The sequence below is a fragment of the Corvus hawaiiensis genome, chromosome 6 (assembly GCF_020740725.1).
Source record: "Corvus hawaiiensis isolate bCorHaw1 chromosome 6, bCorHaw1.pri.cur, whole genome shotgun sequence".
Taxonomy (NCBI): Eukaryota; Metazoa; Chordata; class Aves; order Passeriformes; family Corvidae; genus Corvus; species Corvus hawaiiensis.
The window spans coordinates 14433504-14492270 of NC_063218.1; the positions used below are offsets into that span (position 1 = coordinate 14433504).

Below are 58767 nucleotides of genomic sequence, written 5' to 3' on the forward strand. Positions count from 1 at the left end.
TTTTTTTCTATAGTGATGTGGACTGGATGTTAACTCTTAAATACCTTTCCTGAGGTGAACTGAGAATCAAAATCAGAAGTAGGCAGAGAAGGTGAGGCCTCTTTTTGCATGAAAAGAATTATTGCCTTCAAATATCCACAGTCAAGTGATTACGCTTTTTCAAGTTGGTCAAGAGAGGAGAAATCTCAAAATGACACTGCAGTAACCAGTAAGACCAGCTTAGGTATGTAGAACTCTTCAGCTGACTCACCTTGGCATTAAGTTTCAAGACCTGCTTCAGAAATTAGTACATTTTTCATTTAATCTGAGCTGTTAACCATATGGGTCCTACCATTAGCTGAATCTTCGAATCTATGCTACAAAAACTTTCAGCTGCAAAAACTTCAAGGTGATCAAGTAATAATCAGTCTTTAGGTTGCATCAATTTTCACAGTGCAGACTTGAAATATCAATTCTGGCAGGTTTTCAGTGAAATATTAACACTGGTGTTAGCTAAACACATTAGGATAGATTAACATGATTGTAGGTATGCTAAATAAAGTGGGAGAAGAGAATTGTGTGCAATGACATGATACTTAAATAGTTATGAAAATAGAGTCTTATTTTACAATCTCTGTTGTCATGAAAAACTTGCAACATTAAGTGAGAGATGCATGACAAAGGGAAATGAAGTCCCTTGGAAAGTGAAGTCTGTTGATGGTGTCCATAGGATAAGTCAAAGTCACACCCAAGTTGCTTTTGCCATTGAAGTGTCAGTCACACAGCTGCTCCTAGACTTGTCAGAGTTGCTCTTCCAGCAGGCTACAAAAAGTACAATCTATCCTTCAAGGGGACAGTCAGAATAAAGCCTCCAGACAAAATTTGCCTTTCTGTGCTCAGAAGCTGCCTGGGATTTTTTTGTGGTTTTGTGTTTATTTTTTTTTCCTGTTTGGACTTCTTTTGTTTTGCTTTGTGTTTTGGGTTGGGTTGTTTGTTTGTATTTTCCTTATTAAGTCTTGCTATTTTGCTATAATTTTGTCTCTGGGATGTGCATGGAATAGGCAATTGACACCTGCAGTGCAGGAAAAAAACTCCCGATGTTTGGATTTTTAATTTCCAGTTGTGGAATGGTCCTGCACTCTAGTTCTGATTATCTGATGTGATAGCATTTTCTGTGGCTTGTATTATAGGATAGGGGAAATAGCTAAGTGGTTTGAGAGACATTATCTTCACTTCCCTGGAGTGAGTCATAGGGTTTATCTGAACAGGGAAGATGGGGTAACCTGCAACCAGCTCCCCAGGTCGGCTGTGTGAGGCAGCCCAGTGTCTGCCCTGGCAAGCCCTTGCACACCCCCAGGCAGGAGCTGGCACAGAGCCCTCATTCCCAGCCCCATGCTGCACACAAACCCACAGGAAGCACAGCAGTTCCTCATCAGAGCAGCCCTGCTGTGGTTTTTGTTAGCACCCATGACAATTTCCTGTTCTGTTCAGACAATCAGTCAGTTAGAAGAAGAACTGTTTAGATCCCTAAGTAATTTGTTCATGGTGCATCAGGTTTCTGAGACATCTCTTCCCCACTTAGCAAGAATTAATGCATAGGAAGTACAGAAGCACTGAACGAAGCAGGGGACTGCTGTTGAGCTATAAAGTATGGATGGTTCTTATCTAACTGAAATCAGCCTCATTGGGGGAAACATTCTTGACTGGGCACTTGAACACACATTAAAGCACATCCCATGAGCTGTTTTTATCACAGAACAGATAATAGATTTAAAAAAAATATATAGCATAATTGGACACAGTATGCTGTTCATATACTGATAAATTTAAAAATTGCTTCAGTGGCAAGATTATATTGAAAATTTTAGCACATGAACATCCAAAGCTATTTATAGTTAAGCTGTCCCATTGTACCGCACTAAAAACGCTCTGATTCTAGTCATATCAGAAGTCTCAACATCTTATAGGTAAAATCAAAGCTAAAACAAAACTATTCTGAAATAGGACAAAACATCATTGAATTTTATGTTTATTTGGTTTTTTCAAATTTAGAATGGATTTTTTCCCAAAACTGCCTGAAGAACAGAAATTCTAAATTGTGATTGGAAGATGGAAAAATCAAGGTTTTGTCTAGAGTATCCTACAATCAGAAGTGAGGCAACTGAGACAACAACTTTAAGAGTTAAGTCCTACATATCCTTGAACTACAAAAGAAACAGGAAGGTAAGGAAAATTCTTACAAGGTCAAAGTTTGAGTTTGACTTTAGGAGAATCTAGTCAATATGTATTTCAAAAGATGGGACCTACCTGAAACAAAATTAAGTCAGTAAATAGCAAGCACAAATTATTAGAGAAGGTTGCACAGAGCATAGAAATGGATTTGGTAAGAGCAGCTGGTGTGGTCACAAAAATTATTTTAAAAACACAGAAGTATGAGGGTATGAGGCTTTCAAAGGAATTAATGGGTAATTTAATTTACCAGAAAGTGAAAGAAAAAAGTACTTTAAAGTAATTTGTTTCCATCAGCTGTTATTGCAGAGGACTTTGAGGTATATGTACTCAAAGAATTTTCAAGTAGCAAATATTGAAAAAGATCGAAAGATTTTGGGTATTAGCACAAGGTAAGAAATGAAAGAGTAGAGAGATTAAAAAAAAAAGAAATTAAAAACGCCAGGTGCTTGGAAGAAGAGCTGAGCTGCTAAGAAAATAAAATTCTCTGTTTAAAATTGTTTGCTGCACTGAAGGCCCTGGGAATAATAAATCACTTTACCTATCCTTTAAGGAATCACTAGGGAAATTCAGAGAGCAGTAAACCTTTTTTTCTGTACCCAACTAACACCTGTAGGCATAAAATCTTTGTAATTCAAAACAGAAATGACAAAAAAATCTTCATAAAAGGAGTGTTTTTCTTTCCTGTAATGGGCAAGGATTGTTCGAATATGTAAAGGAAATTTGAGTCAGTTGATCTCATGTATTCAGAATCATAAGGTCCATCTTTACAAAATTTAATACAAACATTGTGGGTGATTTGCTTAGCTCATAATAAGGTCTTTGCAATCAATAGCAAAAGGCAAGCTGCTGTGTGAGTCCAGTGTTTCTGTTATGACAGAAGGCAGTGAAATGGATGGCAGGTTGTTTATAGAACTTCACCTACACCCATACAAGATGTGCACATGCTGCAGTTAAAGCTGTGAAGTCACTTGGTCACATTTGAATTGATTATTTTTATCCCAAAGAAAACTGTAATGTAGCATTAGACACAGCAAAATCTGTCAGTTGAAATGCTATAGTGGACATGCTCTCTTGGGCTAAAAACCTGATGTTCTTTGTTAGTCTCACTACAGAACAATTTACATTAGCAGACAGCTTGTTTATATTGATAACGCTGCGCAAAAAACAGTACCAACAATTTCAATTGGCTTTATTATGCTGAACACACATAGCTGAATTTTTAAATGAGCGTTGAACAGAACATTCTCTTCCATTTCTATAGTATACTCATTTCCTAATATTGTGCAGAATTTAGAAATGAGCAGAAATGAGATCTGTATGATTCCAAATGTTCAATGGAAAAATGAATTACAATTAGATATTGCTGTAGTGTAGATATTGTACTGCCTTACAATCTGATGGGTAAATTCTGGAATATGCTATGTTGCTAGATTGATAAAGACTGGAACTAGAATAAAACATGCCTTTTTATTTTTTAAAGGAATTTTTGTCAGACTTGCTATCAGCATTGGTTCATATATCTTCATGATCCGAGTTTGCTGCATTCACAGGTAAGTCAATTTTTTTATTTTAAATTGTGCTTAAGAGGTCCCTTAGCATGTCCTTTTGTCATTCTTTCAGCAGATCTGAACTCAGCTTGCCTCAATGATTCTTTAGGAGAATCATGAGGTAAGGCCCATAACAATCTATACGCTGTATTGCCTTAGCAAAGCCAATGTTTTCCTTTCTTCCTATTGCCACTTCCTGCCTTGATGAAGCTTGCTGGATATCCTACAGCAAGGTCTGATGCCTCCTTTAGTTCCCGAGAAGCCTTTGGACAGGAGTTTGGGGCCACAGACACAAAGGCATCCACACAGCTCTGTGAGACAGGATGGCCAAGCTCAGCTGAGGAGAGAACTGGCAGAGAGCAGTGACACAAGGGCTTGTGGTACAAGGGCTTCTGAGCTCATGTTTGAAGAAAATGAGACATTTTATTTGGCTCCCAGGTGTGTTGAGGCACTTCTTGGACTTTGAGAGCTGGTAAATGCATTTCTGCAGAAATAGCCACAGTGTTCTTTCCATGCCATATATTCAATAGAGACGGTTTCCCAAGGCTACCAATCCAAGCAGATTTGTAAATTGCAAGAAATTACTCGTGTCAGAGTATCACTGGAGGTAATAATTAAATAACTGCAATTCCAGACTTCTAACTACTCTCAAGTAAACTGAGAACAAAATGAAAAATCACACACCATTATCAATTTGAAGAACTTTATCCAAAACCACAATTTCCATCTGATATTAACAAAACTTGTCATTTTTACCATAGTAAAGGAATGAACCAGTACTAAGTACACACACAGTGAAAGCAGTCAATAACTGGAAAAGAACATAACAGGAGCTTAAAAGAAGCCATATCTCTTAACAAAACTTACTAATTACAGTAAAATTGGAGAAAGCAGAGGGCATTTCAAAGTTGTCTTCCTCTTTACAGATAGAACTCCACAATTCAAGAACAATTACAACAGTAAAGGTTTTTCTAGAAACCAACCCATGTATTACAAAAACAATACACAGAATCCCTGCCAACCTGATAGTGTACAAAACACGGTAGCAGAGAGAAAGCACAAGAGAATTAAATTGCCCAGGATTATTAAGAAAAAGTAACAGTGCATACTAAAGGGCTCCTGTAAAGCTGCTTTACATGAACTGAAGATGTAATTTCCATGACTGTGACTTTGTGTGAAGCACAGATGCTTTCAGAAGAGTCATTATTTAGCTTATCTTTGGGAAAAAACTCCCAAATAATTAGGCAGTATTTGAGATAACTGAAAAACAAATGTAACAGACTACCTCACAAAGCCAACTACCAGATTTATTTACATAGGCTTCACATTTCACTGAGACTTTGTACTCCACTCCTTCTAAACTTCTCAACTTCAGAACTGGAAGAAGACTTAGAGAAAAAACAAATATTTCTCAGGTTAGGTACTCATACTAGGAAAAAATAGTGCAACTATTTGCTATATTATATATCCTTCCAACATATCTATCAAAATATTTTGACTTGGTTTTATTACCTTCTCATTTAAAAAAATACAGCATTCTGCTTTCTTTCTTGCTTTTGTTTACGAAATTACAGACATCTTTACATTTAAAATAAAGCCCCAGCAACCCACAGCTAGTCCTGCAAACTGAACCAGTGAAGCAGATGTCAGAAGTATAGAAGTGTTATTAATGCAGTTGACTCCAGGTGGAGGCAAAGGTCCCTCTGGATAGAGCAGCGTGCAGGCTCAGGAACTTTGATCATCCTTATGAAGGCAGCAACTGAGAGTAGTTTTAGGCCTAGACCTGAAACAGTTCAATCTTATTTGTTCATTAGTGGGAGTGAACTCCTCAGGAAATGCGGTATCACCGTAATGGCTGCAGTTCAGGAAGCTCCCAGAACACAAGGCTGCATAGCTCCCTCAGTTCTGGCAAAAGAATGCACTTTCTTCTGGTCACAATGAGATTTCTAAATGCTCAATCTGGCTATTGCAGCTTGGCTGTGCATCCGAGAACTGCAGGTGTGCCTAGATTTGAAATGGCTTAGCACATTGTGGCTGTTTTCTTTATTGAATAGGCTGCTCTTTAATGGCTCTGACCTCACAGTAAATCACATGGAGCTTTTCTATTCTCCTTACGGCCCACTCCCACTGCCCTCACTTACCCCAAGAGCATTACCACTGACTGCTAAAAAAAAAAGGACTTTGGGTTGGGAAAAGCTCAGTAAATGCTGGCTGCAGAACAATGCAGTGTATTTATAAAATCCGAATTTTTGAAAGGTAACTTCACATTGTATGGATACTGACAACACAGTTATCAAGCTTCATGGCCAAGTCTTGCTCTTCAGCTTAGGGGAAACACTTTGTGGTTTGCTAAGGCAGATAATGATTAAGATTTTTACCCAAGAAGAGATCTTGTGTCACTGTTTTTTGCCCTCACTGTGCAATGTCCTTACTGATCACTAACCTTACCCTCAGAGGTCAATCAAGGAGCTGGCTAACAAGGCCTGAAGAACACTGCTGGCTTCCAAATGCTCATATGCTCTGATACCAGGGAATGAAAAGAATACAGACAAGACAAGGGGAGGAATAAAATGAAGGTATAGAGACAATGTGATGGTAACAGGGAGTTTAAAGAGATGGATGTGAGTTCGTATCAGGGTAATATGGGGAGGAATGAGGAATGATACAACATGAAGGATTGGGCAGTGGCTTTGGAGACATTCTGTGATTCTCTAGCTTGTTTCTGTTCTCAGCATCTTTAAAGTCTGGATAATAGTAAGATCTCCTTTGAGACCTACTGGCAAAAAACCTGAAGATTAAAATGAGACAATGCTACTGTACAGATGATACTTGACTCATTAGCATTCCATGCTTAAGAAAATAGGGCAGTTTTTGCTTTTGCAGGAAGACTAAGCAGAGCTTTGAGAGGTAAATCTTATATGCATTCTACCAACACAGGAAGCTTTTTGAGTATTTTCCATAACCAAAAATAGTAGCCTGGGAAAGACAGAATGGGTGGCACAATGGTCCCAAGACTTCCCAAAGAGGAGACTATTTGTGCTCACACAAAAGGGCACTTGCCTTGCTACCAACAGCTCAAGTCTGCCTATGTCACTCAGGAAAACCTGCCTTCAGAGACACGTCCTTGAGATGATTGTGACACGTTTGTGTTATCAGGGGTTTCGTTTCCAGTTCCTGGCTGTGTTGGTGTAATTTCCAAACCAGCAAAAGTAGATCTGGTCACGTTGTTTCAGTGTAAATGCTCTGGGAAGGGTCACAATGAGATAAAATTGTCATGCATTTTGTTCTGCAAAGGCAAATATTCCCCTGGAATCTCTTAAGTAGGTAATTGGACAATTTCCTCCTTCTTTGTGCCTGAAGGACCCCAAACTAAAATGGGACATGGCTGGTCCATAGCTGTTAGGAGCTCCCTACGTTTCCAGAGAATAGTGGCAACTTCATTTTCCCTGTCTTGAGCTGGAAAGACAAGGTAAAAGGCAAAGATGGGCTGTATGAGAAAACACAAAAAGTTAGTGTCAGATTAAGGGCAGTAGGAGCCTTCAAGGCTCAGGATGCCTTGACTGCTTTAGGATGTTCTCAGATGAGGGGTAAAGGGCTAAATACACATTAAGTCACCCGTATTTTGACCTTATGGTGACTGAACAATGTACCAGTAACAATATAGCTAACAGAATATTGATCTCTGCCCCTTCTGTGAATGGAACCAATGTGCTTGTTTCCCTGAGGATTAGCAGGCTGTGAGGTGAGGAGGGACGTGCTGTACCTGGTGGTTTAGGTCACTTACACCCAGCTCTGGCTGTGTGTCCAGGAAGCCAGCGGGGCTCAGAGGGACACAGCAGCAATTAATGAACTGCTCAGCTCTGCCTGTCAGAACCCTCATGTCTGACATTATCACCGGGGACCTCACTGCTCTTTCCTTCCTGCGCATTAACCACATGAAATCCAATTCTCCAGAGCTCTGAATGTTCCAACAGCACAGACACATTTTGATCTGGGATTCTGATCTTTAGTCTGTTTATCTCAAATGGAAATCACCCTTAAAAAGAGCAATTTTCCAGATTCTACTCTGTGATTAGCCACAGGAAACTCAGTCAAATTACACTGGATAAATGGACAGTGCTACATGAAATTAATAACTCTCAGCAGCCTGCAGAGAAATATGAAGAGGATATTAACAACTGGAATTGCTTGGGAATAGCAAAACGAAAGCTTTTAATAATAGACAAAATACATAACAACCCATAGACTACAGACTCCTGTTTTCATTTGGTCCCAGACACAAAGGTGTATTTTTTCCTTTATTTTCAAATGGGTTTGCAGGGTAAGACTATAATGGCTGGCTGCTTCAATCCACTCTTGATTTGGGGTTGGTTATTACAGGCTGCTCAGCAACTGGGTGGGATGCTGACTGCCCTCAAGTCCCATTGGAAGTGAGGATTTTGGAGCGGGGATCTCATTACTTCTGAGATATATATGATCTCCTTTGCCCACTGAAAAGACTAAATACATTGTTTGTAGCAGATGAGTCTCTCTGCTACTATTGCATCAGTTTCAAAATTAGTTTTTCAGTTTTGCAAGTGTGTTGACACAGAAATGCACGGTATTAATGCTGCGGGCAAGCCCAGACTCCTACTTGCAGATAAAAATACAACAGGAATAGCTGTGTGGGCTTGCCCATTCAGTTCTCCTTTCTAATGTGCCGTTGCACCCACCTGAATAATTGTTCAGCCTTTAGTCTCTCTGCTGTAGTGGCTGCACAGCTGCTGTGTTGAGCTGCTGGCTGCTTTGAGAAAAAAAGAATTCTTTAGAGGGAGTTTGATTATTTGGTATGTTGCCATAGATCCCTAGAGGCCTTGGCTAAAAGAGAATCATTAGGGCACCTCAGTTTGTCTTCCTGCTTCCCATGGCTCATTGATAACTTTGCAGGGCAAAGTTGCTTCTTGTGTTTGTATGATGATGTTGCACAACAGAGCTGGAGGTTAAACACCTCTAGAGGCAGAGCATGTATAAAATGGTTTGCTTTGCCTACCACAGAATGAATTCCAATCAGGATTTTCTAACTGCTGTCTGTGCTAGACATTTTTAATTGAAGCACTGATGTTCTACAAGAGGAATCCTTTCTCAGGCTGATACACAAAGTGCTCAGCAAAGCACAGAACCCTCTTCTTTTACAGAAAGGCTTCAGAAAACAGCTCTGGGGAATGTGTTTGGGCTTCCTCATCACTCCTCAGTGAGTGACAGCAATTATCCAGCTGCCTGGCTCCAAAGAAAGGAGAAGGTACAGTGCTCCAAGCCAAGCTGTGTTGACAGTTCAAGAGGCAACATATTTCACAGGACCATACCTGTGAAACATCAGCCACTTCTCCATTCCCCTCTGTGGCTTCTCTGAGCTTAATGATGGATTAGTCCCCTTTTTCAATGGTTTAATTTAAACTTTCCCTAACCTCCCAGAAGAGAGACGTGGTTGTAGTGGACGAAGCCAGAACACAACATCCAGAAACATAGCGTGCATATTGTCACTATCAAAGTAGATCAGAACTTGAACCAGCTCTGGCCACTGCAATTTAGGGATCTTCAATACACGTGACAATATTCCACACAGACCCTCACAAGAAGCATCCTTGTACCTGCATCCTAAAACTAACTTTTTCTCCTGACAGAGAAGCTGTACAGTTAGTGGGCAATTTAACTGTGAGGCAGGAAATGCCTGCACTTGCTGCTTGCAGCCAGCTGGCCATGTCACCCTGTCAAGCCAATTACTTAAATTAAAGTTTTGTCCAGCCCTTCTTGACAACACAGCCTCTAACGATGAAAATATGTATGATGATGATCTGGAGGCAGGAGATAGAACTCATTGTTTTCCAACACTCCTGCTACTACTATCAATTCCACATGAAAGTAGGGCATTTTCTTTAGGAAAAGCAACACAAAAAGTGTCACTTGGTTTCATTAGTAGAATAGTGGTTCTTTGCTGCTCCCACTCTGATGCTTTTCTTCAAGGTTAATGAGTTTAGTCCAGTGCTCTGGGAGAGAGATGCAAACATTGCTAATTGCACTAAGATTAATATTCTAGGCAATACAAGCAAAGAACTCCACTGGCAAATACATTAGGCAGCAGAATAATCCCACTGGGCAAGTACCATTGTGTCAAACTGGTTTTAGTCATGGTGGAAATGTTTTGCTCTTTATGCAAAAACGCTTGCAGGATCTGGCCTAACTAGACAGCCTGCAGGAACAATGAAGAGAAGCCCACGAGCAACTGATACAATTACAAAGGCAACAGAATATCAGAAAATGGTTGGAGACAGTACATTACATTAAACAATATTTTCATGGTCCTGCATGTTCACAACTTCTCCTGCTCAAATCTGCTTTGGAAACTTCTCTGCAGCTTTCCAACCGCTTCCTTTCTGCTTAGCAAGAATAAGCAAAAACAGACAGGGTACACCATTCAAGCTCCCCTGCTTTTCATTGTCCTCTGGCTATGAAGGAATTAATAACTATTTTAGGAAATGAAAATCATAATTTTTCTATCATTCTTAAGACTACAGCTATTTTATTAGACAGAATTACCTTTCTTTCCCTCTGATCTTCCAGAACTGGGTTTCTCAAACTTTTTTCCCAGTACAGGTCTTGTCTGTCCTCAACCATCTTCACAAAATCCTTCCTCCAGAAGGGGAAATAACAACAAACACAGAAGCTCATAATTGTTTTTCTCAGTCTCAAAATAACCGAATTTCTTTTCTCTCCACTGCTAGCTCTGTTTGCATCTTTCCTAGCTTTAAAGGACAGTTCATAGAGAGGGAAAAAGTACACACAGTGACTGCTGAGTGGTTATAAATACTCATTTGGGGCATGCTGCTTTGACTCAAGTAACTGTCCACCAGCCCTACAGGAAAATGGGTTTAAAGAGAAAAGAGGAAAATCCAAACCTCTCTATACACTCAGCAGCTCTTAGCCCAGCCTCAAGCTCAGTGGCAGGCAAGTGTCAAAAATAGTCTCTGCAGACAAGGCTTTCTGGAAGTAGGGTAGTAGCTATATGAGACAGAAAGCCTAGACAGTACATGCAGACATAGAAGAAGAATTTGTCTGCTGCTCTCAAAGTGCATACATTTTATGTATTTACGTTTAATTTTTAAGGGGGAAGAGGAAGATTTCCATTTCTTTTTTTCTTTTCTCAAGATTTTATAATCTCTCAAGCAAAGAAGGCTACAGCTTGTGTTGAAAAGATACAGCTCTTGAAAATGAACTGCCCATGAAAAAAGTGCAGTAAAAATGTTGCCTCTCAGTGGAACAAATCCAAAGCATAATCAGAATCATTACCTAAATCCAGCTATAAAAAAATCACTTCCAGGACTCCCACCCAGAGATACATTAATACTGAGATATAAGTACTTGCACATCTGACAGTTACTACTTTTCTTGTGTAGTTCCTATCCCAGGACATATGTGACTCTTGAATTCACCCCCTCATGAGCACAGAAGTGCCCAACCTTTCTTTCCGTTTTATCTTTCTCATACACATATTCACTATTAATTAGGCTTCACAATTTCCCCATCATTCTTTCAATACATTAATAACCTTATGAAAGTACAAAGCTGCTGTAAGAAATTTGGATTGCAGTCAAATGAGATGAAAAGTGTGGTATTAGGCTTTTGTTTCCTGGAAGGGACACATATACAAACCACAGCAATCCAGTACCTCTAGACAGAAATAGGACCTTGTGCTGCTGCTCTGTTTATCATTTCCTCCTCTGAAATGCGGAGGGTCTGCAGAGCAGCAATAGCTATGCCTCCTCCCAAACAGCAGACAGGTTCAGCATCACTTTATTGATTATCAGCTCCAGTAACTGTTACTGGAAGGCAAGTAATAGACAGCCTGCATCTGCCCGTCATGGCTCTAAGACTCAGGATTTTGAACACAGCCCAGGAGTCTATGGCCATGCTGAAGACTCACACATGATGAACTTGGACTTCATCAGAACCAAGCCAATGCCAACCACTTGGTCCATCTAGGAAATTAAGATGTCCAAAAAACATGACCTGGAACAATTCCATACAACATTATACCACAGTAAAAAATGCACAAAAAAACCAAAAGAGCTGACACACTGCAGAAGAGCTGCTAGAAAAATCTACAGTAGAAAATAAGCACTTTCTATATAAATATCTCTCTGTATTTACTATACCCAAGTTGATCTCTCTTTTATTACATTTCTATACAAAACTGGTATTGGCTCTGCTCTCAAATAAAGCTCTCACCTCCACACAACTTGCATCCAAACTTTCTGCCATCAAGACTTAACATGATTAACTTGCATTTCATTCCAATGACCGTGGCAGCACTTAATCAACAAAGTCTCTACTATATGTATTTATATAGCTATACATGTATATATACACACATACATACATACATACACATGACAAATACTGTTGAAGTTTTCCTTTCTTCCAGTGTTTGTAGTGACAGTCATCCTAGAAGGTGAAGGCATACACCACTCCCACAACCACAATATTTCCAATTGTTGCTATTATTGCAATCCATAACAATATGGCATCATTTGAAGAACGGGATGTCTCTTCTGGTGGATTCTGCATGGAAGAGGCTGCATGGACGTTGGCTGATGAGTTAAACAGGGAGTACTCTGTACTAAAGTCCTCGTTGGGTGAGTCCATAAAGGCTCCTCCCATAACAGGAAGCTGTGAAGAAAAACATGGCAAAATCAGACTGAAAGCTATTATCTGCTTTTGCATTGTCCCAAAGTCATTATTAAAGACTAACCATTAAGTAACTTGCAAAATTACGGAGATTTCGTGTACATGGTGCTAACCTGTCAGGAATACCACAGGCTATAAAATTTCTCCCATTTCTGTTAGAATCAGTATTATTGCAGAAAACCTATATATAATACATGCAATATACAGAAGAGCTAGCATGCAGGCTTCAAGTCAGCCTAAGTAATCATATGCATTTAGAAGAGATACACATATACACAAAGCACTCACATACCAGAATGTGAGTTTATAGCAATAGGATTGTTTTGTGACTACCAGCAAAGCTATCATGTCACTGCAAGACATTGCACACACACAGTGAGGATCTGATGCAGAGAATTTGTTCTCCTTTTATGTATCACTCAGAACTACACTTCATGTAGAGATCATGTAGAAAGTTTTTTATGGTAAAAGAGGTAAAGTGTAGTCAGTGCACTAACTTCACTTGCAAAGCATACCACTGCAACAATCCAGGATACAGTGGAAAACTTCAAAACTTTGAAAGGCTCCATCACAATGCAGTAAATTATAACAGTTTCTAGCAGTGGCTGATTTCTAACAGTTCTTCCACACCAGACTTCTCCTACTGGGAAGGACAAAGTCACTTTGGTGCTCTTAGTGGATTTCTCAATGGTACTGGGAAATGTTCTGGGTAAGACAGCAGTTACTCAATAAAATATGGAAAAGATAAAGGAAGAAGAAACTGTTTAACATTGTCCTTTTACACGTTCCAATTTTCTTCCCAACTTCATCCTAGATCACAACACATATTCTTCATGGTTCAAGAACTATTTTACCTCTACACACTGGTAGTCAAATCATCCTTCTGCAAATGAATGGTTTCCTCATTCAGGCAAGAGAAGGATACCTACTGCCGTATAAAGACCATTTACTACTAAAAAAGGTTCATGCAAAAGCTTTTTGCTTCTGTCCTTGTCTCTTGTATGTTTGGGAATGCAGAGCTGGGAGAGTCTCCCCTGACTCACTGAGTGCAGGCTCCAAGTCTCACGTAAGTATATGACATTGTTTCAGAAAAAGCTGCAGAACATCTACTTCCCATATCTATAAATGCTCAGGACACATATTTCTTAATATCCTGTAAAAGAGCATGAGCAGTGTGGGTATGGTAAAGCCCCAAGTCTCTGCAGAACTCTGTAACTAAACTCTGTGAGGATTGTAGTAGGTTGATGGACCAAACCCACGGATTTATTGGATTAAAAAAACCCCCAGAGTCATATGTCTAAATCTCTCTGCCAGCTTGTCCAGAATGAAAAAATTCCATCAAGGCGTCGATGATTGGTTTGATCTTAAGCAATGAGTAAAACCTAGACATCAGTGCATCCTACCTACATTCCCCTTTCAGATCTGGTAGGAGTCCAGGGCTTCAGGGAAAGCTGAAAAAAAGTCTGGGAATGTTGTCCTTAAGAAATACCCTTGCTGCAACACCAGCCAACCTTTCCTTCCTCACAGTGGTTTCTACACTGCTGCTGGCATCCTCCAACCTTTAGACACAATCTCCTGTTTTACACCCTGTCAGTAAGTGCATTTGGGGTTTTGGCACTATTTTTCACCTTTCTCAACAGGGCTCTCTTCTACTCTAACTTCAACACTACTGCCAAAGCCACCATGGCCTATGAATAACAGAGGAACAAGCCTTGCCTTCATTCAGCCATACCACAGAATACTGCTATACCCTCAGCCCTAAGCTGCCCTGTCAAATACTAACTGGGCTGAAAAATCATCTCTTTTAACACTCTGTCCTTCATCTCCTGCATCACGTTTTGATTCTCTGAGTAACCTCTCCCTTTGGAACCAAGCTACACCCATTCCAGCTGTGTGCAGCTGTGCTATGGAGGCTGCTGAACTGGACAGTATGTGAGGATAAACCATCTCTCCTCTCCACACTGGATGTAATCTACAGACTACACCAAAGACTTTAAGAAGTCTGAGAACGAAGTAATTTTTTCTGCTTGCCATGCATAACGTTTTACAGAGATATAAAATTCAGGCTCTTTTTCAAAGCTGACTGCTGAACAAATTTCATTTGTACTAGAAAATATCATGTCACATTCAAAATTAAACAGAGAATGATGAAAGACCACAGTGGATATGTCATGCTACCTAATCCACATTAAATAAAATTATCTTTGATATCAAATATGATTAGACAAAAGCAGTTTACAAGAAACCAAGCAGGAAATTGCAAAACTAAAGTTCGATACGTTCTCCCTTCATCAAAGATTTTTGCTGGCAGTTTCAACACAGTGTGGTTTAAAAGAGAGCAAAAGCTTCCATTTTGAAAGCCCAGATTGATGTTTTAAATCCAATTCCACCAGCCTTTTTTATGTCTTAGGATTTGATAAGGAAAACATTTCTCAGTTTAATCAAAATTTCTTTTTATGTAGAGATTGCCATAAAAGGCAGGTCTGACTTCAAACAGAAGTGTATTTATGCAGCGATGATGCCATTTAACAGCTACGGAGACTCTAATTAAAGATCTCTGCAGCAAGTGACAGGAATACATTTACCATACATTACCAGAAAAATGCTCAACCAGAGGTTCTTGCCTCCTTAGCAAACCATTTAAGGCTCTCAGCATTTAGGATAGTCAATTCTGCAAAATCTTTCAACTGAACAATCATCCCAAGTACAGAGGTACACACACATGTGCATGTGCCCAATATAGTGGGAGGTCATAAGCACTGTTCTGGTGGTTGATACCTGGGGTTTGGGCCACACATTCTGTGCTCTCAATGAGTTATTTGAAACGACAAGCTTCCACCCTGTTAGTTCCCCTGGTGCTGTCACAAAGGCAGGGAGCGTCCATGTAGCAGCACAGCTACACAGCACACTGTAAATGATGTCAAATCTAAATCTCCTTGTACTGTCTAAGGCTCAAACAAGCTGTCTGCACCATCTGAGGGGAACACATGGTGAAACAGCTCTGAAATCTGAATCTCTGAAAGGCTTAAGGTGACCTGATGTAAAGCACTGACATTCAGCACCTGGCACAGGCTCTTTCTGTAAGACTGACTCCCAGTTTTTCTGTTTGTAGGTCAGTAGCACTTCACCACAGATCTGGAAATAAACCTTCCTGCCAATTTCCCATTTGCAGAAATCATCTTTTGCTAAATGTGCATTCCCCCTTCTCACTGCTACAGCGGCCTCACATAAGAGCACGAGGAATGGCCATATGGTGTCCCACAGAAAGTCCATCTCCCTTGTGTGTTAGCTCCAACAGTGGCCATAAATAGATGCTTAGGAGAGTAACAGCACAACAGGAGAAACATGTCTGATACTACCCCTTAATAACTCACAGCCTCTGACTGTTTTCAGCTTAGGAAGTTCTTAAGCCGGATAGTATTGCTATGGATTTAATAACTTGCAAAGAATTTTGCTACCATGAACTTGTCCAGCCTCTATCTGAGCTCATCTGAAGCTGAGCATCCTTCTCAGTCTGGGCTCTTGGTGCCACTTAATAGTCAGGGCTGCCTAGTGATTAGAGTCATGTAAATCATCCTTGGGAGATATGCCATCTCACCACGGGAGGGAGAGAAGCATGGATGATTAGTATCAATGGCAATCTATCTTTTTGGTAGATTAAATTCAGTGAAATGAATCTCTACCACAGTCTTGATGTCTTCGTTCTCCCAAAAGGTACAGTATCTTCCCTCTGCAGTCTTATTTGAGATTTTACATTAAAGGCTGTGAGACCTCCAGACCTGACACTAATGGGAGTTGTGAAGTGCCTGTAATTAACAGTAGGCTAATGACAGAAACCTGCAGTGCTCTCTGTGACTGCTCTCTTTTTCTGCCTGTGGCTTTACAAAGCAAATATATGCCAATTTACATCATCCAAAACCTTCACCATGTCACTGCCATTACAGTGACCTGCAGTCTGTTTTAGCCTCAGAGGGTATTTATAGTCCAGGCAAGGCTGCCACTCTCCCCAAGAGCACTGGGCGAGGAGGCCAGGGCAAAGGGTTAACTGGGAAATATGACAGCGAGGGACATGACAGGAGCAGATGGCGAGGGGTAATGCTGTAGCACAGTTTGGAAATGAAACTCCTTTCCTAGTGACTGTGTCGACATTGTTAAGTAGCATTAATAGTACGTCGCTTGCTAAATGGCTTCTGGGACTGGCAAAGAAAGAATTGAAACCATTAAACAGCAATAGGCAGAAAACCAAACAGCAAAATGTCAAGTGGTAATGAGAACACCCACTGCGCTGGATACCTCCCACTGGCATGCTTTGGGGTCACGAGGAGAGCAGGCTCTTGAACAGTTCTGTGATACACTTTCTAGTTAGCAGAAAAATCCTATTTTATAACCAAAGTGATTCGTAGGAATGAAAAACAGCGTGTCAGGTACCAGTCACTGATACTGTAAGTATGACAGCATTCTTAGGCAGCATCACATAAAATCCATGCCTTAGCAATAACACTGCTCCATTTCTTTGAGAATCAGGTGTCTGACATTTTTTTCATAGTCAGCTAGAGAATTGTGACACTCAGCAGCTGCTACCTTATTGGGAACCCAGGTTTGGCACAGATATTTGAAAGCATAGCTGAATCTTCTAGTAAGAAACAAAGAAACCTCAGCAGCAGCTTTAGCAGCTCTGCTGTATCTTTGCCCTGGTCTCACCAAGCATCACTCTAAGAATGGGATGCTGAGAAGTGAAATGTCACCACAGCTCAGGCATTGTTCTGTAAAATCCATGTTTTTACTTCCAAATATCTAACTTCCCAGTGTTTCTTTTTTGTTAAATTTTTAGATAGCATATTTTTACATGATGGTATAATTTGAATACATAAAGTGAAATTATTATTTCCTTCTGCCCTGGTAGCATGTGATCACTGCAGTATTTGTGTCTGAAAACATTTCACCTGCAGTCACAAAATAATCTGACACAGTTGCCAAAGGCAGTTGCAATATATAGGTTCACAAATCCATCATAGCATCTTAATTCTTAAGCTCTTTTTAAAGAAATATTCTTTACTAAACAGATACCCCACATGACCAGTATTTTCCCCACACTAATTCTCTTTTGTCTCACAAAAACATGCATATATATATTCTCCTTATCTAAAGCATGCATTGTAAATGAAGATGTCTATTGGCTACTATTAATTTACAGGTAATATCTGGAGAACCAAGTTCTGTTCACTGTTTGCCAGAATATCACCCTACTGCTTACAATGCAAAGAGTGGGTGCACACTGACAATCAGGACACTTGTTCTATGTTCACTGCAAGTGGATTAGCTTGAATGCATTAAACTCACACCCAAAATTAACCACCACCTAAGGCAATCCTCTTTAATTTAATTAAATACATCTAATTCTGAAGAGGAAGAATCCATGTAAATGTTTTATGCAGTTAGCTTCAAATTCTCATTTTAATTAATTCAGATTCCTGCTTCACCCTGAAATAAGTCTTAGGTTGACAAGCTTAGAAAAACAGCTGCTTATTTTCAAAATATAGTTGTCAAAATGTTCACCCTACCAGTGGCAATGGAAAATTTTCACTCTAACATGGAGACATCAGGATTTCACCTGTTATTTTAATCTTGTCTAAAACTTTCCATTTTAACAATCTCTGCTTTTCTTCCAATCCATTATATTCCTAGGACCTGTGCATTACTTCCTCCACTGCTTTCCTGATCCATGCCAGGCTAGATACAATGTCTTTGTCCTTTTAGATGATAGCACTGTTCAAAGTTGTACCGTATCAGCAGTGTCTCAGATGCCAGAGGTTCGAGCCTAGCTGTTGAACCACACACACTGAGTTACCTTCATCAATAGGTGTCTAAACATTCAGGAAGGAACAACCCATCTAAGATGCTGCAGCAAACACTTCAATTCTGGATTTGCTCTTGGCTGTAGAAACCAGTTTCCCCTAACTAAAGTATTCCCACAAGAACTGGGCTCAGCTGGATTGTTGGCCCAAAGCTACCACTTTTATGAGCACAGGTCCTGTGCAGGCTGGAGCACCTCTCTGTGGAAAGTTCCCCTGCTGAATCAGCTGCAAAAAACAGTGTAGATAACTGGCATGAAGGTAAGTGAAAGTTTCATTCTCATATTTCTGCATAGGTAGCATCCAAGATACCCTAATGATAATAAACATGCTGTGATTCCACTCCTGCAATTTACATCTGCCTAGTGCCTCCTTGAAATAGCTTTTCTTACTTCAAAGACCCCACTGCTTTTAAACTGTTATTCTCAACCAACTGCTGTTGGATTTCATCTCCCAAGTGTGTAAGTCTGAGAACAAATAAAAGCCTTTTTAATAAAAAAAGCTTACAGTAGCTGACAAGTCTCAAAAGGATACAGAGAAGTTTCTCATTCCACCTATGGTCCTAAAAATTTCTCCTCTCTTTCCAGCTAATGCCAGCAATGACGCATCAAGGAAAAGAGTAAGTTATGTCAGCATTGAGCGGAAATTCAAATTTCTGTGAAGAAGCCACAACTCTAAGTCACACATAATTTATATTGTGAATCTGTATACCTTACATTGGAGGGAGTGGTGAATATAACAAAAGTGTGCAGGGCAATCCAGCAGACTGTGCTTTAAACTGTCTGAATGCCCATGGAACAACGATTAAAGCAGCACTAGCTGACCTTCTGTAACTAATCCAACTGATGTTAACATCCTATTTTGGACACCACACTGGGAGAGAAGATGTCTGGCCCCCATGTACAGTTACAACTTTCATGCTTCCAGAAGAACATGAATATAAAATGAAAATATAAATAGAGGGACCCAGAAAGACAAGCATTTATCAAAATTGAAAATCTCAGTGGGAGGCTATAAAACTAACCATCAATGTTATCAACAGTAGGAGCTATTAAAATCTGTTTACAATTTCCCAAAATGGCAAAACAGAGGACATTTCAGACCATGTGTAGTCATACTGGGAAACACAGGGAGAACAGGAATTCCTTTAAAGATAAGAGCAATCTGCAGAGCTGGAACAGTTTCATACAGAACGTGATTCTGGAAGAGCTTCAAACAGCAAGCTTGTGAGTTTAAACTCTTCACTAATATGTGAAAAGAAAGAGGTACTGATTATCCCATTTACTGCTTCCAAAATTTTTGGAATTGGTGACTTCAAAGCCAGACTACTGGATTTAACTGGACTTAATTGTCTCCTGTTTTGATGCAGGCTGGCAATTTCTTTCTGGTGTCAAGTTCCTCTATTACAAAAAAACCCCCAAATCAACCAACCAACCAACAAACCAAAAGAAAAAAATAATCTTGGGGGGGGGGAAAGGAATAGTACCTTGGCATAACGTTTTGACATCTCAAGGGACAGCTTTTCTCTAAGGACACAAGGCTGTATCACTGACAGGAAGCAAGCACATGGCTGCAGGGTATCAGTGGCAGTTTCAGTTCTTGGGCAGAGAGTAAGTGGCTTTCTATGTGTCAGAGGGTAAAGAGGACAATAAGAGTAACACAAGCTGATTGTAATGGCACTCTGTATCCGCTGAGGAAAAGGCATTCTCACCATGAACAGAAAAGCCACATTAGGAGGTGTAAGTGGAAAGCCAAAGAGCAGAACTCAAGAATGAATGTATTGGAAAATAACTGAACAAAGCCTAATCCCACTTCTCAAAGTGAAAAAGGGCTGCTCAGACCCTTCCTCCACCATAATCTTTGCAGCCCTGTTCACCTCTGACAAAATGGTGATGCCTCATTATCAGTTTGGTGATGTGGCCAACATACCTAGGTAGCAAAGAAAGAGACTGACCTTCATATTCTTTTGATTTTCCTTCTGCTCCCTCTCCCTTAGCCTAACAAGATGCTTAGGCTGTTCTCCAGGGGGGCGTGGGGGGATGTGTGGAGAGATGGGAATTGGCAGCCATGCACAACAAGGGAAGCAATGACACAATTTCAAAAGTAGAACTAATTCCAGATGAAAAATTGTTTAATCATTAGTCTTCAGGCATGGGCAAAAGTAAGAGTTTTGTAAATCACTGTATCCTTCAGTATTTCATAATCAGAATGCTTTTCACAAACACTAAAAGAATTTTAAGGGACAGGTTTATGGAGCTAGAACTAGGAGGATGCAAAATTTTGGATATCATCTTATTCCGCTAGAGGAAAAATAACAGCACAGAAATTCCTCTATGCTGCATATGCTGACCCCTGCTCAAACCAAAACCCAGAAGCAATAAAAAAATCTTGCGTGCTCCTCCAATCCCTGCTACACAGCCCATGACAAATTAATTGGCTGAGATTTAACTAAGCCACACTAACAGGCTTAGCTCTATTTCATCAGAGAAATTACTTACAATTCTATGCAGACTCAAAAGTTTTCAAACCTTTCAAATTATAGATCTCTTGTATCTTATGTTACACAGTGATGGCTGTACTGCAAAGACAAGTTGGGATATATTTATCTATTGAGAGAAGTAATTCCTACCACTGTAGCTCTGCTGTACCTAATGATGTGATAAATGCCTCATTTTCAGCACCTTTGAGATAGCCACCTTGAACCTATCTTCAAAGATGATAAGAGTTAGGTCACTGTAATAATGCAAACACACTGGGAAAAATATTATTCTATGATGACTTCCAGAGATTAATTCTCTTGTGGAAAATACTTGCAGGCATCCAATAAAAAGCCTCAGAATGGAAATTAAAACAATTTAATAGATTCGACTTATTCCATAAAGCTCATTTCCTTAAGCTTACATATTCTATCAGATTCTCTGAAAAAACAGCAGAGAGAGAAAACTGGTAATGATGTGTGCAATGTTATTTTGGCTATGCAGCATTTTTATCCAACATTTTTTTCCTACTTATTTTTTTCTTTCCCTTTCATTCTCATGTTGGATTATATCTTCAGAAACAAAGAAGTGGGGAGGGCTGAGGTATGCTGAGAGAATATTTGAGGTATATCTCTCATGTCTTATTTAAGGCTGTTTTTGTAAACATTTTTGCTTGCATACTTGGCACCTAGTTCAAGACACACAACAAGCCCGAGATGCAAAAAAACAAGGTATTCCAGTTGAGATGGACAAAAAAAGAAGAAAAATCTGACACAATGCTAGTCCTCTTCATGTGTGGAGGTGTTAAGGGTAGCAGCCAGCATAAAGATCAAGTAAAATAGAGAGCTGCTTCCAGAAAGAAAGGAGGACTGCCAAATGTCCCTACTGCATACACTTTGTTTGATAGAATACCAACATGTGTAAGGCTGGCATCCATTGTGATCCCATCAGGCATATCAGCCTCAACATATGGCTTGAACAACCTACAGACTACACATTCCCCTCAACTCATTCTGTAAGTAGCAGTTTATAACTAAAGAGGCACAATTTGCTTAAAAATTAATCCTATTCACTTGCATTTTTGTCTCATGAGTGAGCCAATCACACAATACTCAAGAGAATAAAAATTGGAAGGTGAAATAATGTTGATGGTTTCCTAATTTCTAGTATTTGAAGAGTAGTATTCATTGGGCTAAGAAATGTTCCATCCAACATTAACTATTTGCTGAATATCATGAAGAGAGTAAAAGCTCAATCACATGAAAATCTTGAGTGCTTAAGAACTCAATGCCACCAAGCAAGTATTTCAACCCTAGGATTTACTGTTCCCACAGCAGAGCCCAAGGAAGAGAAGTAACATGTGTTTCTCTTCCCCTTTGGTGCAAGGTCAGCAGGCGTGATGTGAACACAATTCACAAATGGCTTCAAATAAGCCTGGCTCACTTTGCTTTGAAGCAAAAGGGAAGCATCCATACGGGACATTTCACTGTCTCTTTGTGGGGCCAGGAACCTTCATCAAAGTGTGAGAACAGCCAGCATCAGAGCCAAATATTCCATATGTTCTCACAAACCCAGATACTCACAACCCAGGTTTTGCTCATGCCACAAGACCATCAAGGGATGATTAAGTGTGGCTGAACTAGACAGCAGCTGATGACAGCTTTATCACGCCAAACAAACACAGAACAGCCAGGCCATCTGTGTTTGTGTGCTTATGTTTAAGATTATTCAAACAGTTCAGAACACCTTACAGAAAAATATAATAAATTATGCATCAAATCTTTCTCTCTAGATAAGTGTGTCTATATATGTATAGGCAAAATAGCACTCCTCAGTGCCTGACATATACATAGGATGGGTACAAATCAATGTTTAATTTATTATACTTCTATTTGTAATTTGACACTTGTGCTTTGAAAGCTAGGTGCTGCTCAGGATAATTAAAGCCATGTATATGTAACTGTTCCCCTTGGGAAATTGTTGTTTTCCTACCCAAAAGTGATTCCTGCAAAAGCTTGTTCAGTTATTCTTGTGTTATGGAAGGCTGAGCAGGGAACAAAGAAAATAAAGTCAAAATGTATTGTATTTGCATTTTCCTCTCATTTCACTCAGTGGAATAAGAATTATGGAATCACTGCTGGCCTGGAGAACTGGATCAGTTTAGAGAGAAGTGATTTGGTATTCTCCCATGCCTGACGGAAGATGCAAGTTCACATTCCCCTGGCGTCTTAGCATCTCAGGATGTTTGGGGAAAGGTTTTGAAAGTACATAAACAGGAGAGAAATATTATTGTCTTGAACTTATCAGCTGTCCCTGAGTATGCTGCAGTTCAGGTACTGAAGAAATCCCCACAACCAGAAGGGTGCACCAGTTGAAAATCTTTCAGGTAAAAGGTGTTGAAAAGTAATCAGAAAATGGGTTGGCTCCAAGGTCAGGAGCTTCCTCCACAGCCTGAGAGCCAGAGCAAATGCACAGAGTCCTCTGCAAGCTGAAGTTCAGAGCCTTCTGAACTTCAGATGGTCAAAGCTACAAATCAACAAAACAGCTAAGGGATACCTTGGTGCTTTAAGAGACAGGTTCACACTGAAGCAAGACACTTACACCCACATGGACTTAGATATTTACACATGATGTAATTTACACAATTTTGTGATGGTATCTTGCACCTACAGAAGCAATCTTAAAATAACCCATCTGGCATAAAGCAGTCTAAGACTGAGAATAATTATTGGCTGCTGGAACACAAAAAGTAAGGTGAAGTATCAAGCAAGTGAACTGCACCAAAATCCAAAACTCTGTTTTGTTATACCCTTAGTACAAGTCCTACAAAAACAGTTGCAAAAATAAATAAATAAATAAATAAATAAGAAAAAAGCCTGGCAGAAGCAGAACACTCTCAAAGACTCTCAGCCCCAGGAGACGTGCACATGCATGGCAGTGCAGTTCCCAGCCCTTGGCTGGGTTCTTCAGTCCAAGCTTATATATTCAGATAATGAACTCCCTGATCTAGATTATAATACTCTTACCCATGCTGAGGTTTTATTTATGATCCCTCTGAACCCAATTTAAATAAAATATCACTGTCTCATTTTATCAAGGCAGCAATGAGCGTACCATAAAAAGATTAAATGATGGAGAAGACAAAAATTGGAGCATTCACGTAGATTCTCACCAAGGAGCCACTGGTTCTGAGACAGGTGCAGCTCAGCTAAAAATAGAGTTTGGTATCCCTGCATCATTCAGTGCAGTCTTAGAACTTGATGGAGTACCTGATAAGGGAGACATTTTAAAGACAGGTAACAGGCAAAGGAAATTTCATTGGAGGTAACACTAAAACACTCTGAAGGTTTTTGCAGCCTGGGAAGAAAGAGTGCTCTCCCTCACCCAGTGGCCTGACAGGCACCCATCTGCTACAGAGGGACCTTCCCCAGCCACATGAAGTCTTCTGAATTGCAGCTCAAGCCTTTTTCAAGATGAGCATCACTCGTCAAAAATCCAACACAGGAATATTAAAAAGCAGCATGGGAGTCATTCAGTGAAACAGTGCAAATATGTAGTGCTTGCAAAAATGCAAGCATTCCTCTCATCTTTAATAATTTCTATTTTGAAATCCTGGATTGAAGATCTTTGTTTCAAAAATACCTCCAAGAGACTTGTGCATCCCACACCACCATTCTGTGTCTTGCATGGATAAATCCATAACACAGTGAGGCACTGAGAGCTCAGGAAGAAAATTCACAAAGAAAAATTATTACAATGGATGCCCCAAGAAAGAATTAAAACCATCAGCAAAAAAAAAAACCCACAGAGAAGGCTTAATGCCACCTGGTTTGCCCCCTCAGAGCAGCCTCTTTAAACACATTCTCAAACTCACCATCCAGTTAAAAGGAGGTAAATTTAGGGACTTAAACTGAACATTAAGAGATCCCTTGAGAAGACAGCTATTGATCTCAACTGGCAATATATGGGAAGGTAAGTACCTAATCTTAAGGCAGTGCACACAGTGCTTATTTGAAAATCTGTACAAAACCTCAAAAACTTACCTCATTAGGTTCTGGAATAGGAGCTTATTTCCTACTCCTATTTAAGGTTATTTTCTACGTATTTCCTACTCATTTAAAGTTTCAGAGTTGCAGTAAAAAAATGACACATAGATCTAAAATTAACTACATAGACACATCTTAAATGTAACTAAATCAACAAACTAGCAACACAAGGAATAGCAGACAAAAATGAAAGGATTTTTCAAAAGTTATTATAATGTCTTTAAAGCAGTTCTGCATATTGGAAGTGCCCTGCAAGTCATGAGTATAACATGAATGATTGGACTAGGAAAGCATAGTCAGAGGGATAAAGACACATTAGGAAACAAAGAGGTGACCATAATAAACAGATGACCACGTTTACTCAAGATAAAATGAAATCAAGTTAGAAAGTTTAAAACATTAGAAATAAAACAATGTTTTCTATGTATTTGTGGGTAGGGCTGAACTCAATACAAGCTTTCCAAGGCCTGAGTAAGATCTTTGCACCACGGATGCTAAGCTGAATGTTTTCCTCCTAGCATAATTCAATACCTGATCAATTCTCCCTTGAAAATAAACTAGAAACCATGCTGTGAGACATTTCCTGACTAGGAAGACTACATCATTGATCTCTGCATTACATCCTACCAAGTACCACTTACCAAGTTAAGACATTATATATTTATTGTCAAGTATATCGAATTAATTACAGAATAAAACCACATTTCATCTGTCTTGTTGCTCAAAGAGCATCGTAGAAATATAACTGATAGAATGCAATACATCAGTGCAAGATGACTGTCCAGATTCAGAACAACCTGAAACCAGAAAGTCTTCCCCTTGGGAAAAGCTTGAGCATACTCAAGAGGGTAGAGTTTCATTATCCTGAAGAGAATCTCTGAACAAACTTGTTTGATCCAGCCTGTAATACAAAACACACTTATATGAAACACATATACAATGACAAAATGCAGCAAGTCAAACCCCTCAGAAGGACCTCAAGAAATGTCACTGTGATCCCTAAGAAGAACTGGGTCCCAGTAAATAAGAGAGCAAATGCAGCACGGTTAAACTTTAATTATATTTGGCTCCCTCAAAACAGATGCTCACAGACAGATTTCTGTTTCACCCACTAATGACTGTCATACACAATCATGTCACTGATTTCAAAGGGCTGCAGGGTTCACACGCTTGTAGGCAAAACCAACAAGACACAGCTAAAGAATATTCACAAAATCCAACACCCAGCTTCATCCAACAGGGATATTCAGACACTGCAAGAGAGGTAGGAGAACCAGACTTTGTCATGCTGTTTCAGGAAGAGGAACAATTGTCAGACTGCTGGTGCCTGTTACAACCTCTGCATGTACGAGCAGTGGCCCTCCTGACTGTGCTTGGGAAGCCACAGTGTGCTCCTGTTCACTCTCTGTTCTGGGTTCCTGGATCATCACATACTGATGAAAGGATAACAAGGTAGTGATATGAAAAGACAAACACAGGTAGGCAGGGGTCAGAAGGAAGAGGTGCATCACAATAAGTGCAGGGGAAGGAAAGCTGTTGGGAAGTCATACAGGCCTTGGGTATTTTACATTGTCCCAGAGTACACCCCCTCCCAAGAAATCTGTTTTTCTGATTACTTCAGATATGACTCTCATAAGATTTTAGAGTGGGCCTTGGTCAACTTCAGCTGTCTGTTGCAAGATCTACAAAGAATACAATGAATGGATGCACTCATTCCCAGTTTGAGGCTGTGTCTCTCAAGCTTGGGTCTTACCAGCTCAGATGAGAACACATCAAAGTGGAGTTTGAGTGTAGACCTTGAGTCTGGTGTTATGCAGCACTGCTGTCATGGACCTCATTTCATTCATTTTTATTAAAATCAGCTTGTTTTTCTTGCAGCTTAAATAGGGAAGTAAGAGGAACCAGAAACAAACCCTTCTGTCCCACTCCTTCAGTTCCGGGGGTGGACGGAGCCTTAGTGTGACTACACGCCAATTCCTACATACATATAAGAGTCACCACTGATTTTAAACGTTCTTCAAATACCAAGTAGAGATCAGACTCCATCTGTGTAACTCAGCTCTGCCCACAGCAGCTCTTTTTTCCCCACAAGGCACTAAATTACTCCAGCACTGAGATAACAAAACCAGTGCCACCATCTCCAAGGTGAAAGCAGAGCCTAGATTTTGCAGAAGAGTAAGCTGCCACCTCTCACTTTCCATTATAACCCACTTCCTTCTGTAATTCTGCTGTGCAGGCACCATCTGTTTCCCCAAGGGGAAGGTGCTTGCTCTTTGAGGAATGTAAAAAAAATGTTTTGAGACCACAAGTACTCCTTGTCCATATATTTACACTCTCTGTAAATCTCACCAATACCCATCCTTTCTATTTCAAGCTCCTTACAGTGGTACCACAAGAAAAGAGAGAGAGAAGAACTATTAAAAATTCATCCAATTCTTGCTGATCTGATGGAGAAAAGGAAGAAATAAAATTTCTAGAAAGCATTAGAGTGCACAACTCATTACTGAGGAAATATTATTGGGTCACTCTGGCCTTTAGAATGAACCATTACATTTCAATGAAAAGTATAGTCCATATTGTGTCGAGAAAACCCTTATCTATTACTTGGAACAAAGCCCTGGCTGCCAATTGATTGTGGCCTGTGAAGGCTCCAAACGAGATGGGCTTTGAGCCAGAATCTGTTCACATGCAGAGGAACATCAGCAAAACCAGCCAGTCAGGATTTGTGTCACAACAAGATCCCTGCTACAAATCTGATTATTTGCACAGTGAAGGAGGAAGAAAAAGGAAAAGTGGAACTAATTTTCTTTATGAACTTTAATCTTCCCCTTTTATTCATATTTAAACTTCCTTCTTGCCTTATCTTGTCTGCTTTGATTGTAAGCTCTTCAGGGCTTTTTGCACATTTTCAGTGTCCACCACAAGATCAGCTAATGAGTCTTTAAAGCATTAGTAGGTTTCACCTCACTTCCAATTCCAAAACTGCCTTAATCCTCAATGGACTAGTGATATTCTGATGTTAATTTTTAATCGTTTTCATCTAGAGCTTGTTTCACTAATCCTTATGAATCAATGGCTTCACAACACTGAACAAATTCAAAATACAGCAAGCTGTTCTCCTGCTGGAAGAACAACAGTAAAGTCAAAGGCTGATTTTGAACACTTTTCACCAAGAGGCTAAAATACAAGGGCATGCTTATTCTTCTTTTCAGAAAACACAGTGGCTTTGGTCAAAGCCTGCTTGGCATTCTGGGGCTGAAAAGTGCACAGCTGACCCCTGCTGATCTCTAGTTCCGACAGCAGAAAAGCATGAAAATGCAGCATTGGCATCTGCCAACTGTTCTTGGGCATCCACAGACAGAACAAGATGAACCAATATGAGTTGAGAGCCTTAAAATATTATCTGTTCCATATTATTTTCATCTTAGGCCTTCATTTAAGCCTGCAATTTAGATGATGACATGTTTCTTTCCTTTACATAAATGCAGACGATATTTTGCACATGAAAAGTTTGACATTAGCAGAGTGAATTATAGGGTTATTGATTTATTCTGATTTCTCAAAAGGTTACTGTGATTTTTCGCTGATCAAGAGACATGATGTCACTAAGATAAATGCTTCAGGTGCTATTAACGACATCTCCCAGTGAAACATCAAACATTTTTACACAAAGTGCTGGATGGTTACTTTCCATTTTAAATCCATATTAAATTCCATATTAAGGAAAGGTTACTTCTCATGTCAAAGCAGGAAGTCTGTGACCTTAATGGTTTTGCTTTGCATTATAGTATAAATGTAAATGCTTGACTTAAGCAACACTGATGTGCTATTCTTCACAGCTCAGAAATCAAGCATTAAAAGGCACATGTAAGAAAGCTTTTTCCAGGTGGTAGCCTTTACATCTGCTGGCCATCTTGTTCTTTCAAGGGAAAGAGATATGAAGGAGAAGAAGCTACCAGCAAGACTAAATGCAATTTTAATAAAAAACAAACTGCTATTTTATATCATGATTTCAGATCATTATGATATCATGACACAAAATGATGAATGGCAGATTTGTGATGACTCTGCCACTTTTTCCCATAAAGATACTGAAACTGAAAAGAAATTAATCTAAACCAGACTACTGCTTACTGGACCCAAACCACTCTAAGCATATCTGACATAAAACACAGAGGTGATGACTTCAGTTCAAGACGATAGCCCCCACTTTTTAGACACCCTCATTCATATGCCACACGATGGCATCTACCCTCTCCAAAGACTTGGAGGCAGCATAGAATGAAATTCTTGTCTTCAGGACTCATGCATTTGTTGAAAACATACAAGACAACCTCATCTTTCACACAGCCAACTACAAACTCCTACTGGGTAACTTGAGCTTGTTGCTCAAAGGACTTGATTAAAACGATGGAGTGAGGGGGTGCAGAAAAGCTACAACCAGTTATCATTTGATCATGGAAGGCCTGGAAAGGGGAAAATACATCTTTAGTCCACCTTGACATACATGTATAAAGACACAATTTTGGTGACAGGGTAAAAAAATCTAAACAAAGATTAACAACCTGCAGTGGACTATGCAAATGAAGTCCTTGTAATGCAGTGATGCATGAAATCTGGATCTGAACACATGCTTTGGAAATCCAGATCTGAAAGCAGATGCATGTGTGATGGCACGAGACTGGTTTTATGTCAATTAGTAAAAATGCTGCACTGAGGGAAGAAGAGGGGGATGCTGGCAGACAGCTGAAAACAGATGTGAACAAGCTGCCCTTTCCCACTCACAGGGCTGACCTGGGTGCTCAGGAGGACTGCCCGACCAGTGAATGAAGAAGCATGGGAACTCAGACTGCTTCAGTGAAAGGAAATTTGCACAAATAAGGATATCCACAAAGCAATGATTCCTTTCTGTCAGATTCACTGCATTGCTGCTGAGGTGAGAGCATTAAAACTAAAGGGCTAACAAGATTTACTACCACTGTAAGCAGCTTTCAGAGTTGGGTTATCTCAGTTATTTAAACTAATTAATCTCTGGGTTTTATTGATTGTCATTTTAATTGATTGTTCTTTTATTTTTTTGGCTTATCCCCTGATATGATAGACATTGAAGAAGGCTGGCGAAAATGAGATACACACAGACTGGTGTTAGGCTCCTCTGTAACCCAATTCATTGCTTAGAAGAAAAGGGTGCTGCTACCTGGAATAGAGTAGCTGGATGATAAACAGCCAGTGACTGTGGACCATTTCTTGGGAGGATCACTGACAGGCTGACAGCTTTCAGATATATATGGATTCATGTATGGGAACAGAAATTTTTTAATCTAGGTACTAACAATTCTAATAAAATATAAGGATCCCATAGGAACTGTGGAAATAAATAAAAAGGTCTTGATCAAAATCCAAGAATAAAGGAATGGGAGCAGGGTAAAGATGTCAATGAGACAGAAGTCCAACTGGAAGGTTACACGCACCAGCAGTCCAGCCATGGCACAATATTTCACAAACTTTAAAAAAGGACAGTTTTCAGCTGGTATTGTGGAAAAAACAATAAAGTGGCTTTGCTGTATATGTGAAACTAAATGCAAGGTTGAGGAAACATGGGATATATGGGAAAAGGCAGCCCTGAAATATAAAAAGTGATTAATAGACTAGATCACTGCAGCTGGAATTAGGTGAGATTTCGAAGGGAAATACAGAAGGATGGATGAGATGGTTGACACAAGTGTTTATCTATGGTATAAATGCTCCTCATTTGAAGGCAGATAAAACTAATTGAGACAGATGAAGAAAATGCCTAACACGAACTAAAAAACGATTGCTTGTTTCTTTGGGTAATAATTTCAACTTTCCAAATCTTCATAGCACTTCCAGTTTGCTCTGCATTCAGCAAAGTGCAGAATGCACATCACCCGCTTGTTATTTCCTCAGCTTATATTTTTCCCTCCACAGGTCTGTGCAAAGCTAATTTGCCTTTTACTTACGGATTCTGAGAAGTTTGTGGGCACTGCATTCACACTGCCTGCTCTGCTGCAAAAGCAGCTATCATCAAAACACCCCTGACACTGCCTGCAAGACATATTAGCAAGCGGATTTACATCTGCTTGTGACTCCTGTGTATTTTTTTTTTCAATTCTACTATATGTGTCCCACATACGACAATTTTAACACCATTTTCAGCATTGTTTTCTCTGGATCACATCTGTATCATGCAGGCAAAGCCTGCATTTATTCTCACCAATAATTTACAGCTGCTCTCAGCATCGAGCACTCAATGCACAGAGACATGGACCTGGGAGCAAATATATCAGAAACATCCCTTCTCCTGGATTCCCCTTTTGCTCTTCAGTTAAAGGCACTTCTGCTCTGGCAGAAGGGGCATTCGTGCTGGTGGGCAGTGGCAGATGGGCAGCAGAAGTGCACTCCCACCCCGCACCCACTCCTGCCTCCCCACATGCTCCTTGGAAGGCAGGGACCACTGCTCTGCCCAAGACTCATGAACAGAAGGCTGCCTGCTCCTGCACACTGGTGGCGTGGCCAGGGCTAACCCTGTCCTTAAGTGGCAATAAGGTCAGGTGGCATCCTGTCGCTGTGGGGCTTTCATGGGCAGGGAGGAAGGTGTGGGCTGGCTCCCTCTGGTCAGCATCAGGTTCACATGATGTGAATGTGCATATGCCCTCACTGCTGCTTTGCTTCCTGCTTTTTAACAGCAATTGTTCCCATCAACCTGTCTCTTTGAGAATGTGTCACATTTTCCAGAAAATAGATTTGGAGGCTATCTAGTTGCTCCTGTGAAATAGATTAAAAAGAAAAAAAATCCAGTTCTGGAGGATTCAGGTTTTTGCTGAAGGTTCTGACAACATAAATCCAGTGCCTGGTTTGGGTAGCACGGCCCACAGTTGAATTTGACTTACAAAAATAAACATAGCCCAGACTGTATATGAAATAAATACTCCTACTGCAGAAACAGTATCACATTTGAAAGATGACTGGGAATTGTGCTGCCTGAAGCACTGGTTCCGGTAATCCCAGGGATCACAAAAGCAAGTCTGCTTTATGATTAATTAGAAAAACAGAAGAAAAAAAATAGGTGGGAGGAAAAAAAAAAAGGCCAAACATGCTGACTGCTATGTTTGGAAGCTACAATCAGGTGCCTCCAGGGAAATGCAGAGCTCTCCTAATGATGAACCAGTGAGACTGACATTAGGAGGTACCACATCCAGGTGTGAGATCCTACACAGAATATAAGTTACTGAATGAATAAATAAATACATCCTTAGTGGTTCTCAGAGATAAGCACCCAACTTATTTGATACTAGCTGATGAGGCAGCCAGAAAAGAAACAGCACCATCACACAGAACCATGGCAAAGGAGGGTCAAATGGTGGCAGAGATAAACTCTGCCATGTGTTATTGTGACTCAGGAATTAGGTGCAGTAGCCCATTAAAGCAAGGTGGCAGTGAGAAAGATGAAGCCTCCCCAAATGAGAAGAAACAAAGAAGGATAAGATGTTTCATCACAGCTCTGAACTTACGCCCCTGAAAGCGCCATCCATGTTGAGCTTTTAAGTGCACACAGCCATGCTGCTTCCCACACACTTCAGAAACAGATGGATAGGTAAGTCCCAGTTAGGAACACTGACTGCAGGCCAGCCTGATTACAAAGCCCCTCTGTAGCTGCCAAGAGACAGCTGCTAAGGGGCAATTACCAATGATCAGGCCATGTAGCCAATCTGCTGTGCTCAAGGGATGATGGCTCTCAACTCCAAGCCAAAAATACAGCTCCTGCCATGAGATGCTTGTTCTGTGTGGTCCCCTCCACAGCTTTGAGGAGGAGGAAAGCAGAGACAAAAGGAAAAACAGAGCACAACATCCATGTCCCCAAATGCTGTATCTGCACGAGATATTACAGACTCACCCTCCTTCTGTTTATCTGGGATTGTTCCACTTCAGCCCCCAAAACAGGTCATAGATTTTAATCCTATCAACTTTCTTGACTTACTGATTTTTTTGCATATTTATTGTCAGCCACTGTTTGACTTTAATAAAGATTTACTGACTAAATACAACAAGTTTCATGCCCACATTTCTGGGGATGCAGTGATGGAAAATATGAGCTTGTGCATTCGTTTCTTGGATAGCCAAGAGAAAATGTTTATATTTTCAATTTCTTTTCCCCTCCACATTTTCAAAAAAAACAGGAAATCAATCTCTAATTGTTATTTCTTTAAATGTTTGCTCAACAATGAATTTACTTGGCCTTTTTTACAGTAAATATCACTTGCTTACATGTGAGAATTACTCATCACTGCCGAGCGGGTAATAAAATCAGGGAATTAAATGGCAGCAGTGGAGAGGAATCAGCATGTTCCTGCATTTGGTGAGCCACATCCCATCTTGGTACAACCTCACTCAGAAGACAAATGTGTGCTTTCACCAGGTAAGTATGCGGCCTTGACCTTAACTCTTCTGCTAATTTAACAGAAAGAGAGTAAAATTCTCAGGTCAAGCAGTAGGTTGCAAACCACACAGAAAGTGCTGACAGAGCTATTTTACCTGCGCCTCAATATTTTTCAAGTGACTGATTTTAGAAATAAATTGCTAACAATGCAACTGCAGGAATATCATGTTTATTTATTCTCACATCAGTGACTGAGAAGCTGTAAATAGGTGTGACAGCTGCTGCATCTCCTCTGTTGTCATCACTCTGCTCCTCCTGTGAGACAGGCAGTAAACAGGATGACTACTATGACTGACAGGAGCATAGTATGATCCTGAGGCAAAGAGCTGTACATGAGCTCTATTGCTCCTAAACCGATGTCAGGGTTTCTGTCAAAATCAGCACCCAGAAAGACGCTGCTTATTTTTGGGGAAGAGCACACCCTGTTCTGCTTGTTGGCTGAGCCTTACTGAAATGGTGCAGAGTCTGAAAGTCCCAATTTTCCAAACTTCTGTAAGATCACCTGCCAGATTCATTTTGAAGGAAATGACACCATAGTTAAAAAAACCAAGCAGCAAAACAAAACAACATAAAAATTAGAGCTCCACAGTCATGAATCCAGTACCAAAAGACAGGGCTGTAAGCTTCAAGCTATAACTTCATTAATACCCAGAAGAGGGATGCTCTGGGCATTACCTGCCGCACCACCTGACTGCACATGTGGCCTAAGAAGGATTTGCTGCTTTGCTGCTGCAGCCAATGGCTAGTTTAAACTTCCACACTAAAAAAGCGCCAAACTGGGAATCAGTGCTCACTAAGACACTTATCCCCTCTGTGGCATCGTGGGACAGTCCTACCTTCCTCTCTGTATCCTTTAATTTCAGGCAAAACTTTACACTCTTCATGAAAATTTTGAGGTTTATGAGAAGGAAAATCACATTAGAGGTTGAACTTAGTAAGTTGTAGGTCACTGCTGGATGCAGCAGTTGAACAACAACCCTGAAATACAACAAGCAACAGACACAGCTATACTGTCTCTGTTTGCCACCCCACGTGTGCTTGCCCATGCTGGGCCAGCCTGGCCACGCAGCAGCTCTCAGCTATGGTCCCTCAAGTCCCTGGTCGTGCCACAGTCCTGCTGGACAGAGCAGAGACACCACAGATCATCACAGTGTTGGGGTGCAAGGTCCCAGTCATGTCTCACCCAAATTGACAGTATATGCCCAATGGCTGCTTATATTGTAGTGTCCCTGAGATCTCTAGAGTAAGTATGGAGATGAACCCATACCTTAAATGTTACATATTTCTCTAAAAAAAAAGATATCATGGATGTGGTGGAGCCCAGTTGAATTACCAGCATAACCTATGGGCAATACAAGGTATGGAATATTTTTTTAATAATTAAAAAATCTAACACTAAGAAATTATTGAATCTGTTTGCATTAATGAACTGATATTCTTGATTAGGCAAGGCTAAATTTAGAGTGTAAATCTATATGATTAGTTTTCTAACAGCAAAGACCAGGTGGCTAAACAAGACCTAAGTCTCCTAAGTCTATTTATTGTCCTTTAGAACTCAGTTTTAAGATTTTTAGTAACAGCTGACTGCCATTTCCAAAGCCAGCAGTTTTAGAAGTAATGAGCTATCCTCCAGGAGCTGGCCAGCTTTCTCTACACCAATTCAAATCAGACCATGTTGTGTCCTCAAGGAAGACAGCAGAGTTTGGCCAAACCTACCTTTGCTTCCTCTTCTCATTTCCCTTCACTTGTCAGCATGACCCATGGCATATGCTGGCACCCGAAGGCTTTAAGGCACAGCAAGGGATTGTTATCATGGCAGCCCAGACAGCAGCTTACATCAGCATGTTGTCTTCTGCCTTCTCTATGCCCTCCCTTCTGCCAGCCATGAACCGTGCAGACCAGAGGTCAGGAGACAAATGTTTTAGAAGCAGCAATGTTTATTTAGTCATCCAAATACCTGTCTTTAAAGCACTTTAAAGGGTATTATGTACACTAAAGTGATAAGCAAGATATGTACCATGAAAACCACCCATGCTGAAAACTACAGCTGGCTGGGTAAAGAAGGTTACCTGTGAAAGTATAAAGGACAGTTGTAAGAGAAGTCAGGAAGTGCATGTCTCTTCTCACACTTGATAAGATTACAGGAGAAATGAGTTGCAAAATTACCTTGGAGAACAAGGGAGAGAGTGAGCACAGCAATTCAATTTCTTCTGCTTCTGTTTCATGTCCTTGAGAAATGCCAGAGAATGCACCAGTAGAATAAAACATCTGCCACCCTGACAACACATTTCACTGCCTTGCTCATCTGCACAGTTTCACTGCATGTTCCATCAGACGGCTCAGAGACCAGCTCAGAATGAACCATTTCACAGCCTGGATCCTATCACAGAATAACCATTTGGCATGCCTTTATGTTAATAACCACATATTCAATGAAGGTGACCTCTAGGTCTGTGGGGGGAAAGGTATCATAGGACAGGCAAAGAGAGAAGAGTGTTTGTGAATGAATTTGAAATATCTTTCTCACAAGCGACTACTGGGCTCAGCATCTAGAGGAGAATTCAGAACTTTTTGATTGAGGTTGTAAGCTGCTCTGCTCTAGCTGAAGAACAACCAAAATATAAAACAGAGCAAAGGAGGTGACATTTCCATTCCTGATGTTTAGAATCTACATCAAGTGCCACTCAATTTTTACTAACTTGCAGCCCAGTAAAGACATACTAACAGGCTTCTATCTTTAGTAAGTCAACTGAAAAGTTTCTGCCATGTTGCTTACACTTTCACTGACTGTAGCATTTTAGTTTGCTGCTCTGATGCATTTCCATCTCTTGTCCCTGAACAGGAGAATTGTTTATTCTTTTGTGCCCATCTTCCAGAACTAAACTCAAATTTCTGTAGGACTTGGACTCAAGCTGGTACAACTATAGCTTCTGAAATAATTTGTAGAAGGTAAGGATGGAGGATACGAGAGATGAAGAAAGAAGATACCCAAAGAGGACAGCATACCTGAGTTGGAAGGAAAACATTTTACATGGGCACATGAGAGAAAAGCCATGAGAAAACTCCTGAGAAAAATCCATAAAAACGTGTGTGGTGCATCAAGGAGGGTAAGGTAGAAAGACAAAAGGAGTAACCCAATGTATTTCAAGTGGAGCTCACTCTTAAAGAAGAGCTATTATGATACCTCAGAATGCTTTGGCACTTACTGCAGATTATCAAGGTATTTAATGATATATTTCTAATCTACTACTATCATCTAAGCAGAAGGGAATTTTAGAGAATTACATACTTTAGGCATGCACTTAATTAGGGTCTTAGAAATTTAAAGGTGATCAGCTGCTCCAAGTCCTTGGGTTCAGCTGACATCTCAGAAATCCTTTAAAACTTTGAATTTTAATATTTTTTGTTTGTTCCTCAGTCCTGTTGTTACTTTTTCTCTCTGAACATACACCTCAATACCTCTACACATCAGTTGAAGAGACACAGCTGTCTTTTTCCCATCCATGCAGTGACTCTGGTGTTAGTATCTTTTATCAGTCACAGAACCCAGTACACCATCCCACATTTTGCAAGTGCTCTTCCAGCTGTTTTGGCAGGAAAAAAAAAAAGAAAGCCACAGTGGAAGTTTGGTTTTGTTTTAGCTATGCGGGCTCATTTCTAGGGTGTTCCTTCTTTTGTAACATTTGAAAGGCTTGCAAACAAAATTACAACAGAACCAGCTGAGGTTAAAAGCTTTTAATACTATTACTTTTAAAAACATTTCCACACTAGAGATAATCACTTTGCAAAACAAAAGGAAATGCCCCTGTATCCAGCAGCCTGCTTCATAGAGGTGCTGAGCTTTTAATAGTAATGCTTTCTAATTAGCTGCTGCTTGGCAGGTTTGGGCTCTGGCAGCTACCAGGAGTGTGCAATTCAGCTTTCAAAATCGGAAGACTAAGGATTCAGTGTAAGAGTAGGTGTCATTTCAAAAGGCTGGTGCTGTGACTGTGACAGACTGAGGGCACTGAGTGGGTGTGTGAGCCACCGGGGGAACAGGCAGGCAGCGAGTACCGCTCACAGCACCAGTTCTGGCTGCTGTGCACTCGTGGTCGTACTCGCAGGGAGAGATCTTCCACCCTGTACTGCCTCTGCTCCCTGTAACCCTGCCAGCACTTCAAAGCACACATTCAGTAAGTGCTCAGTGCTCCTGGTCTTTGTGTCAGAGCTGGCCATGTTTTCTGCTCCTATTCAGAGCCCAGTGTAAGGACAGGCATTCCTTACTGCAGCACCGGAGTGAATAGGACTGCACACCCTGACCATGCAGCACCTTCAAAATAGATGTGAAGGAGTTCACACACTTCATTCTGACCCTTTTTTGTTCCAGTCCCAGTAACTTGCATATGCCATGTCAGGATCCTGTTTGCCAAGGACTTCTTCCATTCCATGGAAATGAAACAATCCCGATGTGTTAACCAGCGCAAGTAGATCAAGCCACTGATGAGTAACACAACTATCATCAGTTTACAACCAACTTTCAAGTATGAACTTCCTTTCACACCTGAGCATGTATCTGCTGGCAAAAAGTGTTTATAACAATCACAGAGAGCCATCAGTATTTCAAAAGACACCATTAAAAATCATCATCCCTATGAGCAGAGGAAGTGGTTAATAGTAATTAAGGATACTATACTGATCAAACCAAGATTTCTGCTGAAACAACAGACAGAGGACTCCAACAAACCTCACTAGCTCAGGTAGAAAATGCAATTCATGACCGAAAACACTTTCAAGGAAACTAAATTCCAGCAGAGAGACGTAGCAAACTAAGAGAGCTGGTCACTGCTGAATTTACTTGGGTTGCTGCTCTAATTTTCGGCTTTCCACATCACTGCACTCCATTTGAATGGTCTAATCTTTGATCAATGATTTAATTTGATGGTGTATGGTCACCAAAGCATCACACTGCTTTACTTAATCCTATACAATGCTTTGAATCATTTGGAGTGTTTTGCTTTTGTCTGTTATGGGAATGAGGTTAGGAAGGTGGTGAAGCCATTCAATTTTCAACAAAACTTAAACCAGAATCTCAACCCCCATGTTTGCAGCTCATCAATGAATTGAGAAATTCATCCTAGATTAGCCAAAACCAAGATAACACCAACAGCACCACCACTGCCACCCCCAATATATAACCAGTTAAGATTTTCTAGCCTATGGATTCTGAGGACCCAGTTGGGCTATCCAGCTTCTACCCATTAACTCCATTCTCATCAAGTCTGCCAAGAGGATTATTGCTCAGTACAGGACAGGGTTGGGTTCTTACTGTTCAAGAAAAACCAGGCACCTCAACAAGCAAGATGTTTGGCATGAATGTAGTGCTGCTTCGGTCTTCATTCCTCTTACCTGCCATCTCTAGCTATTCTCTGTGTACAACAGGACCCAAGCTACTGCTGCAATCAACTGTGTTGTGAAATGCTTTATGTCTGTAAAACATGTGAATGTCTATTTGCTATTATATTAAAAACCTCCTTTCCACACTCAACAAAGATGGAAATATGTGACATCTGCTGGTTTTGAAGTTTTTAGCATATAACTGCTGAAAATCATGTAAATTATTAAAAAAAAAACCCAAAACACAGAATGTCACAGAATTCATCTCACAGTTAATGGGCACATGAAACACAAATTATTTCCAGTTTCTTCTAACCCTCATTGTGCAAGGGTACACAAACACATGTGCCACATGAGTCACATCCTACTTTCCCTTCCCCACCACCCACTTCCTACCACATCCTTCTCTTCCAACATTCAACAGCTACTATGAGAAACTGGTCGTGCTATTAATTGACGAAAGCACAGTCACTCCAAAACACCTAATCTCAGGGTTCCCTGAATTAATAATATGACCAGTAGTAGGCTTCCTCTTGCTCTCCTGGGATATTTTCCTATGCATTGCAAAGCATTCTCTCCCCATCTGTGCCAGACTTTAAGACCCCTCATTTTAAGCAAGTGGACGGTCCTGCTGATGTTACCGGAACAATATATGTGTGTTCCAAGTGCAGTAAATGTTTAAGTGTTTTTCTGGATTGGAATCACTGCTTTTAACATCTTCTGACAGCAATTACAAGCACAATCCCGGAACAACAGCTCCTTCCAAAGTGCAGTAGCAACACTTTATAAAAACAGTATGCCCAAATCTCCAATGAATTTTCAAAAGCTTTGCTGGAACAGAAATTTCTGCTATAGAAGACTTGGCAATGTAGTCTCCAGTGTTACTGCAGTGACAAGAAAAGTGCAGGGATTTTTCTGGCTCCCCACACTAATAAAAATCTAATGCAATTGTGCCGAGCAGCCAGCAGAAAGAAAATGATTCTCACCTCAACTGTCGGCAACATCCTGTATGAGGGCACTGATTTCTGCACACAGAACAGGATTTCTGCAACATCTGGATTACACAGCTGGTCCCTCTGGCTGTGCTATACCACAGCAGGACATTGAGACTTAAGATTGAACCAAAGCATCTGAGAACTCCTTAGTTACACTCAGATCTGCTCTTTCAGCTTCCTGATGCTTTGATTCTATTTATTATAGGTCAAGACATTCTGGAGGAATCAAAGAATTCTAGAGAGAATGACTTTAACCTTTGGAAGAAAGCAGAGCTGGTAAAGTAATGGTCAGTGCCCTATTATGCAGATAAGTGAGCACTGAACTGGTTATGTAAAAGAATGACTACAAGCTTCTAGCTAACATTATTACTGTTTAATGCTATAGATCAAAGAGGTTTTGTCTTAGGTCTTAGATTGTAATCAGGACAGCTTTTGACAAGGAGTTGTTCATGCATCTTTAAATCCCAACTCTCCATTGGTTTGGCATAGAGCTTGCTTTTTGGTGATCCCACTTTTTAAAGAAAAAAATCAGTCCTAAGCATACACCAGTAATGTCAAAGCTGCCAAATGGCCACCATTTAGCACTGTCAAGGATGGACTCTCCAAGTGCAAGCTTGACTGAAAGGTCTTTCTTTGGAGCTTTCTTGGTGGCACATGTATGGACACAAAGACACATGCAGTTCACGTTGAGCAAGCAGCCTAGATTCTGTTTTAAGCTGGTGGGAATAACCTACCAAAACCACAAATCTAAACTCTCTCTTTTTTAATACCTTCAGATTACCCTGCTGTAAGAAAGAGCACACAGCTAATAAAGGCTTTGAATCCCTCTTGACCCTCAAGATGGAGAAGAGATAAAGAAATAGTGGGAAAACAAATGCAGTATTATCCTGCACTCTGGTTCCTCTGTGCTGATACAGCAGAGTACAGCAGATCCTAATTGTGTATTCTCTAACATAGAAATCTCATTAGAAAGGAATTAAAGGATACTGGACCTATGTCTGGCATTTCTGGAAATGCAGCAGCTCTCTTCAAGTGGCCAAGCACACTCTCTATGCACACACCAGCTTTGCAGCATGCACATGGGCTGTCCATGTCAGCTGGAAAATATGAGTATAAAGCTGGTGAAGGGTCTGGAGCACAAGTCTGATAAGGAGTGGCTGAAGGAGCTGGGGTTGTTTAGCCTGGAGAAAAAGGAGGTTCAGGGGGGACCTCATTGCTCTCTACATCCACCTGGAAGAAGGTTGTAGCCAGGTGGGGGGGGTTGGTCTCTTCTCCCAAGCAACAAGTGACAGGGCAAATTTGAAACAGCCTCAAGTTGGGCCAGGGGAGGTTTAGATTGGATATTATTGAAACATTTCTTCATGCGTAGTGTTGCCAAGCATTGGAACAGGCTACCCAGGGAAGTGGTTGAGTCACAAGCCCTGGAGGCAACTAAAAAATGTGTAGATGTGGCAGTTAAGGACATGGTTTAGTGGGGGACTTGGCAGTGCTACATTAATGGCTGAACTAGATCTTAAAAGTGTTTTCCAACCTTTAAGTGACATAATGACAATGATGCTATGATTCCATAAGTCAAAATGAAAGGCTATTTTAAATCAAAGTTTGCAGAATCTGCTATTATAATATTTTCTCGTAACTAACTTGCATGACATTATTGACCCTAAATGAACTCAGTTTATCCTGTGTATTCCAGGGCTTTTCAGAAGTTATATAGCTCTTAATAATGTATCTTTCATGTGGAAGCATGGACTTGTTATTCTGACATGGCAATAGGGAGCTATATGGTTTCTTCAAGATGCACCAGGGCTCACCTCCCTTTTCTGGGGAAGGTGACCTGGATTACTGCCAATGCAATGAAAGGTTTAAAGTGGCTTGAATGATCACTGACCAGACCTGAAGTCCTAGAAGAGTAATAGAGAACACAAAAGGAATGAAATTTAAATTAACTTTATTTTATGATGGTTTTGCTTTCCGTCCCAAATTTGTTCATTTGCTTCTCTAGCTCCTGAAGCATGGCATCATTTTTCATATTTAAAACAAATCCCCATCACTCCAATTGAAACAAAAGGTTATAAAAATACAACTTTGAATCATTAAACACAAAAAATTCAACTTCCTGTACTTCAAATACTCAGAAATTGTTTACAAATTGAACATGGAGAATCAACATCGACTAATTATGACTTAGTAAAAAAAAATCCACAGAAACGGCCATATTCCCAAGGCTATTGCTACCTTTTCCCTGTTCTAAACATATAAGAAGAAAAGACCATTTATCTAACAATTAAAATTTTATTTTTACTGTAGGGAGACATACCCGACCATAAAAACACTGCAAATTAAGGAAATCCAGTGCTCATTTTCAATATGAAACAGAAAATACAGGAAACACTTCAGGAAAATTAAATTGCAAACATAAATCTTGAAAAACGTATCAGTAACATTTTGACTGCAGGTGCTGCCCAGCTCATATCAATTTTGATCATACTGAAGACCATGACATCATTTTTTATTCTCTGTCTTCCTGGTTTTTTTGCCACTAAAAGCTTCTATTTTTTTCAGGTTGAATACATGTTTCAACCCTGCTCCCACTAACATTTTTTTCATCAGCTGGCTGTTAAATGAATATTAATTTTAGTCTGTCAGAAGCAGGGAGGGGGGCAGCTCACCCCTGGGCATCTGACAGCAACCCCCTAACCCCTCCTAAAAGCATTGAGTGCTCTTAGCCTGGATGCAGCACTCAGCACCTCCCAAAACCGGGCTTTTATGCTGGAAGCAAAAGTCTCTACCTATGAGAAGTGGCTATTTCTGAGGTTACCTAGACTACAAGAGCACTCTGAAATCACTGAACAACACACAGAAATGAGCCAGTCATGCAGCTTAGCAGTGGCTCAACATCTTTGGCACAGCATCTTGAGGTGTACAGCATTAATTAAAATATGGATTTAAAATGGAAACCCACCACTAGCTAATAGGCTTTGACTAGGTCTGAGTCCTGCTCATTAGCACACAAGACCTTAAACCAAAGTCAATTAGAGCACCAGCAGAACAGAGGACACCTAAGCCTGCACAATCAACTACTGATGAACACACTGATGCAAAAAGGCTTATTTTAACAACAGATTTAATCGTTACAGTCAAAAGCTGTTCTTCATTGCATAGCTAATAAATACAATACAGCTGAGGTGTTCAGATGTGGTTGCTTAGGCTGCACCTAGGAGGCAGCCAGATTTTAACTCTCCATAACACACTGTAGAATCACTGAGGCTGCAAGTAGTAACCAAACTTACACACACCTTCTGCTTCTGTGTTTACATCAGAGGGGCTCTAAGGTACAGGTCATTTATGGTGTCTCACAAGACATCTAGCAAAGCCAACTTGGGTCCACAATGAGCAGTGCAAAGGTGTGATAACACACAAAAGCAGTTTATAGGAACATAAATAGTCTACAGTATCCAGTAAAAAATAAATTAACTTGAGAGGTAACCATTGTTTGTATGCCACTAAGCATCTCAGTTCAGGTATTACCTATTTTTCTACAAAATATTAATGTATCTGGTATTCATCAGTTAAAATGCAATACCTGCTGCAGGTGGATGATAATGAGAGTGATAAAGATGCTAATGAGAGTGACAGCAGAGTATCTTTAAAAGTGATTATGAGCAGGAAGCACAAGTCAATAATTCTCATGTTCTCACACATCTGTTACTGAAGATCTCACTGGACCACACCACCAGAGATGCTACAGAAATGATTAAAAAAAAAGACAAAAAGATATAGCAGTGAAAAGAAAGCTGAAGAAAAGCAATACCTACATTAAAGGAGTGACACACTGGAGGTTAAATGCCATTATGGTGACAGGACTGGAGAGGGCTGACAGTTCAGAAGGGTACAAGAGGCCTGTGATGGGCAGTAACAGAGATAAGTGTAGCATCCATATACATGGTGACCTAACGACTGGATTAATTTCCTTCAGTAGAAAAGGAGCCAGCTCTCCTGCAGCTCATGAAAGATTAATTACACAACTATCCCCTGGAGGAATTCCCCACATGCCCTGTGCTGTGCAGACCCAGTGAGCCCTGTGCCCCACTAGGAGAGACCTGACAGCCCTGACTGGTTCCCACCTTCTCACCAGCCAAAGGGCTTCGTGGCACACAGCTCCAAGGTATTCCATCCTTTCTTCCTGAGGTGTATTGCCTCACCTTCACCTCACACGGAAAAAAACCTATCAGTTGTCACTTCTTGTGACAAAGGAAAATAAATTAACCCCAAAGGATCAGGGAGAAAAGCAAATCTTTCAGTGTAAACTGTTGTACTAATAACCTTAGTAAAATACATTTGCACTGGGAACTGTTCTGAGAAAGCCAAAGAAACAGTGCTTTGTGGCTCTTCCAACACACAGGATTAGCACAGAAGTTATGTGGAATATGGGACAGCAAGCATTAAGGGAGAGTACAGAAAGGGAATGGGCAGCACTAGTCCCAGCTTTGGCATGCTCCATTGTGATTATGGGTAAAACCTGCTGCTGTGCTGCACCTGTTTCCATGCTATGAGGGCATTCCACTCGAGCTCAGTGCTTAGGGAACAAAAGATGGACACATGGAGCTCACTAATTGTGCTGAGAAGGACCATAGGAAAATGATCTGACACATACAAAATTTCCTTTTGTATGTGTCAGATACTCCAGTTCCCAGGAAGATATCGTATCAATAGAAATGATGCTTTCCTCCTCCCCATTGTGGTTTTCCTTAAAAAAAATTCTTAGAAACATGTCCAAAGGGAAGAGATGCTTGGACAGCCAACTGCTACCCTGAGAAAGGCAGAGCCTGACACCCCCTCACAAGTGGACTTTAGGAAGGGAACAAGACAAAACAGCCATTGCATTAATGAAACAGAACAACAGGGCAAGGATTAGATTTGGCTTCCAACAAACACCTCCAGCTGAGGTCAGCACTCAGTGTAGCAACAGTGCAGAAAGGCTTTCCTGGCCCCTACTACACCTCTAAATGGTGAGTTTATTGTTTTTAATGTTTTTTGGCAAAATCACAAACTTGGATCCAAGTCATTCCTGAAAAAAGCCAATCACACTTTGGTACCCATATAACTAGAAAAATATATCCTGGAAAAGGTAATGGATGGTCATTGAGTGTGGCTTTTTCTCAAGTGCAGCACTATCTGTCTGTTTAAAAACCTAATTCACCTGGATTCACCATGATGATTTTTGGCTTTGGGTGGCTTATAGCCCTTATATACTTCTCAGTATATTACGCATGAGTACATTGAACACCAACACCCACGATCATGCCTCGAGCTGGAATCCAGAACTAAGCTGCAATTTAAAAAATTTGTTCATGCAAACAGAGGAGTATTTCTATACACGCCAAGCTGGATTCTGTATGCGTAGACAAAAACTTAAAAAAACCCAAACCACAGATGCACATACAATCGCAGTACGGAATGGAAGCAAAGAACCGAAAAATCGCATCTCCGATTTTCATTTACAGCCTAGCCTCGGAAGATGAAGCGATGATGCCTCGCCTTGTGCAGCCCGAGGCCGCTGGCAGCGCCCCAGGGGCAGGCGGGGGAGCGGCGGAGCCGCGCTGGGCCCGCCGCCGGGCGCTAGCTAACAGGTGCGGCGCCCCGAGCTGCGCCGGCAACTTCTCAGCAGCGCTGCCAGCTCCGGCCGCCTTATTTTCTCCCTTTCTTTCCTCCTCCTCGCCCCTTCCCCAAGGAGCGGGGCCGCTCAGGTTTACCCCCCCCCCCCGGCGACGCAACTTTGGAGCGGAGAGAAGCCGAGCGGAAAGCAGAGGAAGGGATGCGCGCCCCGCCGCCCCCGCCCCCGGCTCCCGTCCCGTCCCGCCGTCGCGCACCACCTGCGCGGCCATGAAGGAGAGGTCCATGGTGCTGCCGCTGGAGCTGCTGGAGGAGCTGGCGGAGGTGCTGAGGCTGCCGCTGCCGCTGCTGCTGCTGCCGGGGGCGGGCGGGGCGCGGGGGCGCGGCGCGGGCACCGCCTCCCCCAGCAGCGGCGGGCGCGGCCGCGGCAGCGGAGCCGACACCGGTACCAGTTCCAGCTCCGGCGGCTCCCGGCACGGCACGGCACGGCACGGCACAGCCCGGCCCGGCGCGGCTAGCGGGCGGCTCCGGCAGGAGGCGGGGGCGGCGGCGACCCGGCCCCCGCGCTGGGCTGGGCTCGGTCCGCCTCCGCGGCGGGGGGAGGCCGGGGCGGCTGCGCTCCGCCCGCCCGGCAGCACCTGTGGGGCGGCCCCGCCCCGGCCCCGCTCACCCTCCCGGCCGGCGGCGCTTGCGGCTCTGCAGCTGCTCGGGACCTCCGCGGCGGGGCCAGCCCCAGCCGGCACGGAGTCCCTCGGTCCCCGGAGGCTGTTTGCCGACGCGGAATGGCTCCGGAGCCCCGGCCCCGTGCGTGGCATCCCGCTGGCAGCGGGCGAGCCCTGGTGCGCGGGGAGGCTGCGGCAGCGGCACCGCGGAACCCTCAGGCTGGGTCCCGCCGGCCGGAACCGATGACGGGCGAGTGCTTGGGGGGCGAAACCATGAGTGATTAATGCAGCGACGGGCAGATGCGGCTCTGCTCGGCTCTCGCGGTGTGTGCAGGTCCTCTGCATCACACGCGCCTCTGAGATGCGCACCTGGCGGTCACAGTCGATTTCTTGCCCGGCTCGCTAATTCATCAGCCTGGTTTTAAAATACTCGACTAGCTCCCTCTCTCACTACGGCTGAAAAGAACTCCCGACGGCTCAATCTTACACCTTTTCATGGCTGAGCTGTTGGAACTTCTCAACTTCTCCTTGTTCCCAGAATTTACTGTTCAACACTACACAATAAACATATTTTGTCTCTTTTCTTATGCTTTTTCCTGTGCCTCACAGACACTGTTACCACTTTAGCATGAAAATTCAGTGGATTCATTTACTGGTTGGTTCTGAAAACCTTTGGCACCAACACAAAAAGTAGGATAATAAAAATGTACATCATAATGCATGGAAAGCTTTTTTGTGTGTTTATTTTTTACCCTTTTGACATGTACATGTTAGTTTCATCTTCAAGGCTGATGTCTTTGACCGTGTTTGTACTACCTCAGCATTTTGCAGGGGTTTGAACAAAGGCTGATGAGAATATGAGTGTATGCCAACATTAGAAGTGCATGGAAAAATCAGCTTTGCACTGAGATTTTAAAGTCTGGAGGAAAAAATAAGCCGTGCTTCATCATGTGTACTGTGAACTCCATGCTATTTTGCCTACTGTTGCACTGCTGCAGCAGGAGGTGATGGAAAGAAAATCAACTGTTTTAAATCAGTCCTTTGCTTCAGTGACTATTAATGTGTCTGCCAAAAATGCTTTTATGTCAAGAGGCCCATTAAGTAAACAAGTAAAATCCCAAAGAGACAATGTAATGTTAAGATTTTTTAATTCAGCTGTGTAAGTAATGGAATTGTCTCTTTGTAGAGTCTCTCCAAAGTTTTGAAAGGATATTGATGTGTGTGTCAGAAGCCATAAATTAACCTCAAAACAGTGTTAATCTTTCATCATCCAGATAAATTTTAAATGCGCTGGGTAAACTTCTCTACATAGTAAATGTGGCCTGGTCAGTCACTGCATCTGCAGCAACAGAGAATAACAAAATAGTTCACAAGAATGAAAATATAGTTACATTTCCAAAACCACAGTGACTTCTGGACTTGTTTAATTCTATGGAGCATGAGAATTGTAAAACAACAGAGCTGGAAAGAATCTCAGGAAACAGTCTAGTCCATGCATCTGCTTAAAATACTACCAGCAATTCTCCAAAGAGGGGGTTTATCTTTACCCAATCTCTTCTTTAAATGTCTAACAAGGAATGTTCCATTCCCTACCAGGCATGTCCGTAGATTTATTCCACTGGCCATTTTCTAAGGCTGTGTCAATCAGGGACATTAAGAAGAAATTACTTTCTTTGGAACAACCACTTGCCTTCTGAAAACTGCTCTTTGTGTTTGTCATTTACCAGTCGTATGGTATTTTGGCCATTTCCTGAAAGTGCTCAAGGAGGATTGCTACTGGTACCAAGATTTTCCAGTCAGGTTTCCAAATATTTTACTGTGATGTTCAACAAGTTTAGGAAACTAATGCTAATGAACATCCATACATTCCTTTAGGTGCCACTAAATATTACTTCCTATTCTTGATCTCAGCTAGGAATTTGGCTAAATTACCTTGGAAGACTGTGTCAATCACCAATCAAAACCAGTCTTTGTAGAAATACTTGCAGAGAAATTGCCCCTTTACCTGTTAGAACTTTTTAACCTTCTTCTCTACTTGGAGGAGTTTTAGGTTCACTAGAAAAGCATTTCTATTTGCAAAAGACATCCAAACCATCATTATATTTTGTTCTAGAAAATTACTATTAATCACTGCAATGTCCTCAATCTCTAAGCTACTAATTTATCATTCATATTTCTTAAGCTTGACAGAGGAAAAAAAAGATTACTCTTCAGTTTTCACTTTTGATTTTCCTCTGGTGTACTGCCTTGTTTGTGGAACAGCATGGTTTGTACTGTTTAAGCTGCAAATAATTTCTGAGGAACACTAAATTATTTGTGTTTGTAGAACCATAAACCATTAAGGTTCAAAAGACCTCTAAGATAATCTAGTCCACCTGTTAACCTGACATCACCCTCTTTGCCACCAAACCATGTCCACAAGTGCCACATCCACATGCCTTTTGAATACTTCCAGGGATGGTGATTTCACCAATTCCCTGGGCAGACTGTTCCAATGCCTGACCACCCTTTCAGTGAAGAATATTTTCCTAGTATCCAATCTAAACCTCCCCTGGTGCAAGTTGAGGCCATTTCCTCTTGTCCTGTTACTTGGGAGAAGAGACAGACTCCCACTTCATTAAAACCTCCTTTCAGGTAGTTGTAGAGTACAATAAGGTCCCCCCCGAGCCTCCTTTTCTCCAGCCCAGCTCCTTCAGTTGCTCTTCATAAGGAGCTCCAGAGCCTTCCCCAGCTCTGTTGCTCTTCTCTGGACTCGCTGCACTGAACACAGAACTCGAGGTGTGGCCCCACCAGTGCTGAGTACAGGGGGACAATCACTGCCCTGGGCCTGCTGGCCACACTACTGCTGACACAGGATGCCAGGATGCCATTGGACTTCTTGGCCACCTGGGCACAGCTGGCTCATGTTCAGCTGCTGCCAACCAGCACCTCCCAGCCCTTTTCCACTGGGCATCTTCCCAGACACTCTGCCCCCAGCCTGTAGCCTAGCAGGCAGTTGTTGCGACCCAAGGGCAGGACCCAGAACTCAGTCTTAGTGAACCTCATACAATTGGCCTCAGCCCATCAATCCAGCCTGTCCAGATCCATTTGAAGAGTTTTCCCACCCTGCAGTACATCAACACTCCTGCCCAGCTTGGTGTCATCTGCAAACTGACTGAAGGTGCCCTCAATCCACTCAAACCAGATCGTTGATAAAGATGTTAAACAGGACTGGCCCCAACACTGAACCCTGGGGAACATCACTGGTGACCAGCCACCAGCTGGATGTAACTCTATTTGCCACCACTCTTCAAGCTTTTAATTATGATACTAAAAAATACAGAGCTTTGCTTCTTCCTCTTCCCCCAAAATACATTTTGGATATAAATTGCTTTATAATAGCTCTGTAAGTTCTTCTGTGAGACAAATATTTTAAATGTGCTTCTGTCTTTCAGTAATGATAATGCAGAACTTGAATGAGACCTGCCAGCTGTCCTGCCCATCTTGTGTCTGACTTTCTCATCAAAATATCTAGACCACTTAAAAAGATTATGCCATGATTTGCTATTTCTATGGACAAACATTGTAGCACCCAGCTAAAAATGCAGACATCATTGTATAACATTATTCTTAAAAATAAGCAAAGATGCTCTTTAAAGCTGTTTGCTAAAAAGACCACATTTTTCAGTACAGTGGAACACAACTCAATTAGAAAATAGTTTGGTTTGTCAGTTTTCCTGGGGCATAGTAGGAAATCCTTTCTTGGGTTGCATGTGCACATAAGCTCTGCCTTTGCTTCACAAAACAGACCTAACAAAATATGTCAATTGAGTCTTGCTGCCAAAAAGGATTTTAAATGGGCTTGTATCTGTACAGCCCCACTTACCATATGTTGTATTTAGATACCTTAGGCAATGCAGTACCAATTTTTAGCTTTGCATCCTGATACCACATTTAAATCTTTCATCTATGCAAAGGGAAACTAAGTTCCCACTTTAAGGAGAGACAGTAATATTGGTTTCTTGCTGCAATTTAATACACTTATATGCTATTCCCTTTGAGCCTCATTTTAAACCTACTGTTGCCTCATTGCAGCAGGTTGCAATCACACAGGCCAATTCATTCCCTTAATGAAGAATCAGCCACAGTGACATGTGGTATCCAGTCTGAAGACAGAGTTCGCTGTCTCTGATGGACTCTTGCTGTTCAGCATATCATAAAGGAGGCAAAGGATGCTGCAGTCTGTTTCATGTGAAGTCTGGCTGGACTGAGTCACCAAAAGGGAATTAATTCAGAAGCATCTTTTTTCTTTCTTTCTTTCTTTCTTTCTTTCTTTCTTTCTTTCTTTCTTTCTTTCTTTCTTTCTTTCTTTTCATTCATTCATTCAGGAACTGAATGTTGATTTTTTTTGCACTTGGTCTTTCAGCAAAAAATGTTGACACCTGCAAATTAACGCAGTACAACCCTTAAATTTCAAGCAGCCAGTTTCACTTTGTGGAATGAAACTGCCCCATCTTGCTTCCCAGGTCCCCTGGGCAGTACTGAGACAGTTACTCAGAGAGTCACTGTCAAACTAGGAATGGAGGTGGTTTGAACTGGCCATTAATAAAGAGTAGACACAGATGTGTGCTTAAACAAATACTCCTTTAAAAAGCATGAGTGCTTGTGTCCTTGTGGCAGACTGATGCATCCTCTAGTTCCAGACCCAGCATCCCCTCCTGAGTGAGCATAGCCACTCAGGAAAGAAAGCTTTTCTTTCACAAAGGTGGGCAAGTACTATTCCTCTTTAGAATATATTGGAAGGGGCTCATTGTTTAAAAGGATAAACCCAGAAGAGGGAAACTTTGGTTCCCTGACCTGCCAAACCCAGGATGAACTAAGCAGGTCCTGGTTCCCTGGGTGCATGTCTTTAACAAAAGTCTGGCATTGGGAAGCAGACCTGCTTCTCAAACCACGTAGAAGTTAGATGTCTCTGTAGAAGGACATGTAAGCATGTAAGTCACTACAGAGGAGAGAAAGATCTTGGAGGACTCTCCCTGTAGCCCAGTGTTCCAGGCACTCCTGTGCAAGCAAAGCAGTCTGGAGCTCACACCCCTCTGTCAGGACAGCTGGCTTTTATATTAGGTGGTGCTGGGCAAAGAAGTACAGAAATGACTGCAGAAGAAGACAGGCACTACAATGCCATCTGTCCAGCCAGATAGCCACACCTACTGCATGTAAGCTCATACTTTCTTTTCATTTACAGAGGTAAATGGGATTACAATAACAAAGTTTCCTTTTATACACTCTACTCTTTGTTAACTTCCACGTCAACATATTTTAGTCATTGAGAAATGGTCAAGATGAGGCTGGGGTTTTCCTTTCATTTTTTTTTCTCCACGGTGGAAATGGGTCTGGCTGTATCAGCAATGGAAGTCTGGAGGTCAGATTTATACCTACCAATTTCTACTGCTTGACAAACAAAAATATCTTTGTAAGTCAAGGTTGCATCATCCCTGCTGACCTTCTGATATATCACAGTAATCACAGGAGGCAGCAACACTGCCCAACAAATTTAGTGTGGATTACGTCCCTTTTGATTGCTGTAAATTCCTACTATCAGCAGCTGTAACATACTAAGGGCTCACTCACACAAAACATCATAAAACTAGTTAGTGCCAAATAATTTAGAGACAAATTAAGTTTGTAACTTTCTTTGTGACTCTTGAATCCCCACAGATGCTCACACAAGAATAATAATAGTCAGATATTACCCTCAAATCACTTGTGGGCAAAATATTCTTCACAAAAGAGATTTAGATTTAAAACTCTTCTAAAAGCAGTATCATTAGCACATAGATGAGCCATAATAGTGCTCAAATTCCTAACAACTCAGGCCTTTAACTTCATGTAGGATTAAATTTAATACGCAAGAAGGCTTCTGAAGTTCAAGGAGTTTCTTCTGGTACTGCTGGCACTGCAGCTTTACAAGCAGACGACCCAAATTGCTGTGATACAGGGGACAAATAAAGAAGTACCTGAACATAAATACAAGAAAAAACATTGCCTCCTACTTCACTTCCAGTCTCCACCTAGGGAAGGATGGGCACTCATCCCTGTTAGGAGTCAGCACTATCCAGAGAGCCCCAGCCAGCTCCTTGGCTAAGTCTTGAAAAAAATGTCATTTTTTGTCTCATTTGTGGGAGCTGAAAATGCAACAGAAGGGGCAGCAAAAGCAAAATCTGGCTCCTCAAACTAGGTCAATCTTCCTGGCCCACCCCTGAGCCAACCCCCTCCCGCAGGGAGGCTGGGGCTGCTGTCTGTGTTTGCAGCCTGGCCTGCACTGGGCACTGCCAGTCTAGAAAGAAGTTGAGAGAGAAGAGGTGACAGAGAGGTGGGAAAGTAATCTCTAGGGAGTTACCTCTCCTCAGTGAAGATACACATTTATCACAGACATCAAAGCATCTCTTGCAGCCCTGGGACTGACCCCTTACTGTTGTAGTGGGTAGATAAGAGTAGGGGATGTATAATATAGCCCTCCTTCTCAATTACAGTCTTCTAGATATTTTGCTACAGAACCATTTGTCTTGGAGATTGCATGTTCAGGTAATGGCTTCAAATCAGTTTATTTCATGTTACATGACAGAAAGATTCATAATGGATCTGGCAATTCGCACTAATTTAAGAAGCACTATTTTTAGAGGAAGGCAAAACAGAAAATGCTTCATACTTATACATTATTAAAAACTCTCAGCCTTTGAAAACACTTATTCCCACCCCAAATTTACATTAGCTGATACAAAGGAATGAATAAAAGAGTACTGCCAGTAAGGCTAGAATTCCCGATTCAGAGTGGATTTTGCCTGCAGTAGCCTCCTGTAACCCTGAAAGAAAAGCTGTTCTGTTTGTCGTTGAGTTCTGTTTGTCGTTGAGTTCTGTTTGTCATTGAGTTAAGTATCTATAAAAAAGCTTCTAACAGTGTAAAACATTTCTACTGGAAATAAAGGCTACTTTTTTACTCCATTCAAATAGGCTTTTCACCTGTCCTTAGATCATGCAATCTGTTCAAGGAGAGCCATGAGCTCTGCAGTGTGTCCCCCGTCACAGCACATTTGATTTCTTGACATTGACACACTCTGGACACATTGAAACAATATATTCACCAACCATAATGTGAATTCAGTTCTGAGTAAGAAATGTCAACATACATTTAAGAACCATACTCCATGACATAATCGCCAAGATGCTAATTAAAAGTATTGGAAAGAGGGCATATGGCCTTTAGAAGGACAATTTTATGGTCCCCATTGGAGTTCTCAAGAGAATTAGTTTGCAAAAGGGATGACCCTGCAAAACTATAAACATGTGTAGACTTTAATTTTTTAAGATAATCAAATATCCAGAAGACAGCACTGCACAGAACCTTAAGAAATTATCTACATCCGTCCTCTGTCTTGAATGGGGATCAGTTGTTATGTGCCAGCCCTGGTGGGCCAGTTCTTTCTCCTTGCTAAAGAGGCCTTCAGCTTCAGGCATAACTCCTGGAAAAGCTGGGCTGACACTCAAATCCCTGGCACCCCACTCACCCTGCAAAATAAAAGCCACAAACAGGCAGTTTCAATCATAAATGCTACAGCTGCTGTTGAGTCCTTGTTGCTGCTGTATTTTCTCCAAATGCTATGGTCTCTATATATTGTCCTACTACACTGTTCCCAAGTGAGTCCTGCCTGTGAAAAGCTGGCTCTGGTGGGCTCTCAAAGAGCAGGAGAGCATAATACATTCTCATTTTCCTGATACACACTTGAAAGAGCCAGTATTCTTTGAATAGGTTTAATTCTTCATCTTATTTCACACATTAGAGAAAAAGAGGTTAAATATATAATGAGGTTGCCCAGTAGCCCTCTAAAAGGGGCAGAAAGGGCAGAGGAGAAAAGGTAGGGGAATTATCTAAGTGAGGCAGAGGGTTCATAAAATAAGGCCCACTTATAAAAGCACAGCACAAAGGTTAATTGAGCATTCCTTCAACATGCTTTACAAATATAGGTAGGCTGTAATGGAAAAACAAACTGGAACATAGAGGTCGTGAGTGTATCTACAGCACAGGTGCTGATGCTCTCCACAAGCCCATCCAAAATCAGAAATGTTGGTGAGCACTCAATAGTTCAGGGTCAAGAACAAGCCTGTGGAGGTTCTAGTGCAGAGTGGCCATGGCAGCACAGCACCTTGCTGGTTTTACCAGGTTGGGTCTGGCTTGGAGATCTTCACATGTTCTGAAATACTGACCAAAGACCAGGTTCTAAGCTTGTAGCAGAACTCAGATCTCAGGAGTTCTTTGGTTTTAGCATTGAGTTCAAATTACTTGCCCACTGCACAAAATAATAAGAATAGGATTGTTTAATTCTAGAATATTTTAGAGGCAAACAACAACAAGAAAATCCCAGTAATATCCCATGGGCAGAGGTAAAAATGTTGAGACAGCTCTGGCATGGAAAAGGAGGAAAAGGGAGGAAAAGGGAGAAAAAGCAGGAGCTATGCCATGATGAGGTCTGCCACGAATGTGCTATGAAAGGAGCAGTAACTGAAGCATTTTTAGCACCTACTAGACTTAGTAAGGGTAAATAGTGATAATGGGAGAAGGAAATGGATTTTCACTACTCAGATGTGGACTGGAAAACATTACAGGAAGCTAAGAACCATGTTAAATACAAATTTCCATTTCACAAAGCCTTTCTCAGAGCATTTTGTTTAGACTTGGGTCTGGCTGGTGGGGAAAACTGACAGAATTAAATACAATTTGGGTGAAAGCTGTAGTTGAACAGAACTGCAGAGATTGTGACATAATAACTGGCATGTTCTGACATGTAACCCAATCTTCTAAGAGATGTAAGCTTTAAAGTGCAGAAGTGCTAAAGTGAACATTTGGAGTGCAGATAGGGCATACTGTCAGATACTGCTGTGCTCTATTGCTGGGTTGAAGGCATAGTGTTCAATCTTCTAAGGAACAGAAAAAGTAAAAATGCTGAATGGAGACCATGAACATCAGTAAAGGAGGTTTCACCAAGCTCAGGGGTCTGTAGGAGGGCTCTGCAGGGAAAGAAATCGGTGAAGGCAGTGAAATCTCACCATACTAATGCAAAATAAAAAACTACCTTAATGAAGAAAAGAGGTAAAAGGTATAGTAAAGAGTTATAATTGCATCAGGAAGTGAAATTTTAAAAATTACCAAATTAAGTGTTATTGCCTTCTGACAGTTTGGTTGATTTTTTTTTTAATAAGACTTGAGGTGAGAGAATAGGGAAAGGCTCTGTGTTCATTTTATAAAGATCAATAGTTTTTCCCCTCTTTTCCTGGAACACCGACCTCAAGAAATACTCAAATTGAATTTCAGTGTTTCTGTCACCTGGCAGTTTTCTGATGCAGTCAGAGTTTGTCCATGGTATTCAAAAGTGAGCCAAATTTGGGTCATCATCAGCCATTTAATTTTGCTTACCAGTGAGGCAAAGCTAATGAAGACATCTTTCAGAGCAGTGTAATATGTGTTTAATGTGTCAGCACTTGTGAAATTGAGTTCCCTTCTTTAAAAGATGCAAGGAACTTTTAAATGCAAGGAGGTAACATGACATGTGAACATTGCCACGTTGAACTTTGTTTTGAACCATTGAAACATTTATACCACATTTCAAACATTCCAGCATGTTACCTTCCAGTCAAAGAGTATCACAAGAAAATTCATCTTGCCTCTGATCTCTGTTTGAATGTTGCTGAAGTGAAGCTGATAAAGGAACTTCAAAAGGAGTGTAAATTATTTACAGGTTCTGGGACTTCCACATTGGAAAATACAATTGGGAAAAGATAATGAGATTTCAGTTCTCCAAACACTGAAAGACAAAAATGCTACATCAAAGATTCATCTTCTTTTATCTTTATATGGCATTATACAAACAGTAATTAAAAATGCAGTGAGAAGTAGACACCTAGGGAGCCAAATAAACTCCTGATGTCTTTCATTAAGTGCCTTAAAATAGTTTTTCTTTTAAATATTGTGAAGCATTATTTTCACCTCTAGGGCATCTACATAGGTTTTTTCTTCTACATATCTTGAAACATTTCACAAATACAGTGACACTGAAAGCTAGAAAAGAGGATCATCTCACTAATCACTCTGGAGAACAATGCCCAGCATCATATTATGTATATCACACTTTGAGACAATGTTCCATAAGCTAATAGTTTTCAAGAAGCTTTTCTTAAATTTGAACCTGTGAAGATACATAAGAATTTTTTTTTTTTATCTACACATTTTCTACCTTTTCCCCACAACTTCAAAGAGTTTTCACCCTTCCAAAATGTAAGGCAGCCCCATATGCCCATGATAAAGCAGAAAACCTTAGAGCTTTATGAGACAAGTGTAGGGACCCCCGTCCAATCCTCATCAGAGACATTCCCACATCACAGAGAACATCAGTACATCTGGCACTGACTGGCAAATGAAGTAGAAAGATCCAACTCTTATTACCCTGCCTGAAAAACATCTGCAGATAGAGACAGGTCGATATGTTCTTCCCATCTGAAGGCAAAATCTGTCTGATTTAGGAGCAATAATTGTTCTGGGTTGTGTGGCAGCTATTTTCAGATGCTGATCCTCTTCTGACTTGTCATGATTAAGGTGTTGTTCAGCCTTCCTACTTCAGAGGTTCCACATAAAGGAAAATAACAACTGGGCACCTCTGTGCAGAGGCTTCCATTGGCAGACAGCAGATGCTTGGCAGACAGAAGGTGCTTGGCACCAGTGAGAGGCAGGAAGAGGAATGTTCTCTGTCACTGCCAATGCTGCATCTGTGGAGAGGGTGTCATGGTCTATGCATTGTAAAGATTTTAGAAACAACCAGAAACTGTTTGTTTGTTTGTTTGTTTAAAAATGAAATTATACAAACAGAAAAAGTGAGGCGATCTCATGTGCAAATGTCACTGTGACAAGTGCCTCAGCTTATTGGAGAACCAGTTACCATTCCTGACACATAAATACCTCCCACTCCATTTTATGAGTGAGACACTTCAGTGGTGTTGTGTGTAAATAATACAAAATAACTTGCTTACAAGAGCAGACATCAGTTTTTTCCTTCCTCCCACTTTCCAATGCTTGTCATGCCCAGCTTCATTCACTTCAATTAAAAGACCATGAACTCATTAAAGGGAGATGATAGAGAAGTGAAGAATTCAATGATGGAATTCATGATGTATGTAAGCAATGCTAATAATAATTCCTTGTTGAAAAAGGAAGCTACTAATATGATCAGCAAGGATTACACTTTGTTTGCTGTCCCCAGTATTTTAGGTCACAAAGCATATTGCTCCCTGAATGCCAAAGCTGACCCTAGGGCTAAAACCAATGGAAAATGAATGAAAGAAATTGGTTTGTTGTTTTTTCCTCCCTTCTCTTGGAAGTAAAGTAATGAATGCTGAACAGACAGCAAAACAAATAATTCTTTCCTGGAATGGAGCAACAAGAATCCTCCTTAAAATAGGACAGCAATGAATCTGGAAGAGCCAAATCTCTCTAAAGGCACTGACCAAAGAAAACTGACCAAATTCACACTTTTCTGGTTGCTGCCAGCTGCAGAATCCATGTGAGTGTCCCATGTCCCTTCTTTCCCCATCTGGTCTGTACAAAGAGACACTGCTGTTCACCCTTCCTGGATTGCACCTCCTTCAGAAGCTGACTTTGCAAGACTGGTAGAAAAGGGTCTGTCATCTTTCAGATAGATTGGGAGATAATGTTTTTCTCTTCCCAAGAAGAATTCATTGCAACTGTATTTATGTCAGTTGAAGAAAGGGAAAAAAAATGTCAGAGGAAACATAGGTATTGAGATTACATACTGATGTATCATTTTGGGAACATGAAAACAAAGGTTCTGAAATAGGAAAATTGTTCCCTTTTCCTTCTTCCGCTTGCCAGAGCTATGCCACTCTTGCACCTTTGAAGTCCCTGTGAGCTACTGCATCAGACATTATTAGATCTTGTGAGACAGAAATTCTTCACTAATAAGCTGGTGAGGCAGTGGAACAGGTTCCCATAGAAGTTTTACATGTCCCATCCCAGAAAATGTTCAAGACCAGGTTGGATAGGGCCCTGAGCAACCTGGTCTAGTGGAAGGTGTCCCTACCCATGGCAGGGGGGTTGGTACTAGATGATATTCAAGGTCTCTTCCAACCCAAACTATTATATGACTCTACAGAGAGCAACATCTCCAAGAAATGCAAGCTCCTTTTCTGGTGGCATATGTCAGAGCTTTTTGCTTTATAACAATATTAACTTATTTTATTCTCTTTTTTTGATTGTCATGGTGTTTTACTTTAACAATATACTGAATTTGCTGTGAGCAATTAGACTTGGACTGGTTTTGGCAGAAGACCCAATTGACTCTTTAATTGGTTCTGGCGGAAGGGTTCCAGTGGACTCATTGCAAATATTTTGTTGAGGTGGTTATGATGCCTTAGGTTTTAACTTTCATATTTTTCAAATCCTATACTGCCTAGTGTGTAACTCTGAAGTTTCTTGTAGCCTGTTAATTTCTGCTCTCTCATGCTAGGTAGACATAACAAAGCCTCTCCAGGCCTGCTCTCCAAGAACACTCAGATTGTCTTAGGCCAAAATGTGTAAACCTAAAGTCTCTGAAAGGAGGGGCAAGCTGAGGGGAATTACATCATTAAACTGAAGCTTTAATTGGGGAATTAACCCTGATATGCAAATGAACCACACCTATAAAAGTGTGAAGAACTCGTGACCTGTCGTCCACCTTGGGGTCCATCTTGGCGATAGCCTCTGGCTCCCCAGGGGGTACCTTTGAAGGCCC

At 41.1% G+C, this 58767-nt stretch overlaps 1 protein-coding gene across 2 annotated transcripts; it reads right to left on the reverse strand.

Annotated features, from left to right (window-relative positions):
* Window positions 1-4447: 4447 nt before the first annotated feature.
* On the reverse strand, window positions 4448-45681 carry C6H14orf132 (chromosome 6 C14orf132 homolog). 2 transcript variants are annotated; one of them, XM_048306971.1, is made up of 2 exons: window positions 45551-45681; window positions 4448-12461 (listed from the first exon to the last, which is right to left on the reverse strand). In XM_048306971.1, the coding sequence occupies exons 1-2, from the start codon at window positions 45578-45580 to the stop codon at window positions 12237-12239; spliced, it is 255 nt and encodes an 84-aa protein (XP_048162928.1). In that variant the 5' UTR covers window positions 45581-45681; the 3' UTR covers window positions 4448-12236. The 2 variants fall into 2 exon arrangements, with proteins under 2 accessions (XP_048162928.1, XP_048162927.1); XM_048306970.1 differs by having other exon boundaries at window positions 45554-45659.
* Window positions 45682-58767: the final 13086 nt, after the last annotated feature.

Coding starts and splice junctions, on each gene's coding strand:
- C6H14orf132 (XM_048306971.1), bottom strand. CDS start 45,580: ATGGACCTCTCCTTCATGGCCGCGCAGGTG. Junction 12,462..45,550: donor CCTTCATGGCCGCGCAGGTG/GTGCGCGACGGC, acceptor TTTTCTTCACAG/CTTCCTGTTATGGGAGGAGC.